General features: G+C 51.2%; 4 protein-coding genes, 1 long non-coding RNA gene and 2 other non-coding genes across 9 annotated transcripts; 2 read left to right on the top strand and 5 right to left on the bottom strand.

Annotated features, from left to right (window-relative positions):
• Window positions 1–819: 819 nt before the first annotated feature.
• Window positions 820–7,372, top strand: DIPK1B (divergent protein kinase domain 1B). Its single transcript, XM_030961611.1, has 5 exons — window positions 820–1,047; window positions 3,341–3,475; window positions 4,706–4,813; window positions 4,941–5,117; window positions 5,616–7,372. The coding sequence occupies exons 1-5, from the start codon at window positions 985–987 to the stop codon at window positions 6,426–6,428; spliced, it is 1,296 nt and encodes a 431-aa protein (XP_030817471.1). The 5' UTR covers window positions 820–984; the 3' UTR covers window positions 6,429–7,372.
• A 1,302-nt stretch (window positions 7,373–8,674) lies between these two features.
• Window positions 8,675–11,755, bottom strand: LOC115910993. Of its 2 annotated transcripts, none has more exons than XR_004061224.1 (4): window positions 11,545–11,755; window positions 10,975–11,085; window positions 10,195–10,272; window positions 8,675–8,841 (listed from the first exon to the last, which is right to left on the bottom strand). It is a non-coding gene; the product is annotated as an uncharacterized LOC115910993 (long non-coding RNA). The 2 variants fall into 2 exon arrangements; XR_004061225.1 differs by lacking the exon at window positions 8,675–8,841 and adding an exon at window positions 8,855–10,157.
• On the bottom strand, window positions 9,996–10,129 carry LOC115911088. Its single transcript, XR_004061235.1, has one exon. It is a non-coding gene; the product is annotated as a small nucleolar RNA SNORA17 (small nucleolar RNA).
• On the bottom strand, window positions 10,597–10,730 carry LOC115911089. Its single transcript, XR_004061236.1, has one exon. It is a non-coding gene; the product is annotated as a small nucleolar RNA SNORA17 (small nucleolar RNA).
• Window positions 11,756–12,211: 456 nt separating the features above from the next.
• Window positions 12,212–13,816, bottom strand: MRPS2 (mitochondrial ribosomal protein S2). 2 transcript variants are annotated; one of them, XM_030961417.1, is made up of 4 exons: window positions 13,741–13,816; window positions 13,596–13,661; window positions 13,339–13,468; window positions 12,212–13,063 (listed from the first exon to the last, which is right to left on the bottom strand). In XM_030961417.1, the coding sequence occupies exons 1-4, from the start codon at window positions 13,766–13,768 to the stop codon at window positions 12,520–12,522; spliced, it is 768 nt and encodes a 255-aa protein (XP_030817277.1). In that variant the 5' UTR covers window positions 13,769–13,816; the 3' UTR covers window positions 12,212–12,519. The 2 variants fall into 2 exon arrangements, with proteins under 2 accessions (XP_030817277.1, XP_030817278.1); XM_030961418.1 differs by having other exon boundaries at window positions 13,596–13,658; window positions 13,741–13,787.
• A 69-nt stretch (window positions 13,817–13,885) lies between these two features.
• On the top strand, window positions 13,886–15,716 carry C17H9orf116 (chromosome 17 C9orf116 homolog). The gene is made up of 3 exons (XM_030961565.1): window positions 13,886–14,032; window positions 14,122–14,200; window positions 14,341–15,716. Exons 1-3 carry the CDS (start codon window positions 13,968–13,970, stop codon window positions 14,539–14,541), a joined length of 345 nt encoding a protein of 114 aa, XP_030817425.1. The 5' UTR covers window positions 13,886–13,967; the 3' UTR covers window positions 14,542–15,716.
• Window positions 15,717–16,946: 1,230 nt separating this feature from the next.
• PPP1R26 (protein phosphatase 1 regulatory subunit 26) lies at window positions 16,947–25,985 on the bottom strand. Its single transcript, XM_030961564.1, has 2 exons — window positions 25,739–25,985; window positions 16,947–23,287 (listed from the first exon to the last, which is right to left on the bottom strand). Exon 2 carries the CDS (start codon window positions 23,224–23,226, stop codon window positions 19,282–19,284), a length of 3,945 nt encoding a protein of 1,314 aa, XP_030817424.1. The 5' UTR covers window positions 23,227–23,287; window positions 25,739–25,985; the 3' UTR covers window positions 16,947–19,281.
• Between the last annotated feature and the right edge of the window lie 42,918 nt (window positions 25,986–68,903).

Here is a 68,903-nt window from a genome sequence, read left to right on the forward strand (position 1 = left end):
CAAATTTAAAAGGAAGGAGCAACCTGAGCCATGAAAAGGGAGCAAATGGATAATCTGAAGATTTGCTGATAGCAGGCAAGGAATTATCTTAACAATGCCCTCGTGACTGAGTCTCCCAGATCATTTCCCATCATATTATTTGCTCCCTGTCCCCCTTGCTCTAACTTGCCTGTGCACACAGGATCCCCCTGGATGGGGCTGTCCCTGGCCTGTCAAAGTCTTGCTGTGAGGTTTCCCTGCCTGGCTGCAGTGCAAACAGGGAGGACCAGCCAGTGCTGCTGCTGGGATTCAGGGTGGGGAAAGGACACAGCAAGGAGGAGAAGGAACAGCAGCGATGGCAGGGCTCAGGCCGGAGGGGTGCAGCCCCGAGCTGTGCTCGCAGGTTACCCACTATGGGTAACACGGAGGGAGTCTGGCCGTCTGCCACCCAAAATGGCTTTGAATAAGCCTGGAGCTACTGTGAGTGCTGGGGGCCAGGTGAGATCAGCATCTCCACAGACCCCTCCCTGCTCTGCCAGGATCATCAGCCAGGGCTGGGAGAGCCCCTTGTGTGGTGGGATGAGCCTGGGGATGGGATCCCCGAGTGGGTGGAACCCCGGAATATGGGATGGGCACGGCGATGAGATCCTCGAGTGGGACGCACGGGTGGATGGGGCATGAGACCCCCGCGCGGGATGCCCACATGCGGAGCGCTGGACTGGGCTTGACCCGGCGGGGCCGAGCGGGGCCGTGGCGGGCAGCGCCCCCCGCTCCCCGGGCTGCGGCGGAGCTGCGAGCGCCGCCCCCGCCTCCCGCACCGCCCCGCGCCGGGCGGAGCCGCCGAGCCCTGCGGGCCGGGCCGGGCGCTGCGGCGGAGCGAGCGGCGCGGCTGGGCCCCCCTGCCGGGACCCCGGCCCCCCCGGCCCCGGCGGCGGTGCGGGGGCCGCGGCCGCCCCGGCCATGCCCCCCGGAGCCTGAGGCCCGCGGCCGCGGGGCGCCCGCAGCATGCGGAGGATCCGGCGGCTGGTGCATCTGGTGCTGTTCTGCCCCTTCTCCAAGGGCCTGCAGGTACCGGCAGAGGGAGGATGCGCCGGGATGGAGGATGCGGGCTCGGGGATGCGCCGGGCCGGGGGGATGCCCTGGGATGCGGGATGCGGGCTGGGGGATGCCCGTCTCCGCATGCTGGCACCGGCCGTGCACAAAGGGACGCTCCGCCTCGGTTCCCCCGACGCCGGTGCAAGGAGCCGGGGGCCGGGCACCGGCACCGCGGGGCTCTGGAGCGGCACCGGGGGTCTGGAGCAGCAGCCGGGGCCGCAGCGGTTGCATAACCCGCGCCGCGCTCCGCCGTGCCGAGCCGGGGAGCACCGGGGCAGCCCGGGCGGCAGCCGCAGCGCTGGGTGAAGCCGCCGATGCAGCAGGACAGGGATGGCTCCTTCTTTCTCTTTCTTTCTTTATTTTCCCTCCTCTTCCCATCACTGAGCTTCCGAGGGCCGGGCACCTCCCTCAGATCTCCAGGGATGCTGGGGCCAGGGATGTCAGGGATGCTGGAATGGGGTTTTTCTCTGCAGCCGTGGGATGGGAAAGCCTGACTGTGGCAAGGATCCTGGACCAGAGGGGTTATCCCGGAGGGGATGAGGGAGGGGATGCCCGGTGGGCAGAGGGTGCTGGCAGGAGGTGGGTGCAGAGCTGGGAGTGCTGTGAAACACCCCCCGTGTTCCCCGGGGAGCCACAGGGATGGAGCAGGATTTTGTTGATGCTGCATCCATTTTGCCTTTGAAGTCAGCCCCAGCCCAAAGTCACTTTCATATCCTCCAGAGTCACTCTAAGACTAAACACAGCAACTCACAGGGTAACACCCTTCAGTGCAGGGAACACAATGGGGAGAGAAACTGTGCCTTGAGACTGAGGCACTGCAGGAACCCTCAAAATCCAAAATCCAAGCAAATCTCAGGGGGAACCTCTCATTGAAATGCATCCCCCACTCCCACATTTCTTTCCACTCTTTAGGGGATGATGAAGCCAGAGCTCCCCATGCCATGCACAGCCAGCAGTCCTGACTCCCCTTCTGCCACAGGATGGATTCTAAGTCAGAATAAGTAAAAAGTGACATTTTGGCTATTCCAGGGTTCTCCAAGACATATCTCTAGTGGGAAGTCCCTGGAAGAGCCCCTTTGCTGAGGGCAGGGGGCCTCACACACCCACCCTGGGCAGTTTTGGGGGGCTGCTGTGCTGGGGGGGGTCTCAGGGTCTCAGTGTGCCTGACTTCAGGGCCATGAGCTGCTTCTCAGCTCACAGGAGCAGCCACCTACACTTTGTCTTTGCCAATTCCTGGCTGTGCTTGGCTTCTCTTTAATTTAATTTCACGCTAATTAGCGGTGCCGTTGTTTCACAGGCAAGCTGGGCACCCTCGCTCTCTCCACACTTTAGGGTTTCCAATTAATGGGAGAAATGTCACGATCTCGAGGCAGACCTGCCTGCTCTCACCCTCACTGCCCATTCCTGTGTCTCGCAGAGCCCTGACAGCTCCTGGAAAGGGGCTGAGGAGGAGCATTTTGGAGGTGGGGAGTGCTTTTGGGCTACAAGACCCAAGCCAGGATCCTTGGCAGGTTTTAAAGGTGCTGCACCCACCCAGATCCAGCAGCAGGTTGTGAGGAGGGAGGAGGGATTGGAGGTGGTTGAAGACCAGGGATTCTGTAGACTTACCTATAGAAAAGGGATGGAAGGGTTTGTTTAGTGCAAGGATTCATTCCCTGCCCTTTGGAACTGCTGGGATCTGCTCCGTTACAGGAGCCAGGTGAGCAGCCTGTCTTGCAGGAGGCCAGATGGCAGCAGTGCTGCTGTGCCAGGGTCAGGGGGGAGGAAATAAAGCCAAAAAACCAAAATCCTGCTGAGAGCCTCCGAGTTGTTTGCACAGAGCATCACCTGTGAGCTTTGTTACTCACCCGCTCCCACACGGGAACTGCTCTTGGGAGCTTCCCCTGCCCGTGGGGCTTTGTAAAGGGGGGTTCTGCTGAGAGGGGTCCCCCCAAACAGGAGCAGAGCTCTTGCAGCCCCGCTGGGATACCCCAGCCTTGCACAGGGCAGGAGAGCGTGAGGATGTGGCCACAGCTCCCAGGGATGCACAGCATCCAGCTCCTTGCAGCCCAGCCTGCTAATCCCCCTGCTTTTAGGGAATTTTAAGTGACCTACTTGCAGCAGGAGTTGCATAAGAGACTGATGAATATATATAAAAAAGGCTGAAGGTTTCCCCAGCGCTCAGGTCGATTTGTGTGGCAGAAGCCGTCCTTGGCCAGCCGCCGCTGCCCTGGGCAAAGCCCTGCCCTTCCAAAAGGGTTTCGACAGCGTTTCCTTTGCCTTGCAGGGCCGCCTCCCGGGCATCAAGGTGAAGTACCTGCTGGTGGTGTGGCTGGGCATCTTCGTGGGCAGCTGGGTGGCCTACATGCACTACTCGTCCTACTCGGAGCTGTGCCGCGGCCACGTCTGCCGGATGATCATCGTGAGTGGCAGCACAGCCCCGTGGCTCCTCTTCAGGGGGCTGGCTGGGGCTGTGGGAGCCCCAAAGCTGGGAGGAGGAGCCCTCCTGGCAGCTCCTGCCCTGGTGCTGTCCCCAACGTGGCACGAAGCTCAGAGCAGGAGGGGGGATCTTACCCTGCCAGGGTGATGGTGAAACAATTCCGTGAGATGGCAGAGGGAAGCAGCCAGGGCAGATGTGGGCAGATCCATGTCTGTGCAGAAGAAGCTGGAATGTCAGGGCAGGGAGCAGGATCTGTGGGCAGGGACAGCATCACACCAGTGCCCTCTGGGCTCTGCAGAGCAGGAGGAAAAAGGGAGCACTCAGTCCATGGTACCTGTCTATGACTGCTGAGGAGCCCTAAGGAAAGCAGCAGAGCTCTGTGTGGCAGCCTGGCTCTCTGTGTTTTGCCCTGTTTGGGGTTTGCAGTGTAGTTCCATGGGTTTGTAGTATGTTCCATGTTCCCCATGGGATGTCCCCAGGAGTGCTGTGTGTGCCCCTGGCATGGGAGTGGGTCTCGGCCCAGTCTGGGCGAGGAGGGGGAGCTGGGCTGTGTCAGAACAAGCCTCGTTGATCAATCCCTCAGCAGAGAAGGGAGGCAGGAATTGCCATAACAACAGCAACGATCGTTTAATTTGATTTTCTGCCTAACTCCGACCGCGGGGTCTTGGGCGCTAATTCCTGCTCGGAGCTGGGGTTTCCAGGCACCGTGTCTGGCCGTGTCCCCTGTGAGCAGGTCCAAGGGTTAATTCCCATCCACAGCAGAAAAAAAAAAGAGAAAAGATGTAGTGAATGTCTGCAGCTCCAGCTTGCAGCCCTGAGGCAGCTGTGCCCTCGCTGAGGAGCTGCAGAGCTGCAGCCTCTCCTGCCCAGGGATGTCTCCAGCTCCAGCCTGGCTGTGGATCAGAGCCACTGTCTGTTCCTGTTCCTGTCCCTGCCACCCCCTAAACTGGGGCCAGCCTACTCCACAGCAGGGACTGCTGCTCTGCTGAGCAGCCTGAGCCTGTGCTTCCGCACCCAACTCCACGCTGCCCTCTCCTCCAGCCTAGGAGGTTCTCCCAAACCCCTGGATTTGCAGCAGCAGCATCCAGGAACAAATCCCTGAGATCCCTCCAGCAGCACAGTGGTCCCTGCCAGCCCAAGGCACTGAGCCATCCCTAAGGGCCAGTAGAAATCTATCCCTGCTGAGCTACTCTCTCTCCTTGCCCTCCCCAGTGTGACCAGTACAAGAAAGGGATCATTTCTGGCTCCACGTGCAAGGACCTGTGTGAGGAGCGCGGCCTCCTGTTCCAGCACTGCCTCTCCTCCTCCCCCAGCCAGCAGGTAGGTCTGTGCCCCCCACCCATGCCAGGGCTGGGCACCAGCCCCAAACCCTGCGCATCTCCCCCTCTGCCCATCCCAAACCAGAACCCAGCTCCCTCCACCTGCTGTCCCCCTCCCTGTGCTCCAGGTTTACAGAGGGCTCTGGAGGGACAGGGAGGTGATCATCAAATGTGGCATTGGGGAAGCCCTGAGGGCCGAGAGCCGCCCGGACTCTGTGCCCAGGAGGGACGTGGTGCTCTTCGACAAACCCACCCGGGGAACCTCCATGGACGAGTTCAAGGAAATGCTCCTCAACTTCCTGAAGGTCAGTGCAGGGCCCTGTGGGCTCCCACAGCCCTGGCATGGCTCCTGTGAGTCAGAAACACCAAGTGTGTTTTTCCTTCCCTTTGAACGAGAGTTCCTCCTTCCCGTGCCCCCCACCCACTGCTGGTGCCAGTGCCATGCACTGATGAGTGGAGGAAATGAGTTCTTCTCTGTGAGATTTCAGTAGCAGCATCCCTGGAGGTGGCTGTGCCATGGCTGTGGGTGGCATCTGTGCTGGGCAGAGCTGATTTGGTGGCCCTGGTAGTTTCCCCTGTTGGGGCTTCTGCAGCAGTGGTGGGGTTCCAGCTCTAGAGCAGCCCTGAGGCTGGGAAAATTCTGCTGGCCTGGATGCCTACACGTTGTGTGGCATTTTCTGGAGTGTCACCATTTCCTCCTCCTCCCCAGCTCAGTTCTTTGCTCCCCCAGTTCTGTTTTGTGGTGTGACACCCAAACATGGAGAGCTGTGAGGGTCTGATGCCACTTCTTGTGCTGTTTGCAGTCCAAGCTGGGGGATCAGCCATCTCTTCCTGCCTTGGTGAGCCGGATCATCACCATGGCAGACGTGAACCATGATGGGAAGGTGTCCCTGGCAGAGGCCAAATCTATCTGGGCGCTGCTTCAGCTCAACGAGTTCCTCCTCATGTTCTCCTTGCACGAGAAGGAGCACACGGCCAAGCTGCTGGGGCACTGCGGGGACCTTTATGTCACCGAGAAGATCCCCCACACCTCCCTGTATGGGGTGGATGTCCCCCCTTTCCTGCAGTCCCTGCTGCCTTCCCTTGCCCACCAGCTCATCCACCAGTGGTTTGCGCCGGCCTGGCCCCGGCGCGCCAAGATCGCCATCGGCCTCCTGGAGTTTGTGGAGGAAATCTTCCACGGGACCTACGGGAGCTTCTACATCTGCGAGAGCAGCCTCAGGAACGTGGGCTACAACGACAAGTTCGACTTCAAAATGGTCAACCTGCGCAAGGTGGCCACGGAGATGACAATCAGAGGCTTCCTCAAGGGCCGGCACTGTGAGCAGAACGGGGACTGCACCTACGGGCGGGATTGCACGGCCACGTGTGACAAACTCCTGAAGCAGTGCAAGAGCGACGTGGTGCAGCCCAACCTGGCCAAGGTGTGCGGGCTGCTGCAGGACTATCTGCTCTATGGAGCTCCCCTGGAGCTGAAGGAAGAGCTGCAGAAACAGCTCCGAACTTGCATGACCCTCAGTGGCCTGGCCAGCCAGATGGAAGTGCACCACTCCCTCGTGCTCAACAACCTCAAGACCTTGCTCTGGAAGAAGATTTCCAACACCAAATATTCCTAACGGGGAAAGCACGGCCCTGGAGTTTCCAATCTGTGAGCTTGGAGTGAGGTCCAAGGGCTGAAGGCCTGTTTCTCCATCCTCTCCTCCCCAGGAAAAACACACCCTGCACAGGGAGTTCAGCAGACCTGCAGCCCCTTCTCCTCCATGGAAAACCAACATCATGACTTGCACCACCCAGCAGCATCAGGGATGGGTCGGCAGGAGCAAAGCTGGGACACCGAGCTGGGCTGAGCAGGCTTGGGGGAGGAAGGAGACACAGAAAAGGGATAAGGAAGCTGAGCCCAGCTGGATGCATCAAACTGTTCCTTGATGAGCAGGAAAGCAGAGCAAAGCGATGGGAATGAATCATTCATGCTGTACTTGTCACATCTCCTTTTGAGGAACGGCTCTGATGTAAATAAACAGCTTTTACGTGAATCACACCCGTCCATCAATAGCCAAACAGCAGCCTGTTAAGTACCAGCTTGTTTGTGATCTAAAAAGGAGGAAAAGGTAGATTTCCCCTTCCAAAAGTCTCTCCTTAAGTGTCTGAGTCATCTGCCATCAGCTCCAGCTGTCACACAGGAAGCAGCTCAGCTGTCTGTTGCACCGTGGAGAATCGTGGCAGTTCTTTGGTTCCGTTTTTAAGTGCCTGACCCTGACGGTGGTGCCGTGGCTTGTGAGAGGCTCCCCCCAGCTGCTCCTGCCCCCAGTCTGGAATTGGCAGCACAAGCCATTCCCTCACGTGTGCGCTCTGGAAGCGGCCGAGGCCAAGGATGGCTTAAAGGCAAAGGGCTAAACACGAACCGTTGTGACCCCTCCGTGTGCTCGGGTGTCACTGCCCAACCCCTCCGTTTAATTCTCCAAAAACTAAGCTGGGCTTGCCCTGCAGAGGTTGAGGGTTAATACCAGAATAATCCAGTGCTTCTCTCATTATTAAAATGAATTTCCAGGCAAAGCTTTTAGCAGGTCTCCAGACATTTTTTTTTTGGCTGTGTCTGTGCTCCCAGGGCTCCAACTATGGCTGTTTCCTTGGAATGCTCAATTATAGCAATCTTACAGCTCTGGGCAGGGAGGAAGAGCTGGATAAACTCCCCCAAGGTTGCTCTGTTCCCAGCACAGCCATATTCCTGCTGCTGGAGCACGTGCTGCTTCTCCTGCCAACAATTCCGTGGGGAAGTGAGCATGCAGCTGATGTGCAATCAGAAAATAAAAATACACCTGACACTGCAGCACCAGGGCTGCAAATTTAGGAACCCTTTGGGGAGAAAGATCAGGATTTTCCTTCTGTTGGTTCTTTAGGCTCCTCATCACTTCTCACTGGGCAGATTTTGGTGTCAGGAGTGCTCAGTGTCCGGCAGAGCCAGCAGAGCTCAGTCCCTGCTGAGTAGTGGGTTGTGGAATGTGATTTATCCATGCAGAAGGTGAGCACTCCCAAGGGTTCTATGTTTGAAGGGCTCCTCAGCCTGGATTGGGTGTGGGCACCACCAAGGTCCTGTCTGCAGGTGCAGGTTCAGCTGCAGGGAGGGAAGGCAGGGCTGGAATTCCCTGGAATTCAGTAACAGAGGCTCCAGGCTCCTCATCCCTTGTCCTGCATCCCCATGGCAACAGCTCCCCTGACAAATCCAGCTCCTCCTGCCATTAGCAGAGGAATCCAAGCCCCTGCCAAAATCCCCTCCTCAGGGCGGCAGAAAAGCCATTTTCCATCCTTCCCTCCTTTGTTTACTCCCACTAAATCCCTGCTGTTCCCTTCCCTCGAAGCAGTGTTAAAGCACCTGGAGAAATGGAGGAAAACAATTTCCCCAACATCAGAACCTCTCTAAATGTTTATAAAGAAGTGGTTCCTGTAGCTGAGGGACCAGGCCCTGTCAGTTTAATTGAAATAAAGACACTTGTGACAGCAATTGTTCCATTAATGCACACCCCCGTGGCCCTGGACACTCCCAGGAATTCTGCTCATCACTAATAAAAAGCACAAAGTGAGTGCAGTGTACAAACCACTCTGGGATACAGGAGAGAAATGAGTCAAGACAAAGCTGTTTTACACTCAAATTCCTCCAGATTCCCCACAGGAGATGGAAAAAAAGCCAGGACACTCCAAGACTGAGAGTCTGATCTCACTGGATCCCCTTTGTGCCCAAGAGGATGGAGGTAAAATCTTAAATTGCTGCAAAACAATCCTAAATTCTCATATCCACAGAATCTTACATCCTAGAATGGTTAAAAAATAGCATTACTTGGGGTGCTACAAACACACAGCATAATTCTTTCAGTCTTGTAGGTGGCATCTTTATTTAGTTTTTTTTTTTTAAATCCTTCTTAACCATGTAGAGAAAACACAGATGATCAAGTTTTAGGAATCTCCAAGCCATCAGACGTGAATGCTGCCAACCAGTTCTCAGTTTGTCAGACATTCTGCAGCTCAAGGCGTAATCTGCAAATAAAAAAATAAGGCCCAGTATGTCAGAAAAGTTGAAAAACAGGCAAGAAAAGGGAGCAATAAAGTCAATACTAATGAGCTAATTAACCCTCGCCATACAAACTCTGCTGCCCTCATTGTCTGGGGTCTGTCCCAAGAGTTTCCACATCCCAGAAGGAAATAAAGATAAAATATAAAATGAAAACATATTTTAAGGCTCTGTTATTAGGGTTCACAAGGAAACTTTGAGACAGGGATTTCCTTCAGTCCAGAAGGACATGGCACAAATTTAGGAGAAGCTCTTTGGCATGACATCAGAAGGGTTTTGGAAAAATATCTATAATTTAAGAGCAGGATAGCTGGAGCCTGCTCCGGGTTATTCCATCACTCCCTAAAAATCCAAGGTGAGTTTGCCAACCTTGGTGCAGAGCCAAGCTATTAATAGTGCAGGGAAAAAAAATCTGAGCTTATTCCAGCCTTTAAAGCCATGACATAAACCAGTCCTTGATGATGAAGGGCTGTGCTATGTGCTGAGAGATTTTTAATTCCTCTCTAAACCACTTTCATGTAAAACATTCACGTTTTCCACAGCTCAGAGCCAGTTTTTCCTTCAATAAAGCAATATCCATGGCCCAGGAGTGCTGCCTGGGGAAGGGCAATTCCAGTAAATGCCATCAGGAAAATGTTCATGGTTCTGCTGTGCCTCACACAGGGAGCTCTAAAGAGACACTCATTAGCACTCAGTGCCCACGCAGGACCCCTGGAGTGAGGAAAGCCTGATGAAAAACCCCAAACACGGATTGCAGGTTAAAAGAAGTCAAGAAATTTAAATAAAAGAGCCACATCCTCAAGCATAACCACATCCCCACAACCTCATTAACATTCTTCTCCAAAGCCAGTGACTTTTGCCAATTAAAGGGCTCATTTTGCACCACTGAGGTCCCTCTGGCCCTGTAATGGCCATTTAATGAGGTTTCCCATTTAGCAGTGCCAGAGTCACTCACTGCAAAACTCAGGGTCACAATCTCTGTGTGCCCAGAGCTGCTCTTGGTGTCCTTTGAGAAGGGACAGTGACACACAGCACCATTTGGATACAGGGACGGACTGAAGGACAGTGTCCATCCTCCACCATTCCCCATGAAAGGCAGGGGAGCAGGAAAGGAACAGCAAGTGTCAGGTTGTTGAGCAATCCTGAGAGCTCACAGGGCTCCGAGCACCAGGGAAGACCTCGCCTGTTGCTGTCTGCCACCGAATGACACAGACGTGGCACTGCAGCCACGCCTGCAACACGAGCTGGGGCAGGGCTGGCACCTCCTGGCACTACAGCTCACCTGGGCAGGACTGGCAGCTCCCAGCAGTGCAGCTCACCTGGGCAGGACTGGCAGCTCCCAGCAGGGCAGCTCACCTGGGCTGGGCTCCTCTGGTCTGCCTCGGCTCAGGGCTTCTCTGGAAAAGAGGGAAATGCACGGACAGCCCTTAGACACAGCCCAAAGCCTGGTTACACAGGCGCTGTTTCACTGGCAGCAGGAATTTAAAAGGTATCAATAACAGCACAGGAATATTTTTATTTTCTGATAGGATGAATTCCCAGTGTTACCATGTGGTTTTACAGATCACTTCCACTTCTTTTTCTGTAACACAAGTGGCACCCACAGGATCACAAACCCACGTGCAGCCTGTGCGGCACAGAACAGAACCTCCCCTTACCCACACGCCACATTCCAAGCAGTTCAGAGCTGGTTTCCCCTGTCTCCTATGAGGCTGATTAAGGATGTCAGGCTATCAATCACTCTGAGTGCTCACGGGGTGCAGAACAAACGAGCGTAGAACATAGCCTGGGTCTCTCTTGCCACTCTTTGACACAAAGATGCCACAGCAGCCATCTCTGCAACGCCAGTGGCAGCCTGGGGGGAGCAAATAACCCAAAACCACTGAAAATATGTAATTATGGGTGGGTGTCCATCCCTGGAGTGTTCAAGGCCTAGCTGGATGCAGCTCTGAGCAGCTAGGAGAGTGGAAGGAGTCTCTCCCAATCCAAACCATTCCACGATTCTGTTGTATTTAAAAGAAGATTTTATCACTATTTAAAAGCAGTGCTACCAAGGTATTTGCTGCACGTGCAGATACCACATGTAACACTCCACTCACAGTTAGCAAGGTGGCTGAAGCTTGCTTGGGCAGCCTTTTCCTGAAGGATCACTCTTCATTTCTGAAGTCACACCATCCTGGTCACTTCATTTTTTTTGGTCCACTGCCAGACTGAAGAAAGAGAAACAAAAGAAAAATGTTGTTAATAATTGCCTAACCACCTTCATTCTTTTGTGACTCATGCCATTTAACTAAAAACCAGAGAATTACAACAGTTAAAAGAATGATATCCACTGAAGATTGATGGTAGCTACTAAAATCTTTGAAAATACTTTCCTGAAAACCCTAAATTTTCTTCCTTTTTTCAATGGAGTATATTAAAAATACACATCTGTGTACGCTTTATATTACAGATATAAATATATAAACACCTTAAAATATATTCGATTCACAGTATATGGACATATTATTAACATCACATTAATATATTAATAATATAGATATTTTCTTTCCAGCGCGTTCCACGATTTACGGGATTTGCAGCGCACGTGGCAGCCCCCGGAGCCCCGGGGCCGCTCGGGGCCGGGCCTGGCCGCGGGGCTGAGGGGGAAGGGCCGCTCCCAGCCTCACCTCGCTCGGCTGCTCCCGCCGCAGCCGCTCAGCGCCGGGGCCGGCGGGAAGCGGCACTGGCCCTGAAGGAGCCTCGCCAAAACATGGCGGGGGAAGGCGCAGCTGTGGAGCCGCATCCACCAGCACCGGTTTTCTGCGCCCGAGGGACGCAGGGCTTCTCGCTGGCCCCGCCGGGAGAGGCCGGTCCCGGTCCCACCGCCACCTCCCCACGCCCGCCGAAAGGGCGACCGTCTCCTCAGCTCCCCCTTATATAGTGCGGGGAACGGCCGCGCGTGCGCACTCGCTCTGCCGCCTGCGAGCGCCCCCTGCCGGGCGGGAGGACCCAGAGCCGGGAGAGGGCGGGGCTGGGACCGCGGCCGGGGACACGGGAGGGGACACGGAGCCCTGCCCAGGACTGCTCTAGGGCATCCCACGGAGACACGAGGCTACTAAAAGATGGATATCCCTTTTCTCAGCTGCTCCTGGAGTCCCCCACCTGCCGTGGTGGCAAAGGTTGGGCTCCCAGCATGTCCCGGGACAAATTGGGGACTCCGACCCCCACTGGGGATCCTCTCACCCTGCATCAGCCACCCTGAAACATCCCCAGCTTGGGGACATCCTTTCCATGCCATTGCCTTGACTGCCCTGGCCAGACTCCCCATCCCATTCCATAGAGAAAAACCAAAAAAAGGATCACAGGGATAAACCCCTTTATTTACTAAGAACAGACACAAGACACAAGTGGTTTCAGGTGAGATCATGAGCTCAGGAAAGCCACAGGACAGTGGCACTCCCTGCAACAGTGACAAACTCGAGGACAGGAGCCTGGCTCCGTTTTCCCTTGCATTGCTCTGGACAATGTTTTGGAGCTGGAGACCCTCCACGGCTGTGGGATCACCGTGCACAGGGCTGGGGGTCCCTTCTGCTAACAGCAGTGCTGGATGCAGAGCCAGCCCCGTGGAGTGGAGCAGAGGCACCGAGCCCATCCCTGGGGCTCTATTTGCCCTCAGCCTTCCTCTGCAGCTCCTCTATGGCCTCGCTCTGCCGCCTCTTGTCCTTGGCACGGATGATGGTCATCCTGAAGAGTTTGCAGTAGAGCTCCATGGCCGCGGGGCTGTCGTCATTGCCGGGAATGGGGTAGGTGATCAAACACGGGTTGCAGTTCGTGTCCACCACGCCGACCGTGGGGATGTTCATCTTGGCCGCGTCGCGGATGGCCACGTGCGGCTCGAAGACGTTGTTGAGGGTGCTGAGGAAGATGAGGAGGTCGGGCAGGCGCACGCCGGGGCCGAACTGGATGTGGGCGTTGGTGAGGAGCCCGCCCTGCCAGTAGCGGGTGTGCGCGTACTCCCCGCACGCCCGCGCCGTGCTCTCGACCAGGTGGCAGAACTGGCGCCGGCGGCTGACGAAGAGGATGATGCCCCCTCGGTAGGCCACGTGGGCCGTGAAGTTGAGGGCCAGCTGCAGGTGCTGCATGGTCTGATCCAGGTCGATGATGTCCTGATCCAGGCGGCAGCCGAAGATGTAGGGCTCCATGAACCTGCGGGGGCAGTGGGGGGGACACGGGGATGGGGTGAGCAGGCATTGAGCGTTTCTGGATGTGGGGGAGGAACCATCCCATGCTCCTGCTCCTGGCTGACAGCACAGAGAGCCCTGTGTCTGTCCCAGTGTCACACCCTCCCAGTGCCCACACTGCGGGGATCCCTGTACCCTGCCCTGTGTGGGCAGCTCCAGGCTCGGACCAATCCAGCAGATGTGGTCTGGGCAAGCATTCCCGATGTCAACAAGCGCTGCATCCCGAAAAGCATCACTCACCTGTGCCGACATCCCTTTTTGTGGCCCAGGTGCACCCGAGCATCAAAGAGATCTTTCAGGGTGAAGAGCTCCTTCACGCTGAAGAAGTCGGGGTGGTTGAGAGGCTCTGTCAGCAGCTTGTCATTGTCAGCTGAGAGAGGGGAAACAAATACTCACTGTGTTTGGGGGGACGAGCCGGCACTGCAGGGAGGATGCACCGTGCCCGGTTCGTATCACCGCACGGGGCTGGGGTGCCAGGGGAGCCCGGCAGCACTCACCGCGGGGCTGGCTGCCTGCGGGGGCCGGGACCGGGGCCGGGACGGTGCTGTAGAGCCGCGGGGCTGCTGCGGGACAGAAACACGCGAGTCACACGGGGGTGGCCGGGGCGCTCCGGGCCGGACCGGGCCGGGCCCCGCCGCTCACCTGCCCGCAGGAGCCGCGGCAGCGCCATGCTCCGAGCCCGCCGCAGGGCACGGAGACGGAGGAGGAGGAGGAGAGGGGGAAGGTCAGCGGCGCTTTCCGCTTCCTGCGGGGCGGGGCGGGGCGGGCGCGCCCCGGGGCGGTTGCAGTCGCTCCCCGCCCTCCTCCTTTGGTCGCCGGGTAACGCTCCGTCCCCGCGGCCCGGCCCGGCCCGGCCCGGCGGCTCCGCCATGGCGCAGCCCAGCCCGGGCGTGCCCCGGCGCTTCGAGGAGCTCACCTTCTACCGCGGCTACGGGTGAGCGCCGGCGCGGAGCTCGGCTTTTACCTCGGCTGCGGGCCCCGCTGCCCGCCGCTCCCCGCCATAGCTCTGCTCTCCCCCCGCAGGCAGCCGCCGGCTCACCCCCGATTCCGGACCGCCAACCAGACCTACGGCAGCAGGGCCCCCACGGTGCACGAGCTGCCGGTACGAGCGCCCCGATGGATGGAGACACGGCCCAGAGCCGCGTCCAGCCCTGTACCCAGCCGGGCTTTGCAGGTGCTGTCCATGTTGGCGTTTAAAACATCCCTATCCCTCCCTCCCCGTACCCTTTGTCGCCCCCGCAGAGCTCCTTCCACATCGTCTCGCACAAGTTTTCGGATCATCTGGGCAGGATTGGCATGTGCAGGAGCGAGAGCCTGAACACGTCCCTGGAGAAGAGCCACTGCACCGGCCCCGACACCTTCATCACCGCCTACGAGCACCTGGACTTCCACCCCAGCTACAACCCCAGCGGCCCCTCGCACTGCCGGGACCAGCCGCTGTAGGCAGCTTTGGTCTGCCTTAAAAACGCCCACAGCCAGCCTTGATCCTGAATGGACCCACTAGATTGCAGAGGGGATGTTATTAGGAGTAATATAGTGAAGATTTAATGTGGTTAAGTGTCAGTTAGGTAGCTCATGTGAAGCGTTTTATCTAATTTATCAGCAGCATATAAATACTAGGACAACATAAATTCTGTTTTTATCCCCTTATCCCCTTCTCTGTCACTAATGATCCTTTACACTCTTGCCTTATTTACTACGTATCATTAAAAATTAAGATCCAAACTGCTTCTCTACTATTTAATGAATAATCAATCTCAAAGTTTTCCAGAGTTATTCATTAACTCATTGGATTTCTTGTAGAAAGTTTGTGTTTCTTCTCTCTCCAAACTACAAAGTTTTAAGAAATTATTCAAATAATGACAAGTAATAAAAATTTTTTTTTTAAGTTTTATTGCAACAACTGTAGGTACAGGCAAAGAAACTGCATCAGTTCGACAGTGACTGCACTGAAAGAACACCTGAACATTTTTGGCTTAAAAATGAGTTTTTAAGAGAAACTACTCTGCCTGTTTATGGATAAGAAACAGTCCCACCTTACAGGTGTAACAGAACATTAAAAATGAGCATAATATTATTCAAACTGTTTGCTAAAAATATAAATAATGAGTGGAACATTATGTCTGAACTCCTGCAACTGATACTCTTCACATGTCAGAAACATTCCCTGTTTGTGGCATGTGGTAAGAGCTGGGTAGATCCTCCAGCTGCAAACACACCAAAAATAGTAAATTGGAACAGGTAAATAAACTGAGCAGAAATGGGCCTGAAAAGTTAACATTTCAAAGATTTAACATCTGAAAATAAATAAGCAACCCTCTTCCATTTGCTGTGATCCTCGTATCAGACTCTAGACAATACCTGGAGCTTCTTTAGAACTTCCCTTTCTTCTCCTGAAATGAGAAAATAACAAAGTGCTGCATCAATAGAAACAGTTGTGACAATGTTACATGTATTTTTATCCACAGATTTTTCTGCAGGTGGCATAATTTAGGGATAAGGCTGCCTCTCAAAAATATTAACAGAGTGGATTCTGTCACATATTTTCCCACTCCATCTGAAAACACCCACCTCTTCTTTCTTGCCTCAATTTCCTCCATTTTAATTTTACTCTTGAAACCCGTTCCTTGGAAGAGTTTGGCATGCAGTGTATCTAAGTGTTCAGAGGTTAGACCAAGTGCACTTTTTAAAAAAGAAATACCTGTACAGATTCAAAATGTCTTCCTAAAAAAGGACTCATTTTACCACAAAGAATTTACCTGAAACAATCTCTTTCTACTCTGTCTTTTGAAAGGAAGATTTTCACATTTTCAGATAAAATTATGTGAGGCTGAACTATCACCAACTGAAGGGATGAAAAATTGAAAAGCTTCTACACTAATAAAAGAAATGGGGGCAGGGATGTTCCTGCCTTGTATAAAGAGCAGCTACATGTCAAAACACGTGTTCCTAAAGCAGCAGCAAAGAACTGGGAATAAAAAAATGGAGGGAGTCCTTGCTGTCCCTTGAGGATCCTTGAAGACTGTTCCCAGAGCACCCAAAACCAGTCACTGGGGTAAAAAATGAAGCAATAAACCTCTTTCCAGATTTACCTGACAGCTGTGGTACTGCAGCCAGGATCTGTAACTCACCAGAGCCATAATAAAAAACACCGAGTGGTTTAAGCACTTAATATCTAAATTAACAAGTTTTGTGCTCTGACTGGAAAGAAAAATTAGCATTGTGCATTTTTTAAAAATATGAACCAGCACTCATTAAAAAAAAAGGTAATAAGCTTTAGAAGAGCTGGGTTTATGGCTCCATGCATCTACTGCAATAATTATAATTAATTGGTGTCTCAGGAGGGTGGGAGTAATGGGAAAAGGAGTTTTCTGGACACTCCCCAGAGCTGGCACTGGAGTGACAGGGCTGTGCAGGCTGTGCCCACTCTGTGCCCTCCCTGGGGCTCTCATTGGCACTATGAACAGGAAATAAAATCTGCTTTTGGAACTGCTTTTATGAAGATTCAGCCTTGAGAGATTCACACTGCAGTCCCAACCTTGGTACCACGTGTGGGAATTCATTGCCACTCAAGATAATCTTTTTTATTGCTCAGCCTTTAGTGACGTGTAAGAGGGATTTCTTATTGCTGCAAACCACCAGACTTCTCTTTTCTGAACAAGTGATGAGAACTGGGCCAGGATGAGGACACTGCCACTGGAGCCTGGATGTTCAATTCCAGAGATGCTCCTTGAAACACATTGAATTACACAAGCAAAGATTCCACTTCTTGACCAAACACCAGGAAAGAAATCTCTTGGGGTTCTACTACCACAAGCACCATTCTCACCTCCCAAAAGCCACCCTTTGTATTTTATAAATTCTCCTCCTTCACTTTGTTACAAAGAATCAATGACATCCTCAGCGAGGAGGGAAGAAGAGGGAACCCAGAAATTATTACTCACTCAAGATGATGACACAAACCATAGGAACACTCCAGTTGCACGGTCCATGGGCAGAACCCCATTTATTAAACATTAGAAACTCAGCAATGTACACCAGTTCCTATATACAAATCATGTTCATCAATTAAAATAAAAAAAAAAGTGCTGTTTGAAATCAGGTTTTATTTAAAGCACAAGGTAACTGGAATTGCATTTTAACTGGGAGTGGATCAGGTCACGAGTGGTACTGAGGACACAGACACAGCAACAGGGGCACGAGACACCTTTGAAGTCTTAATGTGGATTTACTGAAAACTTTTGAGAAGAAACATTCAGCTTTTTATACAAACAGTACAGAGTGCTTCCAACATCTCTAGGAAAATTAAGTATACAGTTTAATCCTTTTAAAGCAAGGTACTTGGAAAACTTCTAGTTTAAAATACCAGCCTATTGACCTATTCCAAACAAAAGGCTCAAATCCTGCAACAGAATCAAGGCAGAGCAAAAGATAAACCTGTGAAGAGGGAGTGCAGGCACTGAGCTAAGGAAAAACCACTTTTCCAAGGTATCCTACCACAAAATGGAGATGAGTTAACACACTGACCTTTACACAACCTGGCCAACCAACCCCAGGGCTACAGAAAGGTGGCTGGACAGTCAGAAATGCCAAGTGAGCACTAGGAATATGTTTCAAACGTAGCTGCACGACAGCATGAACACACCAAGGATGTTTATTTCTCTACATGCCACAGTCACTATCTATGCTACACCGTATTTTGCCCACATTCTGCATCACACCAGGGACACCACGGGATTCTGGATCCAGTCTTGGCTGCTTTTGCTCCGTTTTGCAAGTTTAAGGCCAGCCTGGAGGAAGACTCCTGAAGTGACTGAGAAACAAAGTGATGCTTAAGTGGTGGTTTGGCTGAGAAGTTCTGCAGAAGAGCAGACAAAGAGAATATCAGATCAATTCACAGGGACAAGATGTGAGAACAAACTCCTCCAAGGACTTCACAACACAAAAATGAAAATGAAAGAGCCAACAGCTCCAATTTACACCTTTTGAATTTGCAGCGAAACCAGTGTGGGGGCACTTTTTTGTGTGTGTGATGTGAATGTGCTACTTCAATCCCGTTGAAAGTCAGTACAAATAAAAAGATAGTAGTGAAAAATTGCTTTATTCTGGCTGCTGGAAACGGAGGCAGAGAAAGAGCCTGAAGAAAGAACAGTGCTGAAAATATCCGTGGCTGAAAAAATCCATTTGTGTTGTGACTTCCTACAGCAAACCCAGCTTTGCTTTATTGCACCAAAATTGTCAGTGAAGAGTTCACAGAAATGTAACATTTTAAAAACCACTTCTGAAAAAGGAAAGTTAAGGGCACTCAGTTCCAGAAAGTTCATTGAGGAAACCAAAAGCCATCTCTGGGCAACTGCAGGGCATCAAAAGGAGAGTTGAGAGTAACAGGAATTGTTTGAGCCCTGCAGGCCCGACAGTACAGAAATCCAGGGAAATCCAGGGAAATCATGTTGTCTGACCAGACACACTCCTTCACTTGTCTTGGACTGCAATTGTGCTTGGAATCATCTGCTAGCAGGAGGTTCTGGGTATGTAAAAGGACTTTGAGCAGCTGCTGAGATCACTTTGCACAGGAGGTGCAGACAGAGCCATCCACTTGATTTACCTGAATTTGCATTTGTGTCTTCCAGGCTGGATCTCCACACCCACAGTTCTGCTCAGGGACCTCATCCCACAGTCCTCAGGGTGGGAAAACTGAGCTCCAGCAAACCCCACCCCACAGGATGGTCCTGAGGCAGCTGGGGTGTGGCCAGTGTCACATCTGCATTGCTATCCAAGGCTGTGCTTTCCTAGGATCTCTGAACAGGCTCCCAAATAAATTCTGTGCGCAAACAGGTTTCCCTTTGAGAGACAATTAGAGGCCTCATAATTTAAAGTGTGATTAGCCAATATCTTATCTACAGTAACTACAGCATCCTGTGGGAATGCAAGCCCTAAAAATCATTATAAAAAATATTTCCTTAGAGCACTTTAAATAATTTACAAAATTCTACAAAAGCTACGAATGCCTATCCGGGATATCCCTGTTAAATAGAATTATTTTCACATTAGTGTGTGTATGATATACAGGTATCAGCATCTCCCACTGCCTCTCCTTTCCTCTCTCAAGCTTTATCAAGGTAATTACAATCACCGTTAATTTATAAAAAGACTGCTAGTGTAAAAAAAAAAAAAAAAAAGTACTTACATATTTGAAACCTTTTTTTCCAAGAGGGAACCTGGGCAGTCCCCTGCAGGTAGGTCAGTAAATTTTGCACAGGTTTTGGTTAAAAATTCCTGCCCTTGGTGTACTTCACTAGCAGCTTCCCTGTTCTGCAGGACAGGTATTTTTCCTTCCATTTTGCAGCTGGATACCTGAATTTCTCCCTGCCTGTCAACTTTTTCTTCCTTAATGCACATCTGCACACTGTTATCTGCACATGCTCCTCCACTATTATGCACTGCTGCTGCTGTCACATTGAATTCATGCCTTGGGCAAGCTAAACCTGGATCTGGCCTCTTGTCCAGCTGGTTATTTCCTCCCTTACTGTCCACCTGAGCACTGTGCTGAGCTGGCTCTCTGCTGACTTTATCTGCTTTTCCCACACTGCACTCAGGGTGTGGGGGATCTGCAGTGGAGTCAGCCCAGCTGCCTTGGTGGATATCTCTTTCCTTGATCCACATCTGGGTGTTCTCAGCTCTGGAGGTTCCTCTGCAAACCTTATCAGCTTTTCCTGCTGCCACACTCCGTTCCTGTGAGGGAAGGCTGGACTGGGACTGATCCCCTGGAGCATCAGCCTTCCTGCAACCCTCAGCTGCCTCTTGGAGACACCCAGCTCCTGCACAGGTTTCTGCTACATGGGGACTTGCCCCTCCCACAATGAGTTTCTGAGAAGAACTGGGTTCTTTTATTGCTGGTGTAATTTCCCCTTTTGGTAAGGGGTTAAGTACATCTGTGTCCTGGGAAGCTGTCTCCATTCCCAAGGCACTGCTCTGGCTGAGCACACACTCTGCTTTCTGCTTTTTGTTCAAAAGCATCGATTTCTTCCTGTCCCGGGCGTATTTCAGACCCGCAATAAATTTACTTGAGATTTTTAGCTGGAAGGTATTCTTCCTCTTAGATCTGGGCTTTGCATTCATGACTTTTCTCACTTTACACCCTTCATTTCTGCTGGGTTTTGGGGGCTCTGTGTTACAGACATTCCTTTTACCTGTTGCATTCCCAGGTAACTCCTCAGCAGCACCACCTCTGACCCCCCCCAGTCCTTGCTTAGCTTTTGACTGACCAGTAGTAGGAACATTCTCTGCAGAGGAAGCACATCTTCCACTGCCAGCTAACATTGCACTTTTCCCTTCTGTTCTCTGAGAGTTCTTCACCTCCTCAGTTTGCTGAGCTACCTCAGTCTTTTTACTCTGACCTAGCACCAGGTCAATCTCATTTTCCACCGGCTGCTGCTTTGCTTTTCCTTTATTACCAGTTTGTTTGGTCGCTCTAAGTAGGTCCAGACTTGCATCACCTTTTTGCATCTCTGAATTGCTTGCAGAGTCTTTAGCCTTTTCTGCCAAAAACCTCCTGATTTCCTGCTCGATGCTGTCATCACTGTCCACTGAGCTGCTGTCACTGGCGTCTGACACAGCTGGGAAAACACATTTTCTATTTTTAGCCCCCCGCTGGTTTGAAACTGATTTAGGTTTATTGCCTTTTTTAAGCTGTAAGTTAGACTCCAGGTTTTTCGTGGTTTCTGGCTTGTCATTGAGAAGTTTGATGTTGTCTGGAGGGTTCCTGACTGCATTCTCCCTCACAGCTTTCCTAGGTTTTGAGAGGCAGCTTTTTAGCAGTGAGGGATTTTTACATTTCCACTCGTTTTGTTGGAGGCTACTGAATTCATCCAGTAGCTGAGTTTCTGTCTCACTGAATCTGACTTTCTTCTTGCACTGAGCTTTCTGGTCCTTGGATTTCTTCTTTAACTTCCTTTTAGACTGTAACAGGTCCTTGATGGCACTATCCAGGTCCTCATCACTGTCCAGAGAGCTGCTCTCATCACCTGACCCCTCCCTCTCTGGGGTTTGGATGGGGTTTTTTACAGGTTTTTTTGTGCTACTCTGAACCTGCAGGAAAGGGTTTACAGAGTCCAAGGGCACACATCTGCTGCCATCAGAGCCAGACAATTTGGAAGACATCAGCTGCTGCTGCCTCAGGTCTTTATTACTCTGAGCATCCCGGAGTTCTGTGGGGTTGCTCAGGGCATGATCCTCTTGGAGCGCCGGGAATTTGGAACAGTGACCTGGCTGGAAAAGTCCTGTCTCCAGCTGTTCAGGTAGTTTTGACCCCCCTTGTTTTGCTGTTCTGCCTTCCCTTTTAAGTCTCCTTTTCCGACTCAGGGATAATTTCAGTGTTTTGGGCAGAGCAGGCTCAAGGGTCCCGGTGAGGCTGTTTGGATCAGAAGGCAAAGGCATCTGGATGGAGCGTGACAGGCTGGGAGGTTTTGTTCCAAGGTTTTCTGACTGTGCTTTCAGAGCCAAAAATGCCCTGATTTCTTGCTCTATGCTGTCATCACTGTCCACAAGGCTGCTGTCACTTTCACAACGGGAGGACGAGAGAAGCTGGGGAGAAAAGAAGGAGTCTGCAGTGAGGGATTTGTTGTCACTTCCCATTTGGGATGGCATGATTGTTTTGGAAATATCCAGGATAGCTTCTGCACACATGAGTTCTGCAGATGTGTCTGCTCTGCAAGAGGCCTGCAATGTGAGCTCACAAGCAGTAATCTTGTTTTCTGGAAGTGCAAAATGTCTGGCTTTTTTCAGTGGTTTAAATAGCTTATTAAAATCATTGCTGGTGCTTTCTAATCCTGTTGACTTGGAATTAACTTCTTTTCTCTTGCTGCTTGTAGGGTTTTTATGGATTTCTGGTGAGGCACTTTTTGTGGAGCTAATTGTCAGGCTGGCAGAAATGTCTGCCATACCCTTTGGATCAAATGGTTCCCTCTGCAAAGGGACACAGTTTGCTGCATGACCTGCCTCTTTCCTGATTTTCTCCAGCTGGTAAAGCTGGATGGCTTCTTCGATGCCATCATCACTGCTCGAGTCAGATGTGTGCATGCTCTCCTTGATGAGTGCTTCCCCTGGCTCCCAGTAATGAGCTGCACTTCCCTCATCCTGCTCCACGAGCCAAGGCTGGCTGGCAGTGCCCATTTCTAGATAAGCTTGGTTTGCCTGGCTGAAATCACTGGGCTCTGTTTGGATTTTTGACTGCAAACACTTGGACTGGGCACTGGATTTCTGCAGCTTGGGATGGTGTCTCAGGAGCAGCGCATTACAACCTTGTTTTATAGCACCACAGTTTGTTCTGTTTGTTGCTTCTTTGTTGCATTTCAGGACAGATCTCACACGGGAATCTTTTTTATCCTCCTCAGTAACACATTTACTAATTTCTTGCTGCTTCTTCTCATTCAAGAACTGCACAATTTCGGCTTGTATGCTCTGTTCAAAGGAGTCATCGCTGCTGATGCTCTGAGGGGAAGCAGGCTGGAGCCTCTTCCCAATTCCCAGGTGGTCAGATAGGTACTCTTCAGAGAGCATCTCAGCATTAAATTTCACAGGGAGAAGGTTACTAGCCACTTTGTTCTGGGAGAACTCTCTCTTAAACCTTTTGTCTCTGCTCACATTCTCAGAACGCTCTGCATTCCTTGGCAACGACTGGGCACTTTTGCTTTTTGTTTTCAAGTACTCTTGGATAGCTTCCTCTATACCTCGGTCCACAGAATCGTCGCTGTCAGAATCGAGCAGCAGAGTCCCAAACTCTACACTCCCCTCCACTTCGCTGCCATCCGAATCCTCGGGGCACCCACACTGGCTGTACTGAGGATGCTTCCGCAGCAGCGTGGTGCTGGATGTGACTCTGGCACTGGAGCCTTTTTCTCCCTTCTGTTTCTTCTGCACAACACAGCCACACTCATTGTTCATACCCAGGGCAGGCTCTTGGCTTTGCAGGTTGTTTATGATCATCTGAACTTTGGCGCTCACGGAGGTTCTGGTGACGTTGCTGTCAGACTCAGGGAAGCAAACGGGGTATCTACAATTCCTTGCTGGCCCAAAGGATTCCCATTTTGTTTGAAGAGCTACCAGAGGAGGAGCATCCATAAGGAACATTCTAGCAGACCACAGCAAAGTCCACCATGGAACAGATATTCAGACCGGTCTCTTCTCCATCCTAAAAGAAATTAAAAAAGGAAATTATTTATTAAGCGTGTGCCTTCCAGAAATTCCATGTAATAACCCTGGCAACATAAACTGTAAATTATTAACACTCAGAACTACTGTGCCAGATAATCACAGGAATTTCTCCTCAACATCACTTGAACAGGTAAATCAGTCACTACTGTCACTGGGGATAAGGCAGAGCACTCATCATTTGTGGTTTGTAGTATTTTCTGGCAAAATCATAACCCAATTCAGGTAATTCACTTCTGAAACTCCTCCTGTGCTTTCCAGTCCTTTTGGCATGCGCTCCTAAATAATGCTGCACTGCCCACACCCACAAAGACCCACTGTGATGGTATTCAGTGCACTGGTGTGTGCAATCCCCTTCGCACTGAATACTTTTGCAGAAAACTTTGTGGCAGGAGAGAAAGAACAATTTTAAGGAATTCTTTCATAGTGGGAGTGGAGAACTCGGCAAAATACTCTGCTCGTTGTTTCTTTTGGCATAACTGCTCTTTTTTAGGATCATGCAGCTCAGCTTTCCAGTTTTCCAATGAAAGCAGCACTGGCTGTGTCCACATGGTGCAGGATGGGTGGATGTGGAGAAACCTGGACCATCATCCAGGATGGTGGGACACAAACCAATTCCTCCTCAGAGAGCAGAGCACCACACAATATTCCATAAGTTTTTACTGGATCTGACTTGGCATTAAACATACACAGCTGAGGGACTTGGGGCAGCTGAGAGAGAAGGAAAGGGAATTTATTTCTTCCTGAAACACACTCTACAGCAATAACCCTGAGACATCAGTCATCCGGCCTCACTGCAGGATAAAAGCTCTTGGCAAACACAGATCTTGAGGAGTGCACAAAAGCAGGATGAAGATTAGGAACTATCCTTTGTGTTCCAGTAGAAACTGCAGACAGAACGAAGCTTTGGTTTGTGGAAGAGTGGAAAAAGCCACCCACAAAATTCCAGTAAACACCCCAAAGAGTTCACCACCTCCACATGGTCCCATGAGGGTTGAAGGCTTCACCTGCAGCATCATTTGGTAGGATGACAATAATTCCCAAAAACTACTGCAGTTGGGTGGCTCCACACAAAAACAGTGAGTCCCAACTGCAGTGGCACTGGACTCTGCCAGTGTACAGGGACACAATTTTCCCTCTGAAACCTCCCTGACCTTGCACTTGTCAATTATTCTCTAGTTCTGGTTTCAAATTAATCAGCGGTATTAAATATTTTAAAGGATTAATGACTCTAAACTCTTTAAAACTTGTATTTATTTACTGAGAGTAAGGTAACAGACAACCAGGGAAGACAATTCTTCATCTTCGCTCGGGCAAATATAAATAAAAAACCATTTTTCCTTGTAATAAGCAGCTAAGGATCAAAAAGACAGAAATTAGGATACCTCATTACCTTGAAGCAACACAATTAACACACTTTAGCTCCCAGCTTCATTAAAAAATAAAACCCCAACGTTTTTCCTATTAACCTATTTCCACAGTTCTCAGGGAAGAGGCAGGTGCCTTCACTATCCCACACTTGGACTGGGGGTCGTGCATGAATTAGATGGGATTGGGGTGAATTTTTGTGTCCCAGCACCCACCCAGGGCAGGGCACCCATGGAGACTGTCAGGGGACATCTGGGTGCTGCCTGAGGGGGGACATGAGGGGACACCCACCCAGGGGATATTCACAGAGGGTGTGAGGGGACACACACTGAGGGTGTGAGGGGAAATGAGGGGACACACACCCAGACAGGATCTGAGGGGAAATGAGGGGACACACACCCAGAAGGAGGGGGATACCCTGTGTAACTCTGTGAGGGGAAATAAGGGGACACCCACAGGGGCTGCATGAGGGGACATGAGGGGACACTAACTCAGGGGGTACCTACAGCAGATGTGTGAGGGGACACCATCTCGGTGCACACCCACTGTGGCTCCGTGAGGGGACGTGAAGCGACACCAACCCGGGGGGCACCCACAGTGGCTCCGTGAGGGGACGTGAAGCGACACCAACCCGGGGGGCACCCATAGGAGGCTCCGTGAGGGAACATGAAGCAACACCAACCCGGGGGGCACCCACAGGAGGCTGCATGAGGGGACATGAAGCGACTTTAACCCGGGGGGCACCCACAGTGGCTCCGTGAGGGGACATGAAGCGACACCAACCCGGGGGGCACCCACAGAGGCTCCGTGAGGGGACGCGGGGGTACCCCCAGCCCGGGGGCACTCCAGACGGGCTATGACGGGCCCTCCACCCTCGGGGGCCGCCCGCAGCCGCCGCCCGCGGGACCCCCGCGGGGCGCCGCGCCCACTGCCCGCGGCCGGCCGGGCCCTGCCCGCGCCGCCATGGCTCCCCATTCCCGCCTTCCGCCGCCCCGGACCCGGGCCCGGGCCTCCCTCGGCCGCCGGCGCAGCGGGCCCGGCCGCGCCCCCGCCCGCCGCTCACCTGCCGAGAGGAGGCCGACAGGGGCGACGGGGGTTGGCGGCGGCCGGGCCGGGCTGTCGGCTCCGCCGGGCTCCGCTCCGCCGCTGCCCGCCGCGCTGGTGCAGGGGCGGGCGGCGCTTCCTTCCCTGCCCCCGGGGAGCGGGAGGCATGCGCCGCAGGGCTCCGGCGGGGAGGCGGGGAGGGACCGCACCGGGCCGGGGCACAAAGGCAGCGGCGGCCGCTGGCCCCGAGAGCCGGCGCGGAGCGGAGCGGAGGCAGGGAGGGCGAAGAGAGCCCGGTAACGATCGTAACGGAAGGGCCGCCGGGGGAAGGGGCACCGCGGCTTCCTGCAGCAGCCCCGCGGCCAGGGCCGGGCTCCAAACCGCGGTCCCAGCGCGGACCGGCAAAACAGCAGCGGAAAGAACGAGATTGTACTCGGCTCTTGTCTCCGAACTATGCGCAGAGCGGGGGATGATCCATCCGCTGCCTTCGGGGTGACAGGCTGGGGGAAACTCAAAATATGGGCAGGATGCAACACTTGGCTGTCCCAGGTGCAAAGTTTGGGGTGCAGAATGAGAACTGAGGTGCAGAGAGCCAAGGCCTCTGCTTTCAGCAGCTGAAGCGGTCGGTGCTGGGGCTCCTGGAGCTGTTGGGTTGTTGGAGGTTTCACATAGCGAAACAGCAAAGTTTTAGCGCTCTAATTCATCCCTGTTTTGTTGGCAAGCGGGTTTTCCCCAAGGATACACTGCCAACCCCGTGCTATCATCCCTGTGCTTCCAGAGCAGAACGAAGCTGTGGGATGCTTCCTTTCGGGACAGCCGCTTCAACCTGCTCATTCCTAAAACACACACAGTGAGTCACAGCTCTCAGTCTGTAAATCTGCACAAGCATTTCCATTCCTCGTCTCTGGCAAACAAAACCCCGGTGCCTCAACCCAAAGTGATGCCTGTTTTCACTTTGTCAGTGTGTTTCGTTTCCCTGTGGGGCTGGAATACCTGCAATGCTGCAGAGGAAATCAGCATCTTTTGGCTGGGTGTCGTCAAAAGCTCAGGCTGGGTGATGGCAAATGGGGAACAACAGCTAAGGAGGGTCCCAGGCTGGAAATGGGGTGGCTGAGAATGTTGCACTCTTTTTGTGCTCACTCTGTGGCAACACATCACAAGACATGGTGAGGAACAGATTTCCACCTGCTTTAATCCCAGAAATTCTTGTTTTGGGGAGCACATGTATTTCTGTGCCCTTTCCTCATCTCCAGCTTCACATTTTAATTTTTTTACTCACTCCCAGGAGTCTTCTACTACCAAACCAGATCTAACCATGGGAATGTGGGGCAGGACCATGTTTCAAACCATCAGACACAGTTACAAACTCGTATTAATTTATCTCTTGCTCTTACAACAGATAAAACAGGGCCGATAAGACATTTGCCTGCGTGTTCTTGTCCCTGGGATATGTAACATGCTTTTATGTTCTGATCTGGCTCGCTTGAACGAGACTGCTGAAAACAGCACAGCCAGCATCTGTGTGCAGGAGGAAACAATGGACTTGCTTTTCCTTCACTGCAGAATTGCAGCCTGGAGGTGAGGAAACTTTGCTTCGCTCGCCATATTCCTCCCTAATGCCGCGGCAGAGGGAAGAAAGGGCTCTTGTATTCATGTATCCTCCCGGGCCAAGTCAATTTACATGTGAATGCACTTTTAAAATAAAATTAAAGTCAAAGCTGTGGCCAGAAGCCTGATAAATGTTTTTGTGCACATGCAGTTGCTTGGGAGGGGGGAGGCTGCTGCTGCTGGAGAGCTCTGCTGTCCCCAGCTGAGGTGGCATTTGTGGCTCTGTGTGCCACTTTCACTTGAAAGAAGAGCAGAGGTGCCATTAGGGGTGATTTGCCTTCCTGATCCCTGATCTTGGCAGAAATGAGAGCACTGGACGGATGACAAAGTCAGGAGCACTAATTGGACCCCTCGTTAGAAGGGCTGGAATGGCAGGGGAACGTTCACGTTTCCAAAATGAAACATCTCCCCTGACCTCCGGATCTGCTACTCCTGTTTTCAGGGATAGGTGCTCATTACAGGTGTCTCTGGATACCTCAGAGCCTGAAATCAGAGCTCAGGCAATGGCTTTTGTTATTTTTTTTTTCCCAGCAAGAGAAAGGACAAGATTAAAACTAAATTAGCAGGAATAAAAGGACTTACTGGGCAGATTTTGTTGTTGGGTAACCTGTGGCTTTGGGGCCAATTAATATTCCTACATGGAGCTATGTTAAAACACCAGCCACATCTGCTGTGCTGCTGTTTTTTGGGAATATGGGTCACAAGTGATGCTGGCTGTGGGCACATCCATGTCTAGGACAGCAGGGAAATTGATAACTTCAGATTCCACAAAACCTTTCCCCTGTTGGAGATAGTTTTCCATTCCCCAAGCACCTCTTTGGGTTTTGGGGCAAAACTGATTTATAACAGCACAACCCTGCTGGGACCATTGAGTTTTTTAGGGAAAAAACAGCACAGAAAGGAGGTGGATGGAGCCCAATCTGATTTTCCCTCACCCTCAGTGTTTAGGGTCCATTTTTCACGTGGCTGCACTGAACTTCAGAACACTCAGTGCTGGCCCTGCTCCAACATCTCCCTGCCCTGTTCAGCTCCTTCAGTCTGATCTCAGATGATTTATTAGATAGAGAACAACTGGATCATGTAGTAACATGGCAAATTGAAGACTTTAGTTGTTATTTAATAAATGCCAAGGAGACTCATGAGGCCTTGAAGTTATAATAGAAAGATCTAATTTAGGAAAGGAAAAAAAAAAAAAAAAAGAGAGATGCCTGTGAAAGCTGCCAGGAAGCAGCACTGGGTATTGAACATTTCTATTTACCCTGTGAATGTAACAGAGATAGTCTGAGCTTCCTTTCAGCAGGGCTGGATGCTGCCCAGGGAAGCAGCACCTGAGGCAGGAGGAGGTTCAAGGGCAGTTTTTGGTGGAGCCCAGTCCTGGAAGCTGTGCTTTGTCTTGCCTTGGAACACATCGTTGCTGTAAATCACCTTTGGTTGACAGAATTTTTTTAAGGAAAGAAACCAACTGACTCCGTGAGGCAAATAAAAGTGTAATTATAGCACAGAGGCGGGTTACAGAATGCATTTAACATTTTTGAGTCGAACCTGGTGGGCTTCCCATTCATCGCTGACCATTATACAAAGTGCAGCTGAAGGTCTCTGTGGGGCACAGCTCATTGCTTTGAAGATGTCCCTTTTCCTTGTTGATTCCAAGTGTATCTGGCATAAGAACAGAAATTGGAAAACACAACTTAGTGCCAAGAGTTTTAACTGTAACCCTGACCTTTTCTTGCTACCGTGTGGCAGAGACCTCTAAAATATCAAAGGAAATGGCATTCCCTCTCTCATATTCTGTACCTGAAACCTTTTAATGGGTTTTGTATGACTCACTCCTATCTAGGTTAAATGATAAATATTTCATGTTTACAATCCTGGACACGGGCCGTGTGGGCTTTTAAGAGTTTTCTTTACACAAATCCCTCCTTTCTGTCCATCTCCCAGCTTTGCTGGGGGGCAATGCTGTCAGTATTCCCGCAAGGACACCTCCAGCTGGCTCCTGTGCTTGTCACAGTTCTGCTTGTGCCCATTAGGTGTCAGACTCTTATCGGCTCAGACTCCAGTTCCCGGGATTTCGAGGAGAACACGAGAATATGAGAAGCCGCAGCTGGTGTGGCTTTTCTGGGATGCTCTCTCACCTGTGGGTCCTACCCAGAAAGGGCAAACTGGGTGCTGTGGTGCTCACTGGGGCACCAAACAGGGACTCTGTGCTGGTTTTGTCCCGGGTTTTACCAGCTGGGATCCCTCCAGAGCCAGTGCTCATCGCTGGGCTGCAGAATGAGCATCCACAGGCAGCAGCTCCTGCCCCAAACCTGCCGGGTTTTGCAGCACCTTTGTGTTTTAGGCCACCTCTCTCTGCCTTCCTGAGCCCAGCTCTTCCTATTGCAACAGCTCCTCACACTGCTCTGGTGTCTGTGGGGTCGCTGAGGTGCTGTCAGAGCAGGACCAACCTCTTCCCACCTTGCCCATCATCCTTTTGGGATGAGCACTTGGAACTGAGTGCCGATGCCTGGCACCAAGCCCTGCCAGCACCACGAGTGCTCGGATATTTCCTGCACCTCAGGGCTTGGGAGCACGCCTGAACACGTGGGGATTCATTCAGGGACAGAAAGTCAGGGTTTTTTTTAACTTTTTAATGAACTCTGTGCGGTTTCCCACAGCAACACTTTGATTCCAGCCACGAGGCAGGATATAAACACGGGCATTTGGTGCCATGAGCCGAGGTGGCTGGTGATCAAAAGGGGTCTGTGAGCCTTAAAATGGTTTATTTAAAGGGCAGGATCAAAGATGTACCTTGGGATAGATACCTGCCCTGCTACATGAAGAAAAGCCAGAGATGCTGCACTCACTTTATTTTTCAAAAGGAAATTGCTTTGACTTTGTGCTGCAGTTGCTGAGAGCTTTAATGGGGCAGGGGGAGGGAAAGAAAACACAACATGCTCTAGCTGCCCTCATTACTGCTTCTCTGAGTGTCTGCTGAGGAATCCCAGCACAGCCATGGACTTGTCCACCTGCAATTACCAGCTCCTGCATTTACAGAGTGCCTTTCCTGACCTGCTGCTCGCCCAGGAGCATCCCTGCAGCCCCCTCTGAGGCAAAGGCTGCTGGATTCCTTCTGTGGAGCAGCTCCTGATTCCCAGCAGGGCCACCCTGAGCACTGTCCCAGCCCCCATTAGCTCTAAACTGGCTTTTTTAAGAGGCATCTTCAGCTTTTCAGATCACCTTCAAGGAGTGCTCTATTTTTAGCATCCTTGGACTCTCTTGGCTGCAAACAAGTGAAACCTCTCTGCGGCGAATTCACAACAGGGCAGCTGGCAGGGGTTCAGGCTCTCTGTCTGAAGTGCAGCACGATGGAAATGAGTTGTCCCCGAGGTCCCTGAGGAGCAGGCTGAGCCCAGGGAGCCACCATGGGATGCTGCCTGTCCAGTCCCACCAGGGCCAGGGCGCACAGCCTCATCCAGAGACGCCTCTGCAGTTGCCAAGTGCTCTTTGCACAAGCGGCTTTGATCAAGGATTTGCAAACAGCTCCTGTTTGGTTCAGCGCTTAAAACACTTCCTTAAATAAGTTTTGGATCAAGCCAGAGATCACTGCTGTTTTGAATTTTCATCAGGCTGAAAAACCATGCTGAGCTGGGGCTCTGTGCAATGTTTTGACTTGGGTTCTTCTCCAGCAAAGCAGCACAGAGTGAATCGCCCGTGCGCAGCCAAAGCCTCCTGCTGCTCTGCAGGGTGAGGGGAACTCCCAGGAGCTGGTTGGAGCAGTGCTTGGAGAGCAGGCTGATAGTTATTTGAGGTATTTCTTTTTCCCTGGTCTTCATTCTGCTCTCCCAGTGCCCCAGCCCAGAGAGGTGCAGGGCAGGAGCGCCCCAGCTTCATGCAAGGTGCAGCTGCTCACACCCCACGTGTCCTCCTGCTGTTCCTGGGTCTTTTAGGGCCATGACATATGGCCAGTGATGGGAATTTTGGGCTAAGTGCAGTATCGGGTTCACCCTCCCATCCTGCAGAGCTGTCAGTGATGGAGAAATGTTCCCTGGGCACTGCAAATGCCTTGAGTACAACAGATCCATAACAGCTTTGGAGACAGAGCAGAGCATAAAATCCTGTCCTAGTAAGCATTAAGAAAAATGTGGTGTGCTTTCTCCTGGATGGAGCTTGTGCTGCCAGCACTGATGGCCCTTTTAAAGTGTTTCCTCATCCTCATCTTGAATCCCCTGGCAGCAGCCTGGCCTGCTTGTAGGATGATCCAAACCCTCTCTGATCCTTCCAGCACCCCTCAGGCCACTGAGATGCTGAGAGGACAGCGTGGGGCTACAAACCTTCCCCCAAAATGTGGCTCAACAACACACAAATCCTTGTCACTGCCCAAGTGGCCAGGAAGAATCCGAGAGGAAAAAAGCCCATTCCCATCACCTGAGGCGCTTTTCATTTTGCCCTCTCCTGGCTGCATCCCACACCGTGCAGGGTGAGGGCTGGATCTGACCCTCAGCCAGGCTTCCCTGCTTGGCTGGGGCTCAGGAGAGCCGCGGGCAGGGACGGGAAGGTGCGGGGGCAGCACCTGGGCTGTGTGTGCCTGCGTGGGACGGGAAAGCCGGAGCAGCTTGAGCCCTACGTGCTGGGAGGAAGGAACCGGCTGCGAGGAGCTGGTGGGAGGAGGAGGAGGAGAAAACGGTGTCAGCAAACGAGGCAGATTGAGAGCTGAGACGTGTTAGTGGTTGTGTTTGGGATGTGATCAACGCTCCCTTGTGACTTGCACAGCCGGCAGGGGCCTGAGCGGCGCAAATAGAAAATGCGGAATCAGTGGGAACGGAGCTCCCACGTCCCCTTGTGCTGCAGGGGAGGGTGAGGCTCTCACACGCCTTGCAAATCCAGGCACGGGCTCATCCAGCTGCCACAGGGCAGGGGGTGGGAGAGATGGTGGGTGGCACAGGGCATTCCCCTGCTCCATCCGTGACTGGTGGGTGCTGCCAGCATGGAGTGCAGCCTCCTTTTCCTTTGGATACCTGTGGGTCTGGCCCCGAGGGTTTGCTCCTCAAAATCTCTGGAGACATCCCCAGCACAAGGGATCAGAAACCTGCCACTTGTTTGGATGCTGGGCTGGGGCTTGGCCTCAGCACCGTGGGGAAGGGGGAGCTGGAACACAGGATGGGAAGAGGAGGGGGCTTTTCCTCACCCCCTCGAATCTCTGTTGTGATAATTCATGAGTGTCAATGGCACATCTGTTCAGAGGGAGAGCAATAATACAGGTCCAGCTGAGTGATGAAATTGCTTTCAGGGCTGTTGATTCCCAGCTTGGGGGTGTGTGGTCAGCCTGACTGCAGGCTAGGGATTTTTAATTTATTTTTCCCCTCTCCTTTGCCCTGTTCCCTGCAGCCAGCAGAGATCAGTAGCATGTAAAGCAGGCAGAGGCAGGATCTGTGAATCCTATCCCCGTGTTCCCATTCTCTGGGATAGATGAACCATCTGGGCTCACTCATGAGACCCTGAAATCACTCACACGGCGCCTCCATGAAGGATTTGCAGCTCACTCATGACCAGGCTGCCCTGGTTACCCTTTTCCCGCAGCCTCTGGGCCTGCTGGGTGTGAGCTCTGCTCGGGGCCCGTTTCTCCTCTAGATGGTGCCGCTGCCTTTGGGCACCACGGCGTGCAGCCAGACCCCGACCCTGCGGCAGAACTGGGGGTGCAGCCAGCCCTGGGCTCTCCCCCTGGCCCCTTCCCAGCCTCTTGGCAGGAGGGGACAAAGCTGAGGGACGCAGCTCGCCACGTGTCACCTGCCCGAGGCTCTGCGCCAGCTACCTGTGGAGAGCAGCGCTGTGCCAGCCGCGGGCACCGTGGCACCGAGGGGATGAGAAATCCGTCTCCTGCTATTCCTGGCCTCTCTGTCCTTGGCACAGCACGTCCTGGCAGTGCCCGCGGGAGATGCTGGCAGAGCGCAGCGGAAGGCGGAGGAGAGGGGACGGATCCTGGGGGTGCCCCCGTGCCTTGCGGCAATCCGGCTGCTTCCGATCACACCGGGCCGGCCGGAGGAGCCGAAATGCCACCGTTATCTTCTGTCCGAGCCCGCGCCCGCCTGCCATGCCCTGACTCATCCCCAGGACGGGAGCGATGCGGCTGCCAGAGCCGCGGGGCTGGGCAGGACAGCGAGCAGGCTCGGGTACACACAGAACCTCGGGTACACACAGAACCTCGGGTACACACACAGAACCTCGGGTAAACACAGAACCTCGGGTACACACAGAACCTCGGGTACTCACAGAACCTCGGGTACACACAGAACCTCGGGTACACACACAGAACCTCGGGTACACACACAGAACCTGGGGTACACACAGAACCTCGGGTACACACACAGAACCTCGGGTACACACAGAACCTCGGGTACACACACAGAACCTGGGGTACACACAGAACCTCGGGTACTCACAGAACCTCGGGTACACACACAGAACCTCGGGTGCACACACAGAACCTGTAAAGAACCTCGGGTACACACAGAACCTCGGGTACTCACAGAACCTCGGGTACACACAGAACCTCGGGTACATCACAGAACCTGGGGTACACACACAGAACCTCGGGTACACACACAGAACCTCGGGTACTCACAGAACCTCGGGTACACACACAGAACCTCGGGTACACACAGAACCTCGGGTACATACACAGAACCTCAGGTATGCACAGAACCTCGGGTACCCACACAGAACCTCGGGTGCACACACAGAACCTCGGGTACACACACAGAACCTCGGGTACACACACAGAACCTCGGGTACACACACAGAACCTCGGGTACACACACAGAACCTCAGGTACACACACAGAACCTCGGGTGCACACACAGAACCTCGGGTGCACACACAGAACCTCGGTGCACACAGAACCTTGGGTACTCACAGAACCTCGGGTATGCACAGAACCTCGGATACACACACAGAACCTTGGGTACCCACACAGAACCTCGGGTACACACAGAACCTTGGGTACTCACAGAACCTCGGGTATGCACAGAACCTCGGGTACACACACAGAACCTCGGGTAAACACAGACGCTCCAGGACTCGCTCCCTGTCAGAGCCACCTCCTCGCTGCACAGGGACATTTCTGGCTTGGGCATTGCATCAGGGCAGAGTGAGCTCGGCTGGGTTTGGCAGCCCCCCTTGAGCCAGGGCAGGTTGGGTTTGGGATCCTGCAGGCAGGGGAATCCTAGGCAGCTCTGCCTGCCATACCCCCCACTTGTTTAGCCTAAACCCAAATAAATACGAGCCTAATGATTTGAGTGAAACAATAGCAGCCATTCTAGCATAAAGAAAGCTTTCCTGCCATTAAGCTTTGCTGGCAAGCTTTAGAGCCTGTATTTTAAATAAATGTTATGGGTGCATTTAAAAACACACCATATGTTCTCCTGCAGATCTTTCTGGGAGCTGCCTTAGCGTGGCTCTCACTGGGTCCCCTCCTCCCGGTGCCAGGGTGGGTTTTGCCATGTGCTGCCCATGGAAGCAGGACCAGAGCCCTGTGCCCTGACTCTTCCTCATGAAGAAGTCACACAAGGGACTCTCCACACCCCACAACACGAGTTTCTGGAAGTCTCCATTACGAGCACAAGCTCCACAAGCAACTCTTATTTTTGTTCGAGAGCTGATTAATTTGCTGATGACCTGCCCTGCATCCCTGCCACGGTTCCCACCACTCTCCCAACTGCAGCACCAGGCTGTTTTTGGGCAAGCAGCCCCAAAGCCGAGGGCAGCAGGCTCTGGGATGGGCAGCGGCCTCTGGGATGGCTCAGTTCCCCCCGGCCGCTGTAGGTGGCACTCCGGCCCCGCCGCCCGCCCGCCTGCCAGCGCTGCGCTGGTGCTGGCACGGAGTCAGGGGATGAGCTCTAACTTTACAGCAGATTTTCCCTTCTGACAGATTACTGCTTCATTTGTAACAGAAGAACTTCTCATTAAGTACATTTCTGACAGTTTGTTGAGGGTGGGGGGGGGAATTAAAATCCTCGTGTAGCCGAGCGTGCCGGAGCGTGAGCACGGCTCCGGCTTCACAGTTTTGGGAGCTGGGGTTGAGTTTTTTTTTTATTTTCTTTTTTTTGCTTTGGCTCCAAAGTCCCTTTTCATAATTATTCACTCCTGAGCACAATTTCTGCAGCTGGGAGATGGGCACATTCCAAAGAGAACCCGTCTGGAAAGCCAGGAGGGCTCGGAGGTGGCAGCTCCCTGTTCCGGCAGCACTCGGGTTTCAGTGCTAATCCCATAAGGTTTGATTCGAGTTTGATTAATTTGATTTGAATCCAACGGTTCTTCTCATTGCTCTGGGCACTGTGGGATATGCCAGGCTTTGGCTGTGTTCAGGGTTGGGCATCTCAAGGCATGAAGGCAGTCCTGGTTCTGCCAGGGACCTGTGGCTGCATTTTGGGGACCTGGGGACATCTCTGGGGGGACCCAGCTTGCCTTGGGCAAAGCTCTGCTCTCATCAGGTTCCCTTTTCAATACACCCTAAAGGACAGAACAACAACTAATTTTAGTGTTAATGATGCAAATCAGCCTTGATGAAAACGCAGGAATGAGGTTATTATCACTCCTTTTTTCCACAGTGTGGAATAGCCCTTTTGGAAAATCCTTCTTCTTGCAGACCGACAAATGTTTTTTTCCTCTTGGGTTTCTTTCAAGTGGAGAAAATGCTGAGCGAGGCTGTTGCCATAAGCTCCCAGGACATTTTCATTGATCCAAATCAAAGAGCAAGCATCAAAAAGCACTGTGTGACGTTATGGGGGTATTTTAATTATGAAAAGTGTTGCAAGCAGCTTAAAGAAAGCAAGTGCCTCACGAGAGGAAAAGCATTTCACTTCTTTTCCCTCAGAAAACACTTTTTCTCATTATCCAAGTGCTGAAACTGTTCATTCCTTGGGGGCAAGGACCACACTGGCCTTTCCCAGCTCACACTGAGCACAACAGCATCAACAAAATTGTGTTGGAGCGCCCTGAGATTTTTCTCTCCTGCAATAATTGCCACTCCAGCCCTGGCTGCCCCCACCCCTGTGCAAACACAGGTATGAGCTGCCTTGCTGCTGCTGCTTTGCCACCCCAGCAATGCCCAGCACTCCTGCAAAGATCCCTGCTCATGTTCAAGTGTTTCCTTCCAGAAACACTTTTGCATCAGCTTTGAAAAGCATTTGGAAGCCTGGTTTTCCTTGTATCAACTGCTGTGGATTCAGATGCCTGGCCCCTCTCTGCCTGCCTTTCCAAGCTGGGATAAACCTTTGGGTTCTGCTGGTTCAGACCCTTCCCTGCCTCCCTGGGGACATGGCCTGGGAGGTGACATCAGGCTCAGGGGCTGGGATCCTCTGCAGGTGATCCAGCTCTCCCTGGCACTGCCTGGCTGAGGCTCAGAGGTTGGCTCTGGGCAGAGATCAGACCTGTGTCCCCTGGGCAGTGACACTTGCCTGCTGAGAAAATCAGATTACAGCGTCTTTTCTCCCTGAGGCTCCAAGTGCTGCCACTCCTTGTTTTAGGGAAGGAGTCTTGTACACACACAATCCTATTGATGCTTTTCCCTGCCAGATTATTTTAGGGCTGAGGGCTCAAAACACCCATCAGGAGCTGCTTTAACCCCTGGTCACCCCCAGCACACCACTGCAGACACAGGGGGGGACAAAAAGGATCCGTTTGCCCCCCAAGGAGAGACTTGGGAGACTCAAATGTGGCTGTTCCACCCCGGGAGAGGCTGAGTGGGCCCGGGGAAGGGTGTCAGGGTTTCTCTGGCGAGGGAGGGATGTGCTCAGCTCCCAGCAGATGGTTCTCCCGTCTCCCTGCACTTGATGGGATGGTGGGAGAAGTTGTTATGAAAGACTGCCGTGACATTCACAGCACAGATCTGCCAACTGGTGTCTCGGGGAGATGGAGGGAGCGCCTTGCCGTGCTGCAGAAATTGGTGCAGAGATATAAATGGTGCTGTGCTTCGTGGCAGGGTGGGAAGGAGCCTTCTGCTCACCAGGGGAATGGGGTGTCCAGCCAGAGCCCTGCTCAGGGCTGCTTCTCAAGGCCCCACAGAGGCACTGGGTGTTCCTTTTTGCTGCGGGATCTTCGTGATTCCTAAAAACTGCTCCTTCTGTGGCAGTGTCTCAGAGAAATGCAGTGCTCCCAGTGTTCCCCCCCAGTTTTCAGATGCCCCATCCCAGTTGTGGCTGAAGGTCCTGTGGAGCCACAAGGACTCTCCATGCTGGAGGAGCAAGGGCTGCCTGTCCCTCACCCCCTGCCCTGTGAGCTGGCTCAGAAGGGAGCTGTGCTCTGTGTCCTGGAGTTCTCATTTCTGCTTTTTGGGCAGAAAGCAGAACAAAACTCAGACAATCCCAGCCCCAGCTGGGATTAAGGTGGGCTTTATTTCCCTGCTTTTTCCATCTCTTTTCTTTCAGGATCAGCTTCCCTCCACAGCTTGGACAGCAGAGCAGAAGCCCCACCACGACCCTCCTCTTTCATTTGTGCTGCTTGTTAATTATTTCATTAGCTCCCTCTGCATCCTGCCGGGGGTTTTAATTTGCCATGGCAACTGCATCCACGACACCTCCCCACTCAGGAACCCACGCTGTGGGGTGCTGGGGGGCCCCAGGCAGCCAAATCCTCCATCCTACAAGCAGAAGTGGGCACCAGCAAGTGGTGCCCTCGGGGGAACTTTTCCTGAAAAGTAGGGCAGAGGGGGAGCAGGAGGATCCATCCCTGAGCTGCCTGTGCCTCGGTGGGCTCTGTGGGGCAGGGCTGCTCCCAGCTGGATGGGTGCCTTCCCTGTGGTGTCTTGGCAGCTGGGAAGCATCAGCCTGGGAGGAGGAACTCAGCCTGCTCACACAAACAGCCAACAAAAACGAACGCCCACCAGGACGAGTTTCATACCTACAAATTATCCCTGTCTATGGAGCTGCAATTAAACAAACCCTGCCACCAGCACAACCGAGGAGCAGCAGGGAAACCTGAGCAGCTCCCACCCCTGGGTGCCTCCTGTCCCTGTCCTTGTCCCTGGGCAGCTCCCCTGTGCCCAAACTCTCTGTTCCCCCTCCAGGAGGGTGCTGCTGACCCCTCCAAGCACAGCAAGGGGGCTGTGCATGCTTTGGGGTGTGTTTCATTCTCCTGGGGGTTTGCTGAGGGTGGCTGGGAAGGAATTCATCCTGCAGGTTGTAATTCCCTAAATCTACAGAAAGGGCTTAATCCTGCCCTCACTGGCTTGAGGAAGGAAGCAGAGAAGATACAACTCAGCACCTGGGGCTGGGACTGATTTCTGATCCATTTTCCTATCCCAGCAGGAAAATCCTGATTTCTGGCCGTTCACTGGGATCTCCTGAGCACTGGCACCCACTGTCCCAGGGTACCCAAAACAGCTCCCTGCTCCAAAACCCCAAAGGAGAGATGGCCATGGGGCTCTCAGGGGAGCAGGGAGCTCAGGGGAGCTCAGGGGATCCTGGGGCTCTGTGGGGTGGGATGAGAGCCTGGCTCCCTTGGGCTGCCCATTCTGGTGAGGCAGAACTCCCCAAACCTCCCCTCGCTTTTTGATTGATCCTTTTATCCCTCCTCAAACAACTGCAGTGTTGGGAGAGCCCCAGACACCCTAAATCAGCTCAGTGGGGCTGGAGCAGAGGAAAACTCCCAGGGGCACTGCAGGGAAAGGGGGATTTGGGTCCAAACTCACTGCAGGCTTTTAGGAGGGAATAATTAGCTCCCTGTTTTTCACCAGGAGCTTCTCCTCCTCCCTCTCCTCTTGTGCCAGGACAATGTGTCATCACCAGAAGATGCAGCATCATTTCCAGAACATGAAAAAATAAAATAGCTGCTATTCATCAGTGGGCTCTGTGCTAATTGCCCGTGCCCTTTAAAGTGGGAGCGTGGCCGGGGCTGTTCCCACTTCCAGCTTGTGGGATAAAGGATCTCTGTGCAATCCTATAATCATCTCTTTCATCTGATGCCCTCAAAGTGCTTTTGGACATAAATTAATTAGGCATCACAACACCCTGTTGGGTTCAAGCTCACCCAAGGGTTTTCATCGTGTGTTCAAACAATTCCTCCCATCTTTGTGGGGCTGGGGTCACATCGAGCTGGGGGTGAGCAATTATTTTATTTCTACCACGTGTGACCCTCTCCTGGCAGGGCTGGGCTGCCCTCTGGGTTAATCATGGAATCGTGGAAGGGTTTGGGTTGGAAGGGACCTTAAATGGAACCTCATTCCACTCCTGCCATGGGCAGGACACCTTCCACTGGCCCAGGCTGCTCCAAGCCCCTCCAAGCTGGCTTGGGACACTTCAGGGATCCAGGGGCAGCCACAGCTGCTCTGGGCACCGTGTGCCAGGTCCTGCCCACCTCTCAGGGAAGGATTCCCCAATATCCCATCTAATCCTGCTCTGTTTTTGAGGGGCTGGGTGGGCCCTGCCAGGTGTGGGCTGTGCAGGGATTTGTGTGTGCCTGCCAGAGGAGAGGGAGCAGGAGCTGCCCGTGTGGACGTTGTGGTGCTGGGGATGTGCAGTGGCTCATCAGTGGCTTCAGAGTCCTAATTATATCTCTTTAATGAGCACCCAGACCATTATCAGGGGTTTCTCTGGGCATAAGAGGTGATCCAGGCTCTTTTAATTACTCCTGACTCCTGATTTTCGTGTCTGTGTTAATCCTTGTAGTTCCCCATCCCCTTCTGCCACAAAGGACTCATCCCCAGGAAACCCTTCCTCTTCCTCGGGCTCCTTGCACAAGTTTTTTCCTTCTTTCCCCCCCCAGATCTCACAGAAAGAGAGAGAGCAGGTAGAACCTGCCCAGCTGCAGTGCCCAAACCAAGGGTTAGGCTGGGAGGGTTGAACTTTCCAGAAGAAGCCCAGGAAGGAGTTTGGGATGGAGAAACCCATCTCCCACCGGGGCTGGAGCAGAGAGGGAGCCAAGGAGAGACTTCAGCAGCACCAGGGGCTGATTCCCTGCAGGCAGTGGCTGTGCTCACCCCTCTGCCAGTGCAGGGGACAGCCACACCTCTCCCAGGATGCGGGAATTCCCTTGGGATGGTGTGACCGTGCTCACAGGGGTCTTGGGTCAGGGAAGAGACGAGGATCTGACTCCATGTTTCAGAAGGCTTGATTTATTATTTTATGATATATATTACATTAAAACTATACTAAAAGAAGAGAAGAAAAGGTCTCATCAGAAGGCTAGCTAAGAATAGAATAGGGAAGAATGATAACAAAGGCTTCTGTCTCGGACAGAGAGTCCGAGCCAGCTGGACTGTGATTGGCCATTAATTAGGAACAGCCACATGAGACCAATCACAGATCTACCTGTTGCATCCCACAGCAGCAGATAACCATTGTTTACATTTCGTTCTTGAGGCCTCTCCACTTCTCAGGAGGAAAAATCCTAAAGAAAGGATTTTTCATAAAAGTTGTCTGCCACAGGATGGTCCCTGAACCTTTGCTGCTCAGCATCCCATGGAGGGAGGCAGTGAGAGCCACCCCAAATGTCCTTTTCCCCATCCCCTCCTCCGTGCAGGGACAGGCAGCTCTGCCTCACCACCACGAGCGTCTCAGAGTGGTTTTAATTCCATTTTTGGATTTTCCTGGCCGGGGAGGGGGCAGTGCCGGAGACATGAAAGGCCGGAGGCGCTTCAGAAGGAAGGAGGAGAGGAGGAGGAGGCTGCGTGCTGCGAGAGGCAGCCCCGGCTCTTAGCGCTGCCCCGGCCGCCTTTGAACGCGGCCAGCGGAGGCGTTTGATCTGCAGCCGAGCCCTCGGTGTTCCTGTGATCGGGGTGAGACCTCTCCTGCCCGGGGAGCCGCCTCTCGGGGAGCCCTTCCTCGGGAAAAGGCTTAAAACTGCTTCACAGGGGAGTCCTGGGGAGGGGGAAAAGCATTTGGGGGCATTTTTCCTGCTGGACAGAGGATCCCAGAGGATCCCTCCCCCTGCAGGAGGGGCTTGGGGCTCTGTGTGCCCCAAACTCTGCAGGGCACAGAGAGGGTCTGGCCATGTCCTGGCAGGGCAGTGATGGTGCCATCCTAAAGAAAAGGGCATCCTAAAGAAAAGAGCCATCCTAAAGAAAAGGACCATCCTAAAGAAAAGGACCATCCTAAAGAAAAGGACATCCTAAAGAAAAGGACCATTCTGAAGAAAAGGACCATCCTGAAGAAAAGGACATCCTAAAGAAAAGGACATCCTAAAGAAAATGACCATCCTAAAGGAAAGGACATCCTAAAGAAAAGGACATCCTAAAGAAGAGGACCATCCTGAAGAAGAGGACATCCTGAAGAAAAGGACCATCCTAAAGAAAAGGACCATCCTAAGTAAAGGACCAAGCCATCCCCAGGGGCAGAGGGGTGGTTGGGGAAACTGAGGCACAGAGATGCTCTGAGCCTTGCAAAGCGCTCAAGCACAGATTAAAGTTAAACTGGAGCCTGGGCTTCCACACCTGAGCCATCCCCCTGTGTTTTCCACAGGTTTTTTTCTTCCCCTTGACTGAAGCAAAAAAGGGTTTTCAAAGGCGGGACTCGGGCCTTGAAGTGACACATAATTGAAGGTGGTAATTAAAGGCACAGCCGAGCGCTGAGTGAAAAAAGGAGGAAATAAAGGAAAAGTGCCGGTTGCAATTTTACAATTTAATTAGGCTTGCTTGCTCTCGTGGCGGGGAGGTGGCAGGCAGACCCTGGGGGCACACGAGACTTTCTGATGTTTCTGGGATCCAGCTTTCCCAAGGATAACTGCGCACATTAAAAGGCAGAGATTAGCAAAAGGCCTATTTTGATATAATTTTCCCACCCCCTGAGAACGGGGGAGCTTCTTGAAGCAGAAACTTTCAATAATTAAAAAAGCGAAAAAAGGGGAAAAAAAATTAATAAGTGTTGGTATGGAAAGTGTATGAAAATAGATCTCTGCTGACTTCCCTGCTCTGAGATGTCATTGACTGACAATATTTTTAGTTTCTCTAATAGGAGACATCCTGTTGGTGGCTTTGGCAGCACTGGCAGGTGGAAAACATGGATTTGAGGGCAGGATTGGGTGTCCCAAAAACCACCTGGGCAGTGGATGGAGGCTGGGGGGTCAGTGCCAGCCTCCAGCAGGAGTTTGGGGTGGCAGCTTGGCTTTTGTGGGGCACAGCCCATCCTGGGGAGAGCTGCACTGGGGCATGGGAGTGTTCTCACTTGTATAAATTATATAAATCATCCCCCTGCATGAGGCAGTGTGCACATAAATATGTAGATTTAGGCTCCAGCCCTCATGACTTATTCACCAACAGCATCATATTGTTTCTAAGTTTGGAGCAGTTCCTGGAAACTGTTCGTTCTTCAAATTAAAAAAAGATCTACGGGCGCTGCTGGTGCATCCTGGCAGCTCTGCTGTGCCTGGGGAGGGGCTGGGCAGCAGCAGGAGCTCCCCACGACCCTGCGCTCATCCAGGGGCTCACACCCATCCCATGAACCTGGATAACCCATCCCAGGAGCCTGGATTCACATGGATGGATGGATGGATGGATGGATGGATGGATGGATGGATGGATGGATGGATGGATGGATAGATGGATGGATGGATGGATGATGGATGATGGATGGATGAGGGATGGATGGATGATGGATGGATGGATGATGGATGGATGATAGATGAGGGATGGATGGATGGATGGATGGATGGATGGATGGATGGATGGATGGATGGATGGATGGATGATGGATGGATGATGGATGGATGGATGATGGATGGATGGATGGATGAGGGATGGATGGATGATGGATGGATGGATGGATGGATGGATGGATGGATGGATGGATGGATGGATGATGGATGGATGGATGGATGGATGGATGGATGGATGGATGGATGGATGAATGATGGATGGATGATGGATGGATGGATGATGGATGGATGATGGATGAGGGATGGATGGATGATGGATGGATGGATGGATGGATGGATGGATGGATGGATGGATGGATGATGGATGGATGATGGATGGATGGATGATGGATGGATGGATGGATGGATGGATGGATGGATGGATGGATGGATGGATGATGGATGATGGATAGATGGATGGATGGATGGATGGATGGATGGATGGATGGATGGATGGATGATGGATGGATGATGGATGGATGATGGATGAGGGATGGATGGATGGATGGATGGATGGATGGATGGATGGATGGATGGATGGATCGATGATGGATGGATGAATGGATGGATGATGGATGGATGGATGGATGGATGGATGGATGGATGGATGGATGGATGGATGATGGATGGATGAATGGATGGATGATGGATGGATGGATGGATGGATGATGGATGGATGATGGATGGATGGATGGATGGATGGATGGATGGGAATCCTCTTGGCTGCTCCTGCTGCTCCGGACCATTGCCCAGGAAGTGAGCAGAGGGTTTAACACCAGCAGTTGTGGCACATCCCATAATATCCTGCTTTATAGACTCTGTCAAGTCAGTATTGTCCTAAATGGTTCTGAGCAAGGAGCAGGGAGGCAGTAACAATGCAGACATGCCATTTTCCAGGGAATTATGCCTAGCTGGGATTTATTGGAGAGCTCAAATTGCTGTTAATAAAACACAGTTTTGCTGGCGTGAGGGAAATTGGTTTTTGCAGAGGCTGGAGAGATCCAAGTAGAATATTCCGGGTGTCATCTCCAGTGCAGCAGGAAAATGAGCTTCCTGCTTTTGGCAAGGCCAAAAAGGTTGGATCCTTCACCTTCTTAGAAAGGAGATCCTGAAAGGGCTTCCCTTCCTGGACTGCTGCTTGTTCCCTCAATTCCTTCAGGCTTTTGCCAGCCATTAAAGCTGTGTTGTATCTTTTCAGTGTATTTTAAATTTCTTTCCATTCCTAAAAGCTTCCTGAGAAGTTCTCTTGTCCACACCCCCTTCCGAGTCTGCCTGGTTTCCTCCCAAATTTCTTTCCTCACAGCTCTGAGCAGGGAGAGCCCAGCTTCATGTTTTAAAGCCCAAATAAACATAAATAAACTCCCCATCCTGTAATTCCTCCACTGCAACTCTCTTCTTTCCCTCGCCTTGTGTATTCAAGGGGATGTCTGCTTGGGAAAAATGCTGCAATTTAATTTGGGAATCATTCTGCTTGGAGAAGCTGCAGGGTTTTCCTCCCAAATTTCTTTCCTCACAGCTCTGAGCAGGGAGAGCCCTGCTTCATGTTTTAAAGCCCAAATAAACATAAATAAACTCCCCATCCTGTAATTCCTCCACTGCAACTCTCTTCTTTCCCTCGCCTTGTGTATTCAAGGGGATGTCTGCTTGGGAAAAATGCTGCAATTTAATTTGGGAATCATTCTGCTTGGAGAAGCTGCAGGGGTTTCCTCCCAAATTTCTTTCCTCACAGCTCTGAGCAGGGAGAGCCCAGCTTCATGTTTTAAAGCACAAATAAACATAAATAAACTCCCCGTCCTGTAATTCCTCCACTGCAACTCTGTTCTTTCTCTCGCCTTGTGTATTCAAGGGAGTGAGTGCTTGGGAAAAATGCTGCAATTTAATTTGGGAATCACTCTGCTTGGAGAAGCTGCAGGGGAGGAGAGAGGGATCTATGGCATCAATAAATCTCAGCGTGCTGGGAATTGACAGCTCTGCACATGGTGTGGCTGTGGCAGGGTGGGTGTGGGCATCCCTCAGCCCATCTGCAGCAGGACCTGGCGCAGAGCTGGGGAATTTGGGGCATTCGTGTTTATTCGGTTTGTTTGTTGAAGAGGCAAACATTTGCTGCTGTGTTCCTGGCAAATGTGGGATGTGAATTACTGGGAGCAGAGCACTCCTCACCTTGCCAGGTCCCTGCTCTCATGTCTCCTAATCCAATATTGGAGCACAGCCCATGTCCAAGGAGCTGATGGAGCTTTGGGAACCCACATCCCTGGAGATTCCATGTTCAGTTTCCAGCCCCAACCCTTCTGTGGGACCCTTCAGGTCCAGCTGTGATCCTGGGAATCCCAAGGCACTGAACTTTCCTGGGATTTCCTGCTTCCCCCAAAGGATGGGCCACAGGGTAGGCTCAGACCGGGATGGGGACCCCCAGGACCTGCTGCCACCTCCCCTCCTGTGGCTTTTAGAGCAGCAATCAGCTCCTGCCTGGAAAATGTTCAAGCAGAAGAAGAAGCCCCATTTTCCCTGCCCTCCTGGAGATGAAACCGGAGATGGAGCCTCTCCGGAGAGCCCAGCCCTCCCTGCTGCCGCCGGAATAACAATGGCTGGGAGAGATAATTAGCTGAGCTTCTCCAGTCCTGACAATTAACTGAACCCCTGCAACCCCGATTATTAACACCTTGAGCCCCTCCAACCTCCATAATTAACTGAGTTCCTCCATCCCCAATAATCAGCCCAGCCCCTCCAGCCCTGATCAATAGCTGAGCCCCTCCAAGGCTGGTGCTCAGCCCAGCTCCTCCACCCCTGCTCAGGGCTGTGCTGCCCCATCCTCACCCCGGGGGGATGCTGAGAGGGTCCCAAGGATCCACTGGCCTGTTCCCATGGCCCTGCCCACCCTCCAAGGCTGAGCTCCTTCCCCGTGGCCCCCAAAACCATCCCAGGCCAGGAGATTTAGTGAAATCCTGAGAGGATTGCAGGGAATTTTTCTCCATGATCATTCATGTCAGACAAGAACTGGAAGCATTTTTATTTTCTGCTCTCCCAGGCTTTTCCAGAGGCTTTTCCCCCTTCACCCAGCCAGGGTTTTCAGCAGGTTGCTTAAATTTTATTGCTTTGATCCCATAAAGTGCAGTTATGCAATGAGACAAGCTCTTCCCGTCACTTCCCCAGCTCCAGCCAGGCCTTTTGCTGTAATAGGCACAGCTCTGCCTTGAAATATTAACGAGTTTTACCTTAATTACCTTTCAAGCTTCTCAGGGCTCTCTTCATTTCCCTTCTCACTCTCTTTTTAGTATCAGCCACGAGCAGAAGCAGATGCTGGGTGAGGGTGGGATTTTTTCCCCTCTCCTCTCCTCACCCTGTGCTTTGGATGCTGCCAGGGTGAAGGAGGGCCCTTGGGGGTGTGGGCAGCTCTGTGGGCACCGTGCAATGTGGGCATTTTTTTATCTCATGGTTCAAATTTCCCCTCGGAATTTTGGTTTCTAGAAGGAAGGGAGCGCCTTAACCTTTTCCTGTGTTTTGGATAAATGGGATACCACGGGATGGAACGGGATAATTGGGATGTCCCCTGTGCCACCCAGAATGAGCCTCTCCACTCTCCCTGGCAGGGCAGACTTTCCCCCCTGTCCCCACAGTGGCACTGGGAGAGGCAGCAGCTTCCTGCAGCACCTCCCCACGCTGTCAGTGCTGCTGGTGACATTAAATTCCTGCAAACATTTATTAGCTGAGTGCATTGGGGCAGCAGCAGAGCGCTGGCATCTCCCAGGCACTGCTGGAGCTAATTGCCTGCTTCATCCCAGCTCCTCATCAAGAGGAGCCCTGGCCCTGCTGGGGACAGAGGGGGAAGGACAAGGGGGTGGGGATGGATTTTATGGAACACCTCAGCCCTGCAAACCCAGCTCCTTTTCAGGCCAGGCAGGGGGACTGCATGGTTCCTCATTTATTAATGTCCTTTTTGGTTTAGTAACACACATCCAGCCGTGGAATTCTGCGTGGAGTACGGGGAAAGTAGGGCAAGGGAGACACTAATAGCTCCCAACAAGGAGGCTGATTCATGGCTCTCTGCTGCAAAAGCCCCGTTTAGCTCCCCAAAGCCTAATTTTGTGTTTGCTGTCATGTTCCGTCAGCCCCACGGGAGGGGGCTGGCTGCTGGGGGTGGTGGGATGCTGCAGGAACCTGGTGGGATGCAGGGACCAGTGGGATGTGGCACCCAGTGGGATGCTCTGCCTCCCTGCTGGCCTGTCCCCACAGCTGACGTGTTTTATCAGGTTTTTCATCAGAGTTTTCCCATCCATCAGTGGGATCAGGGCTGGCAGCATTTCCAGGCACCACTGTGGGCTCAGAGCTGGGCAAAGCAGCAGCTCGGGTGTGTTGGTGTCCCCATGGCTGGTGACTTTGGTGGCAATGACAACAGGAGCCTTGGCTGGTTGTCACCCCCCAGAGCTGCTCCTGCAGCTCCCTGGGCAAAGTCCCCAGTGGGAACTGAGGCTGGGATTGTGTTATCAACACCAGGGAGAGCTGTGAGCCCAAACCAGCCTCTGTGCACATTTCATTTCTTCTCCCACACACCCTGATCATCTGCTCTGCTCTGACCTCAGCTGCTCTGATGAGCTGGCTCACACGGTGGGAGAGAAAGGGTGAAAGGAGGGAAGGAGGGCTGATCCCATGGGGAATTTGGTGCTGACAACTCCCAGCCCCATCTCCCAAACCCCCACACCCTCCAACTCCCCAGAGCTTTGCACCTTTCTTGTTTTCCTGGATATTTCTCTCAGCAGGTGGAATTCCTTGTGTCCCATCAGTGCAATGAGCTGCCAGGACCTCACAAAAGAAGGGATAAATCCTGCTCTGAGGAGCCCCTTCCTGAACTTTTCCTGTCACCATTTTTCCTTGACACTTAATTTTTGGAGTGTTTGGGGGTTGTGGAACGCAGTGTACGTAGTGGAAGTTGGCTACCACGTAGTAAGTGCTGTGTTGGGCAATGTCTAGTGAGGAGTTTGCTAGGACAATTCCTGTTAATCCTCCGATGGTGAATAGGAAGATCAATCTTAGGGCTCATAGTACTGGGGGCTCGTTTGATTGTACCTCCGTGGAGGTGGCTGATCAGCTGAATGCTTTGATGCCGGTTGGAATAGCAATGATTACAGCGGTGGACGTGAAGAATGCTCGAGTATCAACGTCTAATACTTAATTTTTCGAGTGTTTGAGGGATGTGGAAGTGGCCTCAGACCCTTCTTCTTCAGGGAGCTCCAGTGGCCCCATCTCTGCCCCTCTGCACAAGGGGGTAGCAGCAGCTCCTGCTGGATTTTTCCTGCCTCTCTCCAGGTTTGAGGCGCCTTTTCCACCAGCAGATTTTGCTGCGGATGGATGGGCAGCCTGTGAGAGCACACTGTGGTTCATTAATTACTCCTGTTACAGGGCTATTACAGCCAAGAAATTGCATTATTAAAAAGAAATCTTTGCAGATGCTTCAAATGCGACGACCTATTCAATAGCCGACACTGGGTCATAATTAAAAGTAAAAAGTAGGGGCCAGAAGAGGACAAAAAATGGCAGATTCCCTGAATATGGTTAATGGAAACATTATTAACATTAGGAAATTGCATAGGAGAAATCACTGGCTTCTGGCCCAGTTTAAATATGCAGCAGCTCCTGACGTGTGCCTATGGTGATTAATAGCATTAACAGAAAAAATATTAAATTAAAGCCATTGAGCTGCCTTTAATGGCTGTGCCTGGCTCCCTTGTTCCCTTCATTCCAGCAGGCAGGGTCAATCCCAGGATTTTCCTGCCTCCAGGATGTGCAAGGCACCACTGGCACCCAAGAAATTGAGAATCCAGGGGAAAATGTACAGATTTACATTTCCACCACATGGACACAAACCTCTCCCAGATCCCTTCTGCACCCCAAAACAGCCTTTGGGAGATGCTTTCACTCTGTTTGTCTCGGCTCAAGCTCTCAGCTTTGCTTTGCTTTGAGGTTTTTTCCCTGCATTTTTCCATTTGTTCCTGGCGGATGTCGCTGTGAATCAATCTGGCGTCGGGCCCGTTCGCCACCTAATATTTCTCAATAATTTATTATCAGCAGTTTAATCCTCCTGGGAGCTCCCTCCACATTAAAGCCTCTTGCTCAGTCAGGTCATGTCTCAGACTGGAAGCACTTCCAGCCCTTTGATTTGTTTGTGTTTCATGTTTTTGTTGGGAGAGCAATAAAAGACGTGAATTTTTCCCCCCCCTCTTGGAATGCATTTATCATCTCGGTTGTTTCCTTTATTCTCTCCAATTGAACCATCACTGCCTGGTGGCTCTCATCTCCCTCTCCGTGGGCCCTGTTCCATATGGATGCTGTGGGATGCAGTGGGATGGGAGTGCAGAGCAGGAATCGGCTGCAAGAGCATCCTCACCCCCTGCACGTGCTGCTCCCCACTATCCCTGAGACATTCCATGGGATAACAGCAGTGGGATGAACCTCCTGCTCTGATCGGGCTGGTTGACATCCCTCATTCCAACCAAACCCCAAATTTGGGTTCAAGAAGCTTAAAAAGTGCCAAGCAGCTCAAAAGCTGGAGCAAGGTGGGATTTGGGATGTGCTTGGAAAAGAGATTTATTTATTTTCTGGGTATTGCAGATCTCAAAATTAGAAAATCCCCAAATTTCAGCCTAAGAAGGGAGATGTCTCAGCCCCTCTGCTCCATCTGCACAGCAGCAGCAGCAGGGCTGGGCTCTGGGCTGGCTTTTAGGGCAGGAACCTGCTGATCCCAGCACCCCTTGACCTCTCCATCCCATTTCTCCTCCCAAAGTTTGGGTGGATTTAGAGCAGCTCATCCCTGGAAATGCAGCACAGCTGCCAAGTGTTTCTGCTAGGCTGATTAAAGCCATTCATGGAGAATGATATTAATTGGATGGAGAATAATATTAATTAACACTCTTACCCTCTCCCTGGGAGGAAGCAGGCTGGACGTGCTGCTCTGCCTCGTTCCTCAGAGCAGTTTTCGGTCCCCAAACCAGCCCAGAGAAGTGTCACTGGAGGTGCCACCAGAGCCCAGCTCAGTGTCCCCAGTGCCAGCCAGGCTGGGGCAGTCAGGCTCAGCCTCTGGAAGCTCTGGGAGTGCAGAACTTTTGGCAAATCCCAAATCCCAGGTGTGCTTTTCCAGGCACAAAGCAAATCCTTGCAGGAAAAGACAAAACCTTGTCCCTTGCACCTGCTCTGGAATTATGGCTCCAGGAAGGAATTTCTCTAATGAACAAAAGGGTCATTAATAGGTAATTTCTGATTAATTCCAGGCAAGAATTCCTCATTCTCCAGGAAATAATTCCTTTACCCAGGAACTGAGCAAAAGGGTCATTAACAGGTAAATCCTGGTGAATTCCAGGCTCATGGGTGAACCGTGGGCACAGCCAGGGCTGGTGGCACTGGCAGCGGACACGGTGCCACCCCTATTTTGTCACATGCTCTGCCACACTGCTCCATAGAGGAACAGACTCAACAGCATCCAGAAAACTTGGGAAAGTTTTTTTTTTCAGGAAAAACTTTGGAGCAGCAGCAGCAGAGCTCTGCACCCACCCTGTCTTTGCACCCCAGAGAGGAGCAGCAGCTTTAGGCAGAAATAGGGACAGAGAGCTGGAGATTTCCATATGAAATATTGAAATTTGTGCTCGCTGGAGTGGAAGGCAGAGCCGATGTGGCTCCTGAATAAATCATGGGAGCCCCGCGTGTGCTCGCCTGCAGTGACGTCTGCCAGGGGAGAGGGACTGGGGAGGGGGAAAATAAAGTGGAATAAAACAAAATATAGGGCTTAATTAGAGCTAAGAGCTTAATTAGCTGGTCTCAACCTCCTCTAGCATGGCAGCCGAAATCTGCTCCCTTTCTTGTGTCTCCTCAGCCCATCCAACGTGCCCTGCTCCTGCTCTGCCGAACTGGAGTGTGGAAAATGCAGAACTCTGTTAAAATTTCATGGTCTCTGCATATCCGGTGGCCTGTCAGGAGAAATGCTGGAGTCTGGGGAATGAGGAGCCTCCCCTGAACTGGAGGGATGCTGGAAGAGACGACACGCAGAGAACCTCGTGCCTTCAAAGCTTGACTCAAGAAACGCTCTAAAAACCTCATTGGGGCCTTTTAGAACTTACAAAAAGCTGATTAAAAAAGATGGGGAGGGACTTTTTGCACAGGCAGGTGATGCCAGGACAAGTGGGGAAGCAGATCTGTGTACTGGAGGGTGATGTAAAGCTTGAGGAGTCCAAGGGAGGCTAATCCCAGTGAAAAGGAGCTGTGCCCTTGTTAGCAATCAAACGGTTCCCAGGGTGTTAATTCTTGTCTAATTAAGAGCTCCAGAGATCCACAGAGGGCTGGTTTCAGCTGGTTCTCAGCCCTCCCTGGAAATCATGTTTTCCAACATCCCTAGCCTCATCCTCAGGATGCGTCTCTGGAGTTAAATCCTCCAGACAGACGGAGGTTTTTAAAAAATGCATCGTGAGTGCATCATCGGATGAGCAGGAAAGTAGGACAGGCACGGGGAGAGCCAGCACCTTCCTCCTGCTGTCCCCGAGCACCTGGGGCTGTGGGGACACCCTGGAGCCCCTGAGCCATCCCCTGCCATCCATGGCCCACCTCAAACCCAGCTCTGGCGAGGGGGATTCTTTCTCCCAAACCATTCTGGGATTATTGGGATCTTTTCATTTCCTCTGGAAGATGACTGAGTTAAAGGGATAAAAAAAGGGCAGCAGGAGGAGGGAGCTGTGCTCAGAGTGTCCCCAGCATTCCCAGGATTGATAAATATCCATCCAAATCCCAAAGGAAACCTGAGTTTTCACCTGCCTCATTTTTCCCCCATGTTCCTCTCTCTAATGAATGCCATGCTGGGATGTCCCTGTCGCTCCTGCTCTGCCACAGGAACATCCTGATGCTCCCGAGGCATCCCAGGATTTATTCCTGGCATTCCCTGCTCAGGGCTCCTCTGATCGCTGGGATTAAGAGGCTCTGGATGGAGTGTTGTGACAGGAAGCAATTATATGCAGATAAGAAGCCGCGCAAGTGTGAGTAAACATTAGGGGTTGTTTTTTTCTCCTGTTGAACCTCCGTGATTTAAAAGCCATTAAGGGAGCAGCCAGCTCGCTTTGTCAGCGCTTTCCCGGCAGCTCTCACATCCTTCCCTTCCCACGCGTCCTGTCACATATGTAATACAGCACATATCACATATATAATATATAACATATCACATATATAATATATCACATATCACGTGTGTAATATATCACATATCACATATGTAATATATAACATATCACACATATAATATATCACATATCACATATGAAATATATCACATATGTAATATTTACTATACAATATATAACATATCACATATGCAATATATAACATATTACATATGTGATACATCACATATATAATATATAATATATCACATGTGTAATAAATCACATATCACATATATAATATATAATACATCACATATGTGATATATCACATATCACACATCTAATGCATAATATATAACATATAATATATATTATATAATATATAATATAGCACATATATAATATATAACAGAACATATTTTATATATTATATATAATATATAACATATATAATATAGCACATATATATTATATAACATATATAATATATAACATATAGCATAGAATATTTCCTATATTATATGATATATTATATATAATAATTCCATCTCCCCTGCAACCTCCCTGGGAGCAGGACCCAAGATTGATCCCGCCCTAAGCAGTTGGTCAAACATTTGTCTCTGGCACCTGGGGACGTGTGTGAGTAAAGCTGCAGTTTAGACTGAGGAAATCACAGAGAAAACAAATCCTGAGCCCCCATCCAGCCATTCCTAACACGCCACCCTCCTGACAGCGCTGCCAGAGAGCCAGAAAAAAAGCTCCAGCCTTGAAATTTTTCTAGTGGAAGACAAATGAGGGAGATTCATGTCTCTGTTGGTGCTACATTGTTTTGCTCAGCTGGCTGCAGAGCAAATAAGATGCAGTGTTGCATTGATTTGTAGCCCAGGAGCTGTCCTGGCAAATGGATGGGCTGGGAAAAACTTCATTTGGGGCTTAAATTGGAGAAAGCTGCAGGCAAAGGGTGCCCAGAGCCTCGGGATCCTCCCTGGGGCACGAAGGGCTTGAGTTCTTCCCTTTTTTTGGGATGTTTTTCCCTACGGATCTGTGGGATCTTTGTTGTCTCTGTGCACCCCCACCACTGCTGGCTGCCGTGGTGTTTGGACATGATGCCAAGAGGAAACTAAACCCATTTCCAGTCATTTCCAGTGGGTTTGGGGAGGGGAAATGGGAAGGGCTCCTTCTCAGGGCTCTGCCTCTGTCTCACCCCATAGGGAGGTGCCAAGAGAGGGGTGGCACCTCTTGGTATCACCCACAGCAACCTCAGTGGGCATAAATACAGGGAAACCTGTGGATCTGTCCCCAGAGAGGGTCTGGAGGGAGCAGAGGGGTCCCTCACCCCACAGCAGGGAAAATGCTGCTTGTTAGCATTAATAAATGTAAAATACAGAAATAAAAGCATTATAAAATAAATATGAGAATATCAAATTAACGCCCAGGAAAAATGCATCACGAGACTGGCAATTGCCCCAGGTCTCACTGTAAAGAGCTGGAGTGTCCAAATGAGGCTCCTCCAAAGCCACCTCCATTCCAGAGCACCAGGGCAGGGAGCAGAGGAAGGATGAGGAAGCACGAGGATCTTCATCCCTTCTGCAGCTGCTCCCTTCCCTCCCCATCAGCCTGATCCCTCTGATGCATCCACTGCCTAAGAAAAATCCCCCACTGCTCCCTGCAGACAGGAGGCAATTTCCAAGTCCCAGCCATTCCCAAGAAAAGTGATGCTGGCTGTGGCCTAATGGAAAGGCAGCCAGTTTTATAGCAGAATGCAAATGAAAAGGTATAAATAAACAATCGCTCACCAAGAAGTGCTCGCCTTTAATGAATATTTCATATACAAAAGGAGTCATTGACATTTTGCTGGATTGCTTCAATTAGCTCTTGAGCCTCATGTTCATGCAAATAATAAGCTTGCTTTTCATAATGCTTTGTTAATCTGCTTCATAGTGTGAATTTATACAGTAATATATCACCCGGACCTCCTGCTGGAGCCTTTATTGGATATAAATGACTTAGTAATTGCTATTGATCATTAAAGGAGTGCGGTGTTATTTTGGAATTACAATGTGGGGGATCTTTGCTGAAGACTGAAGGATCTGGCTGCCTGGGCTGGTTTATATTCAGGGCAGTGACTAATGGGTCCTTGGGAGGAAAAGCCAAAGTGTGCCAAGATTGAGGCTGGGGAAAAGCACTGCTGGAGTCATTGCTGCCTCCCCGTCGTGAAACGCTCCCGGCAACATATCCAGAATATATCTCAACGTGTTCCAATCCACGCATCCATCTCCATCCCAACTCCAACTTGCCTAAAATCAGCCAGGAGAATATTGTGGCCGCCTGGGGAATGCAGCAGCAGGCTGGGGCTGGAGTGAAAACACAGTCACACTGCTGTGACAGCCGTGGTGGCCCCGGGCAGGTCCCTGTGCGTGGTGACAAAGCCACCAGGGCCCTTCCCAAAGCCCCACAGCAACCCTGGGAGGCTGCAGGTTTTAAATCTGGGCTGGCTGCTGTGCTGTTGGCTGTGAGTAATTAAACAAGTGTTTTCCAGCCACCCTGGCTGCAGGGCTGGGGGTATTGATGCCATTCCTGATGTCAGGGCAGTGGGAAGGGCTCCGTGCTCCCAACAAGCAATTCAGCCTGAGCCTCCTCCTCTCCATCGCCTGCTGGTTGTCTTCCAGCTCCCAACATTAAAACCTCTTCACTCTGAAGTGGAGAAGGCTGAGGTTGCACTTTAGATTTATATTTTTCATTGAGAAAACACCTTTTTTATTCTTCCTTCACCTGGAAGAGCCATCCTTGGCTTGCTCAGCTACATTCAGTGCTGACTCCTGCCTTGCTCGGAGAACAGCAGAGCTGGGAAATCTCTGCTTCTCCAGCACCCCAAATGCTCTCCCTCCATGGGATGGGCGATTTCAGCTGGCTCTGACATCCTCATCCATCTGGGACATGGCTGGGGGCATTAACTCCTCTGTGCCCCCAGGGCTGTGCTGGCACTCCATGAATGTCTTGAAAGGGCTCTGAGCTCCCTCTGTGGCTCTGCTTTTATTAAAAGCCTCTCTGTGTGTTTTCCCCTTTCCCATTTACTGCGTTTCCCCCCTGGAATGTGCTTTGATTTTTTCAGCAATTTCGAAGTCCTCAGGCTTTGCCTGGAAGGTGATTTATCCCCGTTTGTGTTTTTCTGTGTATGTACATGTGCTGCAGCGCACTGGGAGGAAACACAAAGAGCAATTGGCTGTGCAGGGGCTGCTGTTGATGGAGTGCTGCTGCTGGAGGAGTTATTTCCAGGAGCTGGGAGCTCGCTCTCATCCTGCTGGACAAACTCTAAATCCCACCAGCTCCAGAGGGAGCTGGAATCAGCCTCTCTGGATGCCACTTCAGACTGAGAGGCCAGGAATGGCCACTTGGAGTGGTCACTGTGAAAAGTGCATATGATATGGCTCTACGCAGATATTTACCATATGTGTTTTGATGTATTGGTTAGTAGTGCCGTATTTGCATTTTAATAATAAATGTAGTCTTGTAATTAAAAGGTAACTTTTGTAGTTAAAGTAAGAACTATGTTAGTGGGGTTTTTTTAAAGACAGGAATGAGGCACTGGCACCAGCTAGCAGCTGCAGGACGCCTGAATCTGTCAGAGAAAGAGAATTTATTGCCTTCTTATCAGAAGAAACGAACTTCTTCCTGCCTCAAAGGTGCTGTCAGGATTCAGAGGAAGAAGCTGACACTGACCAGACAGAATCCTGTGTTTGAATGGAATTTATGCATCATGTATGAGATGTATGAACATGCAACAGGTTATTGTTTTTAAGGGTTAATCCTCTGTTAACGTGGGTCCTTTTTCGGGCTCGTGCTGCCCAGAAAAAGGTACCTGGACGTCCATAACTCTTTGTATTTGTTGTCTCATATTGTCCTAATTCAAATTGTCCAAATTATTATTACTCTAATTGTATTACTATTTTTATATAACCATTTTATTACTATTAAACTTTTAAAATTTTAAAAACGAGTGATTGGCGTTTTTCACAGTCACCAAAGCCTTTTGCAGCCCCAAAGGGCCAAGGCAGGTGGAAATGTGGCCCCTTTGCTCCCTTTGGTGTGAGCCCCATGGCAAATGCTGCTAGCCCAGCTGGCACCCAGCAGCCTGGGCTCCCAGGAGAGGCTGTTCCCATTGCCATCAGCCCAGCTCTGCTCCTGCCTCATCGCTGGGAGCACCAGAGCTCAGTGCTGACGGTGCTGAAACCTCCCCCGAGTCACCCCTGGGCTGATCTGACTGAACTTTTGCCCCACCAAAGCCATTTTGTTTCAGGGAATTTCATACATGCAAATCTCCAGTGCTTTGTCATGCCAGCCACATCTCCCGAGGCTGGGTTTAATAAAGGCTGGGAGCTGGGTTTAATAAAGGCTGGGAGCTGGGGGTGAGCAGGTCAGTGCTCCGGGGCGTGAGGAGCTGCTGGGATTTAATGCCACCACTGTCAATTGTTGTCCCCTGGGAATGTGACCCCCAGCCCCTGGTGAATCGTCTAAAAACGCTCCTCGGAGCAACCTTGTCTGTTTTTAGCTGTGATTTAGCCCCAGGATTGCTGTTGGATCCTCGCTTGCTGCAATTCCAGCCTCTGGGGTTTAACACTTGCCCGGCTGTGCCACCTGGTTTTTCCCTCTCCTGTTGCTGTGAACTCTGTTCTGCAGCAGCTCAGGCAGGTGTGTGGAGCCAAGCACACGAGGGGATGTTCCAGGGCCTTAATCTGCTCCTTCTCTGCCTTTTCTCTGCTCCAGATCCTGCCCTGAAATGGGAAAAACGAGGAGAGGAAGAAGGAGCCCTCCATCCTCCACAGGATGTGGAAACCCAAGTGTCACCTCCCCAAAACTGGAGACAGTGATGGGGAAGGCCGGGGCTGATCTGCATTTAAAAGAAGGGCAGTGAGCAGAAGGGAGAGGAGGAGATAAAAGGGAGAGAGGCTCGCATTTGAATATTGTGTTTCCTTATGGCAATAATAATTTGAAAGCTGATTTACTGCCAACAGAAATAGAAAAGAGACCCCTTGGCACTGCCCCAAACTCCTCATTTACTCTTTTAGAGCAAGGAACATTTATAAAAACTGAATAAAACATCTCACAAAGCTGGTTAGGATTCTTTGGAAGATGTCTCCATCAAAGGACAGGGGTCAGCCTCTGGTGGAAGCAGGGCTGGGGGCTGATGGCAGGGAAAGGGATGGGGAGCAGTGCCTGTGGTCACCCCTCTGCCCCAGGGACACCCCGAGACTCCCCACCACTTGGTTTTGTGCTTTGCTGTAAATCTGGGAGCTGCTGCAGCAGGTATGGGTGTGGAAACATCCCCAGAAAAAAATAACCCAGCCCTAAACTTCCAATTTGTTGATTATTTTGACTTTGTGTGAAGGATCCACACAAAGATCCCTGCCCTGCTCCATCCCCCTCGCTCTCAAATGGGGAGAGGGGCTGAGGAGGGAGAGCACTTAACAGAGATAAATATTTCACAGTTTTTAATTAAATATGAGAGCCCTGCTGGGGCTGGGAGCAGGACCATCCTGGAATATGAATTATCAAGCACCCTTCTTCCCAGATGTCCATTCTTTCCACTCCAGCCCCTGGCCATTTCAGGCAAATAAAATGGAATAAATGATGTTTTTCAGGGCAGCTAGCTCAGTTTCCCACTGGATGCCCATCCCAGATGTGTTTTCTGGGGCAGCTTGGCGCTGCCCCAGCTGGGCTGTGGCTCAGGCACTCAGAGAGGAGCCACTGCAGGAGGGGTTTCAGTTCCAGTCCTTTTGGGAAGAGGTTTGGAGTGGCCCTGGAGGAGGCAGGAGCTCTGCACATCGATTGAGTGGTGCTTCCAGAGAGAAGATTAAGTGGATACAATTGGCCAGGATTGACCTCGATGGATCTCTCCTGATTTATTCCAGCTGGGGAGCTGATCCAGCCAGGCTGGGGTGGGAGTTATGCAATTCCTTGTCCTCAGGAACCCGGGCCATGGCTCCCGTGCTGAGCCCGTGCCAGGCACACAGAGCAAGTGCTGCTCGTGATAAGGCAAAAATTCAGCCTAGAAATCATTTCTGCCCCGTGCTCTCCACTCTGAGGACAGTGTGGGAGTTAAACTGATCCCTGCAACCAGCTCAGCTTCACCCTGGGGCTTCCTTGTGTGAAGAGCTCAGGCAAAGCTCTTGATCCATCCTGCTTTTCCAGCAGGAGCTGCCTCAGCGCTGCATGGGCATGGAGGGCACAAAAGAGCAGAGCTGGCAGCTGCCAGCCTGGTGCTGGGGGCACATTTCCCCCATAGAGCAAGGAATTTGGTGAAAACTGCATTTAATCCAAACCAAGGCTGTTACAAAGTCAAAAAGCAAAAGCAGAGCTTTAAAGAAAGCCAAATGTGGCTGAATGAACCCAGGAGGGGCTGGTTGTGCTCACAAGCAGTGAGAAGCTCTCACCCCTCACTGTTTTGGAAGCCAATCTCCTGCTGGTTAGGTCACACATGCCAAAGGATGGGCACAGCTCGACCCATGGATGCTGCAGGGATATCTGCAGCTTCTCCAGGAAAGTGTGGCACCCGCAGCAAGGAGCTGGAGTCTGCAGCAAAGCAAGGCCCTGGCAGGGAGCAGCTGAGCCTGAGCCACCGTGTGATGTTTGTAATTAGCCCGTGTGGCAGCCTCCCATCCATTATCAGCCTTTTCCCTAATAGACTTCCCTAATAAGAGCACCCTGAAGTGACCTCTCTGAGCAGCCCTCTGCTTCTAACTGGTTTTATAATTGTGATTGATCTCCGAGGCTCTGCAGCTCTGCTCTCCTCCTTCCACAGCTCCACTCCATCCAGGGGAGGTTTTTTTTTTTTCCTCCAGCCCTGAATTCAGAGCTGAGATTTCCTTTGAGCACTCTCGGGTACCAATTAGTGACACATCTGTGGCTCCAGAGCAGGACCCCTCAGCCTGAAGGGAGTGGAAGTTCCCTGGGTGGGCCCAAGGCACATCTTGGTATATATTATATTATATTATATTGTATTGTATTGTATTGTATTATATTATATTATATTATATTATATTATATTATATTATATTATATTATATTATATTATATTATATTATATTATATTATATTATATTATATTATATTATATTATATTATTTTTATTTTTATTATTATATTATATTATATTATATTAAATATATATATTATATTGTATTGTATTATATACATTATATTACATTATATTACATTATATTATATTACATTATATTACATTGTATTGTATTGTATTGTATTAAATAATTACATAATTATATTACATTATATTGCATTATATTGTATTGTATTATATAATATTACATTACATTACATTACATTACATTACATTATATTACATTATATTGCATTATATTGTATTGCATTGTATTGTATTATATAATATTACATTACATTACATTACATTACATTATATTACATTATATTGCATTATATTGTATTGCATTGTATTGTATTATATAATATTACATTACATTACATTACATTACATTACATTATATTACATTATATTCATTATATTGTATTGCATTGTATGTATTATATATATTACATTACACTTACATTACATTATATTACATTATATTGCATTATATTGTATTGCATTGTATTGTATATATAATATTACATACATTACATTACATACATAATTATATTATATTATATTATATTATATTATATTATATTATATTATATTATATTATATTATATTATATTATATTATATTATATTATATTATATTATATTATATTATATTATATTATATTATATTATATTATCAATCATATCATATTATAAGAAATTATATCCTAAAACTATACTAAAGAAAGAGAAAGGATACATCAGGAGGTTAGAAAAGAGTGATAATGAAAGCTTGTGATTGACTCCTCAGAGCCTGACACAGCTGGCTGTGATTGGTCATGAATTAAAAACAATTCACATGAAACCAATCAAAGATGCACCTGTTGGTAAATGATCTCTGGACTACATTCCCAAGGAATCAGATAATTATTGTTTTCATTCTTTTCTGAGCTTCCCAGGAGAAAATCCTGGGCAAAGAGGATTTCTCAGAAAATAATCTGCAGCTCTCGACGCTTTCCTGTGTATCTGCTTTGTAAATCAAAATATAGGTGTTTTTTTTTTTTTTTTGTTGGATCAGTGGAATTCCAGAAGTTTGGAAGATGCATCTGCCCCATGGCCCGTAGCAAAGTTTGAAAGATCTGGTGCCTCCAGATCCCTTAGTGGAAGAAATCAGGGGATGAGAAAGAAAAATCTCCTCGGCTGCTCCAGGCATCCTGGAGCATTACCACAGCTCATTGCCTGCACAGCACCTCCCAGTTAAAAAATTACTTTCTTTTCCGTGGAAATCTGTGCTGGCTGCTGCAAAATAATCCCAGATGAAGCATCTACAGCGAGCACATTGTTATTAGCTCAGATGATTTGGCTTGCTCTCTTGCTTTCTGGTTTTTTATTCATGCTGGCGGCAAGCAAACCCATCCAGCTCCATTATGTATAATTTATTCTGGATTAGATCAAAGGAACAGTTTACAGGGCTGGTTTGGGCATTATTATGATTTTTTTTTTTTAGCTTTTTCCATATTTTATAAATATATATTTATTCTCCCTCCCCTTCCCCACACTCCCCACTGCCTTTGCTCATAAGCAAATTATAAATTATTCACCAGCCCGAACAAGACAAGTGTTCCTCGGGCCTGGAAATCAAATCAGCCCCAGCAGCGACGTGGGATGGGAGCCCTGTGGTTTTGGGGAGTTTGTGGGATGCAGGGATGCAGCTGGGACCAAGAAATCCCTTTTATAAGTGTTGAGGGACTTTTTGTGAGCCTGGGCAGGCTGCAGAGGTGCTGTCAGCTCAGTAATGCCACCTTAATGGGGTGACACCAATCCTACACCTTTAAAACAAACAAGCAGTGGGGTTTTTGGTGTTTTTTTGTCCTGGCTGTAGTTTTGGGCTGTGTGTGTGTGTACAGAAGCCCATCCCAGGGCTGGAGGAGCTTTGGCAGTGACTTTGCTCCTCCTTTTTCCCCTCTGTGCTGCCCAGCAGGGTTTGCTCCCAGCTGGAGTCTATAAACTGCTGTAATCCAGTAATATCCATAACTCCCTGTGCATGTTCCAGCACCTTCCCCAATCCCTCTTCATCCTGAACCTTGTAAATCAGCTCTGGCTCCATCCCCAGTGGCCTGGGCCTGGCCAGCTGGTGGCCACCAGTGGGGTGATGCTGGCCAGGGTTGCTGCACCATCACCCCCTCCTTGCTCTCAGTGCCACAGGGCTCTGAGGCCCAGCTGGGACCTGTCCATGTGGCTTTTTGGAGGCTTTTCCGAGCCAAAGCCTGGTGGGTGACCCAGCAGTGCTGTCCCCAGCCCAGGCTGCAGCCCCAGGCAGGAGCAGATGTTCCTTTTCCGTGGAGCTGTGCCACGGCAGCCTGGACACCGTGCACAGCTCTGTCCTGGCACAGCTAAACACAGAAATACACACAGAATTCACACAATCACTGCGTTGGAAGAGACCTCCAAGATCACCGAGTCCAACCCAGCCCCAACAGCTCAACTCACCCAGTGCCACATCCAGGCTTTGTTAAACACACCCAGGGATGGGGACTCCGCCACCTCCCTGGGCAGAACATTCCAGAGCTTTATCATTCTTTTCCATGCAAAACTTTTTCCTGATTTCCAGCCTGTATTTCCCTTGGTGCAGCTTGAGGCTGTGTCCCCTGGTTCTGTCAGTTCCTGGAGAAAGAGCCCAGCCCTACCTGAGCACAGGCACCTTCCAGGAGCTGTGGGGTGATAGGGTCACAATGATTCTTGGGGTTGCAGACGCCCACAAATATCCCTGGGAGCCTGGATGGTGCTTCCCTTGATGCCTCAGGGTTTAGTTTTTATAATTTTCAGATTCTGTGCTGCTTTAGTGTGTGGGTTTGAGCTCCATATGAGGGGATGGTGAGCTCTGTGCACAGAGCAGGGAGACAAAACAATTCCTGCTCCAGCTGGGCACCAAGGACAAATGACCCAAATCTCAGCCCCAGAGCACAAACACCGTGGGCTGGAGAGAGAAAAACAAGCAGGGTGGGACTGCAGGGGCTAAAGCTGGAATGGGACAATGAACTGCAAGATGCAAATGGAGCAGAACTGATCCAAGGGAGAGACCCCGTGAGCGGTCAAGCATTTTGTGACCATTTTGGTTCATCTTGGGTTAATTTTGGGACCATTTTGGTTCATTTTGGGTGCAATTTGGGACCATTTTGGTTCATCTTGGGTGCAGCCCTGGCTGGGCTCCCGTGCTGCCCAAGGTGGAAATCCTTTTAATAAATCCCTGCTTTATTCTTTAAGTCCATCCAGCCTCTGTTCCAGGCCAGCATCACCCTGAATCCAGCCCCATTTCCCAGGAAGTTCTGCTGCTCCCAGCAGCTCTGTAATTGCAGATCATTTCCGTAATGCTCTCCCTGCAAATGCTACTTAAGATGTCATCAGTGATTGATATATTTGCTAATTGAGACTTCCACTCGGGCTGATAGCCACGGTGCTCTGCTCCTTGTATTATTTTCGGGGATTTTATGACTGACATATTGGCAGCAGCACTTCTTTAATCTTCATTAAGCAAATCCGGAGGGAGATGTGGTGGCTGCAGGGGCAGGATGGGATGGGCTGGAGCCTCTGCTTTTCCACAGGAGGGGGAACAGTTGGGAAGGGGCTGCTCTGTGGTGCCATTCACAAGAGGGGAAGGTCCAGCCTGTGCCTCAGTTTCCCTGCTGGCAAAGGACAGCTCAATGACTCCATGCAGAAAGGGACTGGGAGTGAATTCTGAAGCTAAACTGGGAGTTTCCAGCTGTGGGCTGATTTATCCAGAGGTGCTGAGGCCTGATGGAAGCAGCAGCTTCAGGAGAAGGTGTTGCCTCACCTGGACATTACTGAAGAGTTTATTTTATGAGATGTTGGACCAGACAACTCCCAGGAGAAAATAATGAAATATTTCTCTCCTCAGTGCTGCCCTTTGCCAGGTTTTCCACAGGCCTGTGATGACCCATCCCATCCCCTTGCAATGCTGCACACCCAGCTCATTCTGGGGCTTTTCCCACACCTTTATGGCAGACCCTGTGCCAGGAGGCACCGAGGCTCTGCCCTCACTTAGAGCAGCAATTAAAGAGCTGTGACCCCCTGCGTGGCTCCAGAGCTGCTTTCCACACCCTTGCAGGGGCACCAAGAGCCAACTGCAGCATCTGTGCCCCTGCCCAGGACGGCCCATCAAAGCTGCAGCCCAAGCAGCCCCTGCCAGGCTGCTGGAGGAGCAGTGTCACAGGCATTTCTTTCATGAAAAATCCTCTCTCAGGATTTTTCCTGCTGAAGCTGAGAAGTTCAGCAACATAAAAATAAATTATCTGCTGCTGTGGAATGCAACAGGTCTGTCTGGATTGGCCCAGCTTGGATGTTTATGGTTGATGGCCAATCCGGGGAGGGAACTCTGTCAGACAGAGTCGGAGAGAGCTGCCTTGTTATCATTCTTTACTTTTCTATTCTTAGGTTAGGCAGCAGGTTCTGGAAACTCTCCTTTCTTTTTCTTTTTAGTATAGTTTAAATAGATCTATATATCATAAAATAAATCAAGCCTTCTGATCATGGAGTCAACCATCTCGTCTCTTTCTTCACCCAAACACCCTTGTGACAGCTGTCACAGAGCAGGGCACGCCTGGCATCTCATTTCCTAAATGAACATCAGGATCCAGCTCCAGGAACCCCAAGCCCTGGGCTCGTGGTGGGCAGCTGGCTGTGGGCACAGCTGGTGCCACTTGTGCTGCCAGCGAGGGGAATGGGTTTGCAGATGATGGGGGTGGGATGTAAACGGGATATAAATGGAGAAATAAAGCGCTGCTGCCTGGGCTATAAAGCAAAAGCAATTTTCTCTCTGCTCAGGCCCATCTGCTGAGCTCCCAGAGCAACATCCCCTCCTGTGGGGATGGAGGATGGGTCAGGGAGGTGGCGGTGCCCCAGTGAGGGACCCTGAGTGAGGGTCTGCAGGAGGTGAAGATCCCCTGGGATCCCTCATCCTTTGAGATGAGCCAGCCCTGCTCCTGCTCCCAGCCTGGGATGCTGTGGAGCAATCCAGCATCCCACTGCTCTGCCAGAGGGCACAGCCAACTCCTTTCCACCTCTGGCTGCTGTTCCAAGCACAGCAGGGCCAGTAATAAGCAATAAATGAGACAAAATGAGGCCTGAATGCCCTCTGGAGAGCCCATTCCTGCGGCAATCCCTGCCTGCTGGAGCTCAAGGGCACGGGGACAGCAGTGGGGCAGCTCCAGCCCCACACAGCATTTCATGGGGCTCACAAGCCCCTGCTGTGCTGGCTGGGAGCTTCTGCAGGGTTTTGGGATCCCCCCTGCACCTCCAGGCCTGGGCTGAGTGGGTGTGGGAAGGACAAACAGCCCATGGAGGTGCCGAGCTCTGTCCTTGGACAAGAGGGGGGTAGTGAGTAGCACAGCAAGGGGGGACAGGACAGAAAACAAAACCCTTTAGCAGCAGCACTCACTGGGGAGGAGAACTGGGGCCAAAGGGGCACAGCCTGGCTGGCACAAGGCCTGGCAAGGCACTCCCTGCCCCAGGAACGGTCCTGCTGCCCCAAACCCCCCGCAGGCTCCTGGAGAGACCTGATCCAGCCTTGCCGAGGGAGGATGTACAAAACCAACCTGCTCTGAAGCACAGCTCCATCTGACACTGCCCAGAGTGATGCCAACTGCCGGCCCTGCCTGATCCAGTCCAAGGGAAAAGTGGGGAGTGGGAATTTCAGGGTTTGCAGCTCCAGGATAGAGCAGGTTGCCATGGTGATGCCAGGGTTTGTTGTTTTTTTTTTATTTTTCCCCCCTGTTTTGGTTTTTTTTTTTTTTTTCCTCCTCCCTTTGAGGAGGAAAAAAAATTGCTCCTCTGAAAATTGCTGCCACTCTTTGAGGTTGAGCAGAAGGCACTGGCAGGCTGCTGGGAGGATTTGTTAGCTCCAAAACAGGACAGGGTTCAGGGAAAGGGGAGTGTAGGATTGATGGGGTAGCACGGTTGGGATGGACGGAGACCAGAGATCTCTGCAGCCAGGTTGTGGAATTTGGGGTTTATTGCAAAGGGCCTGGGTGCAGGGCCCTGCTGGGAGCTGCCAGCCACAGCTGGAGCAGGGCTGAGAGAAGAGAGGGGCAGAGAGGATGAGAGGGTAAGGGAGCAAAAGCATAAGAGAGTAAAAGGGTAAGAGAGCGAGGGTCTCGTTACAATACAATAAATCTTCTTCTGTGTTGAATATTCTGATTCTCACTAACCAATCTAGTAAAATACACAAATCCTATAGCATTTCCATACAGCCTATAAGAATCATTACATTCCCATCCTGTGTTACATTTTAAACCCTAAAAACTCCTCTTTGGGCCCCTTCTGCCAAGCTGTAGGGTCTGCTCTGACCCTTGGGCCTGTCTGCAAGCAGAGGGTGTTGTTCCATCAAAAGGGGATCACCTTCAGCCAGCCACACCATTGTTTTCCACTTGTTCAGTAACTGAGATATCTCAAAGCTTGCTTTCATTTCAATCTCACTTATAGTTTCCATATTCTCAAAATCTTTTGCCAGGCAATCATATTGATAAGGCTTTCCTGTTTCATCTTCCCCAACACGGGAGAAATGCTGCAGAGGTCAGCAGCACGAGCCTGGCCCTGCTCCATGCTCTGTGCTCCCAGGGAAGGGGTAAATCAGGGCTGGGCAAACACCAGGGCAGTGCCAGAGCTCGCTGGCCTTGCCTCATCCTCACAGGGGATCTCTGGAAAGCTCCTCCAGGATTTCCTGCCACTGCTGATGAATTAGGAATAATAAAAGGAGGGGAAGGGCAGAACAGGAAATTCAGCAGGAGGAAGGACTGGCTGGCCCTGGGGCTCTGGGGTGCTGTCTGTGGCTCTCAGAGGCAGCCCCAGCCCTGCAGGTGCTGGGCATGCGGGTCAGGGTCCATCCTGCCTGATGCTGATGCTGATTGTGCAGCCTCCCTGCACGGGCAGCAGCTTCTTCCCTGCCCTGACTCCCATATTTCCCCGGTCTGCATCTGCTGATGAGGATTTCAGCCCATCTGCTGCAGAGAGCACTCCCCCAGCACTGGTCTCTCAGTGCCCACCCTCTCCACCCCGAGGCATTTATAGGTCAGCTCATCTGCAGGGCTCAATTCCTGCTTTGCATCACCATTCTTTTTTCCTTCCCCTGGCCCTTTTTGCTGTCACCTTTGCATTTCAGGCTCTGTGAGCATCCCAAGGCGTGTGATTGCTGCCTGGCAGGGCAGGGAGCAGGGCTGTGGCATCTGGCAGGCTGCAGGACAGAGTGGTGCAGGGCTGGCACTGCCCTGCCCAGCCAGCCCTGTGTGAGCATCATTAACATCCCAGCAATTAGTGGAGCTGGGCTCATTTGCATCGAGCTCAGAGCGTAAAGAATTCCAGGCCAGATGGTAAATTGTGTGTGTGTGTGTGTTCCTGAAAACGACAGGAATATTCTGTGTTTGGATGGGGCTGGGGTGGTGTGGGGGGCCTTTGGGATGACCCTGCCTTGGGGACAAGCCCTGGTGCTTATGGCCCAGGGTGCTGGATCAGCCCTTGGGTGTGGAGCCCCCCAGGAGTGTCCATCCAGCACGGATCAATGCCCTGATCCTGTTGTGTTTTATGTCCTTGGGTAAATTACTGCCCCTCTGTGTCCCACCACTGTGCCCAGTGTGGAACAGACCCGCTGCAGGGCTGCCAGGATTTGGGATTCAGCTTTCCTGAGCCCCTGGCAGGAAATTCCTGCACTTGCAGGCACCTCCTGTGCGTCCTGGAGGAGCTCTGCCTGTGCCCAGTGCCCTGCCATGGTGCAGTGCTGTGCCAGAGGGTCACACGTGCCCCCCTCCACCATGGAGCTTCTCCAAATGTGCTGCCTTGGAACCACCACAAGTCTCTGCAGCTCTGCCCCGAAATGCAGATGAAGCTGAGGAAAAGATCAGCTCCAAGAGCATCCAGCATAATTTATCCAGCTAAAAGTGAGACCACTCCCAAGGGTGGGGAACAGCAGGAGCCTGACCCAGAGCAGACCCACAGAATTCCTGCTAAACCCATCCTCTCCTGGCATGGGAAGAGGGATGGCCCAGCCTCATGGTGGCTGAAATGCTCCTTAAATTGTGGAACACTGGTCTGCTGTGGGCTTTTTTATCTAATTACACAATACCACCCTAAGCCATGAAGAAGAAGGTGAAAAAGAAAGACCAGCCTCTGCCCTAAACCCTCCATCTTGATTTATATGTATTATTATATTCTAAACCCTTAAACTCTAATTTTTCCACCATGTGATTTGCACACTTCTGTTCAAACTCCACACCCACAATCCCAGTTCTGTAATTCCATTTTAGAAGCTTCTCCACGGCCTCAGGTCAATGCAGTGTTCTCTTGGGGGTCAGAGCCTGTCAGCACAGAAAGTCTGAAATTCTCAGTAACCAGGGTTCCAACAGTCTGGGAGCATCTGGGATCCTCCCCATCCAGATCAGCTGTTTTGCCTGGAAAAACTTTATCACTTGGACAGCCTCTGGGCTCTGCTGCTCCCAGCCCTAGAGAGAAGCCAGAGTCCTTCCCACAGGTCAGATCTGGGAGATGCAGGCAATGGAGGGACCCCATGGCTGGAAATGGGAGAGCCCAGAGTAGCCAGGGATGCCCTGGGAATCAGGGAACCCCCAGGACTCACAGCACACTCACAAACACCCCGATTCCAGCTGTGGATCCTCCTCTGGGAATCAGGGAACCCCCAGGGAACCCCCAGGACTCACAGCACACTCACAAACACCCCGATTCCAGCTGTGAATCCTCCTCTGGATATCAGGGAACCCCCAGGGAACCCCCAGGGAACCCCCAGGACCCACAGCACACACACATCACCCCAACTCTAGCTGTGTGTCCTCCTCTGGGAGCCAGGGAACACCCAGGGCACCCCCAGGCACCCCCAGGACCCACAGCACACACACATCACCCCAATTCCAGCCTCTCCTTGCCAAACTCCCCACGTGCCAGCCCCTGGCTTTCGAGGGAATGCAGAGTGCTGGTGGCAGACAGGGACACAAACAAACAGCCAGGCTGGAGGATTCCTCGTGGCTCTGATTGTCCCTTTGATGGAGGCAGACAAAGTCACCCGTGTTGTTTTTGCTTTGTTTTTTTTTATTTGTTTCTCTCCTCCTAAAAACTCATGTGAATAGGCCAGATGTGGTTGCCATAGCAACCCCCTCTCCTCGAGCAGCAGATGCTGGAAAAGGGTTTTTGCAGTTTAATCCCCCTGGAAATCTCCCTATCAGGGCTTGCTGGTGGAAGATGATACCAAGAGATGCTCAGCAACGGCTCTTGGCATATTTGAAGTCCCACGTGCTTCTTTTTGCAGGAAGGAGCTGCCCCTTCCCCCTCTGGAAATGGCACCTATCACAGAGAGAGCAGCAAATGGAGCCTAAATGCCTCAGCTCAGACTGAAAGGCTTTCCCTGCACAGCTCCCAGGGCATTCCATGGGCATTCAGGGAGTGCAGCTCCTGTGCTTGCCGAGTGCCCCCATCACAGCTCTCCCATCCCAGTGTATGGCTGGGGGTGTATAAATGAGTCTTTCCTTGGAGGAAAAAAAAGTAATTTGAGCTTGGCAAGAGCAGCTTCCCATTCTCCATCCATGGATCAGTCGCTTGGGAGTGACCTGGTGGCTCAGAGAAGGCACTAAATGATGTTGAGGACCAAAAGTGGCCTGCTCTGGGTGCACAGTGACACACAGAGCCCTCATTCTGCTGGGAAAGGGGGGATTCCATTGCTCATCCCATGCA

This window comes from Camarhynchus parvulus, chromosome 17 (genome assembly GCF_901933205.1).
Source record: "Camarhynchus parvulus chromosome 17, STF_HiC, whole genome shotgun sequence".
NCBI classification, from domain to species: domain Eukaryota; kingdom Metazoa; phylum Chordata; class Aves; order Passeriformes; family Thraupidae; genus Camarhynchus; species Camarhynchus parvulus.

Excerpts from the sequence above, each read along its gene's own strand:
- DIPK1B (XM_030961611.1), top strand. The coding sequence starts at position 985 with ATGCGGAGGATCCGGCGGCTGGTGCATCTGGTGCTGTTCTGCCCCTTC. Across the intron at positions 3,476-4,705 it reads ACGTCTGCCGGATGATCATC|TGTGACCAGTACAAGAAAGG; the intron begins GTGAGTGGCAGC and ends TGCCCTCCCCAG. Across the intron at positions 5,118-5,615 it reads TGCTCCTCAACTTCCTGAAG|TCCAAGCTGGGGGATCAGCC; the intron begins GTCAGTGCAGGG and ends TGCTGTTTGCAG.
- MRPS2 (XM_030961417.1), bottom strand. The coding sequence starts at position 13,768 with ATGGCGCTGCCGCGGCTCCTGCGGGCAG. Across the intron at positions 13,469-13,595 it reads CGCAGGCAGCCAGCCCCGCG|CTGACAATGACAAGCTGCTG; the intron begins GTGAGTGCTGCC and ends CCCCTCTCTCAG. Across the intron at positions 13,064-13,338 it reads AAAAAGGGATGTCGGCACAG|GTTCATGGAGCCCTACATCT; the intron begins GTGAGTGATGCT and ends CTGCCCCCGCAG.
- C17H9orf116 (XM_030961565.1), top strand. The coding sequence starts at position 13,968 with ATGGCGCAGCCCAGCCCGGGCGTGCCCCGGCGCTTCGAGGAGCTCACC. Across the intron at positions 14,033-14,121 it reads ACCTTCTACCGCGGCTACGG|GCAGCCGCCGGCTCACCCCC; the intron begins GTGAGCGCCGGC and ends CTCCCCCCGCAG. Across the intron at positions 14,201-14,340 it reads CCACGGTGCACGAGCTGCCG|AGCTCCTTCCACATCGTCTC; the intron begins GTACGAGCGCCC and ends TCGCCCCCGCAG.
- PPP1R26 (XM_030961564.1), bottom strand. The coding sequence starts at position 23,226 with ATGTTCCTTATGGATGCTCCTCCTCTGGTAGCTCTTCAAACAAAATGG.